At 45.0% G+C, this 62,735-nt stretch overlaps 1 protein-coding gene across 5 annotated transcripts; it reads left to right on the top strand.

The window, feature by feature from the left end:
- The first annotated feature begins 4,073 nt into the window (after nucleotides 1–4,073).
- On the top strand, nucleotides 4,074–53,994 carry FEZ1 (fasciculation and elongation protein zeta 1). Of its 5 annotated transcripts, none has more exons than XM_083588908.1 (11): nucleotides 4,074–4,624; nucleotides 13,295–13,636; nucleotides 18,266–18,365; nucleotides 32,762–32,848; nucleotides 38,234–38,402; nucleotides 40,644–40,667; nucleotides 42,749–43,020; nucleotides 46,857–46,937; nucleotides 49,166–49,241; nucleotides 52,930–52,995; nucleotides 53,621–53,994. In XM_083588908.1, exons 2-11 carry the CDS (start codon nucleotides 13,326–13,328, stop codon nucleotides 53,635–53,637), a joined length of 1,203 nt encoding a protein of 400 aa, XP_083445034.1. In that variant the 5' UTR covers nucleotides 4,074–4,624; nucleotides 13,295–13,325; the 3' UTR covers nucleotides 53,638–53,994. The 5 variants fall into 5 exon arrangements, with proteins under 5 accessions (XP_083445034.1, XP_083445037.1, XP_083445036.1 ...); XM_083588909.1 differs by lacking the exon at nucleotides 4,074–4,624 and adding an exon at nucleotides 4,734–4,981; XM_083588911.1 differs by lacking the exon at nucleotides 32,762–32,848 and having other exon boundaries at nucleotides 4,079–4,624.
- The last annotated feature ends 8,741 nt before the right edge of the window (nucleotides 53,995–62,735 follow it).

The following is a 62,735-nucleotide window of genomic DNA, read 5'->3' as shown; positions in this document are numbered from 1 at the left end:
TTTACCTTTCTGCCGCAGTGGTACCTATTTATCTACTTGCACTGGCGTTCTTTTGAACTGCTAGGTTGGCAGGAGCTGGGACAGAGCAACAGGAGTTCACCCCATCGTGGGGATTCAGACCACCGACCTGACTGGCAAGCCCAAGAGGCTCAGTGGTTTAGACCACAGTGTCACTCATGTCACCTTTGAGTTTAAATAAACGTACTTATAGAGGCACTGTGGGCTGACACATTGCTCACCAACTTCATCTACCCCACCTGCAACCCCCTGCCACCTTTCACTGTCCCTCACCCAACCCTCCCCCCTGCGACCCCTCACAACTCCTTTGTGTCCCTCCGTCAGGATGGTGTCCAAAATATAAAAAGCCTAAATGTATTACCTAGAAAGTTATTTTTGTTTCAGTCAATTCTGGAGATTGGCTAGAAATATTGATAGATGCAAAAGAGAGAGGTTTCTCTCTGCCGGATATGAGATTATACTATGAAACATCTTGTCTTTGTTGGTTGAAGGAATGGATGACATTGGAGAATTCACATATTTTAGACTTAGAAGGTCATGATAATATTTTCAGTTGGCACGCTTATTTATGATATGAAAAGGTGAAAGTACATCAGGGATTTACAAATCATATAATTAGGTAAAAGTTGTATAGAGTATGGGATAAATCTAAAAATATATTAGAGGCAAAAACACCATTTTGGCTCTCACCGTTGGAAGCTATAGCGGTAAAGAAAAATAATATGATTGAAGGTGGACAACTTATAGAAAGGAAAGTATCAAAAGAATTTTAGGAATTATCAGGAAAATTAATAACATGGATACAATAACATTTGAACGAAATATCTAAGAAAGATAGAATACAAGGGATATCACAGCTGGAGAGAGATCTGTTGGAATGAGATGTAAAAGTGCTGTCTAAAATGTGTAAGATATTATTGGAATGGGAGACAAAGGATAAGCAAATAAAATCAATGATACATTGAGCAATAAATATTGGTCATAATATAGATAAGGGAAGCATGGGAACGATTGTGAATATGGATATAAAATTTACAGCAATATTGTCTAAGAGAAAATTATATGAAAATGTTATATTGATGGTACCTAATACTGGGTAAATTGGCAAAAATGTATAAATCAAAATCAAATAAATGTTGGAAATGTAAAGAGTAAGAAGGTTCTTTTCATCAAATGTGGTGGTCTTGTGGTAAGGTTAAAGCTTACTGGGAAATGATATTCATTATACAGTGGTACCTCGATTTTCAAACGTTTCCGTTGACGAACATTTCAGTTTTTGAACGCTGTAAACCTGGAAGTAAATGCTTCAGTTTTCGAACACGTCTTGAAAGTCGAACATGCCACACAGCTTCCATATTGAGTTTGTGGTTTTCGAACCTTTCAGAACTCTAACAGTCTTCCGGAACGGATTCCGTTCAAAAACCAAGGTACCACTGTATAATGAATTGAAAAATATGTTTAAAATAATGTTTGTAAAAGAACCCAGAAGCCTTCCTTTTGGGAATTATAGGGACAGAACTACCCAAACTATAGAAATTTATTTATGTATTCAAGATTGTTACTTGCTGAAATATGGAAAGAAGTCCCAGCGAAAGAAGAACGGATACAAAAACTTAACGGAATATGCAGAAATGGGAAAAATTACCGGAAAAATAAGAAATCAAGGTAACAAACTTTTTATAAAAGAATGGAAATAGTTTATTGAATATTTACAAAAAACAACAGATAAGAACATTGGCAGGATTATTGTAATAACCTGCAGATTTATAGGAGTATATATTTAAAGTAGACGAATAAATGAGTAAATTAAGTTAATTTGGAATATGCAGAAAATATATAAAAAAGAAATTTATAAAAAATAAAACCTAAATGCATGGTGTTGCACACTGGAGGGCTTGTTTTGGGGGAGATTTGCTTGGGATCAGATGGTATTGCAAACTTCAGTATTGCATGCAAGCTTTTGAATGACACTTTGGTACAAGGCTGATCAGACCCAGAGCCTTATCGTGCTAACAGGCCTTGCGGTTAGTATATAATAGACCCATATTCTTATCTCTGATGTTGCATAAAGAAAGTTTTCTCCATACTAATCTTCTTCCAGGAGGAAACAGAATTAATAAACGAACAGTTGCAATACTTGTGTGAGGGACGTCTCCTCAAATCTATTCCTGTGGCATGGCCACACTTCCTCCATTTCTCAAAGGGAGCCCTGAAACAGTGTGATCTCTGATCCAATTGCCTGCCCTGCCCTTATATTACTTGAATAATTTCTGTAGCCTCTGTAGCACAGAATAGTCGGCCCGCAGCTTACGCAGAGGTTACGTTCTGGGGATTGTGCCTAAACCAAAATAGTGTACAGTGGTACCTCGGTTTACGAACTTAAGCCGTTCTTAAACTGAAACTGTTCTTAAACCAAGGTGTGCTTTCCCTAATAAGGCCTTCCGCCGCCGGTGCCCTTCCACTGTTCAGTTTCCGTTCATAGACCGAGGTAAAGTTCGCTGACCAAAACACTACACCAGAACTACTGCGGAGTTTGTATACCGAATAGTTTGTAAACAGGGCTGTTCTTAAACCGAGGTACCACTGTACAGTCAAAACACACTGGGTGCAATGGCAGGTGGGATTGCCAAAGTTTCTCTTCCTGGATGTCCACCTACGTTTAAACTTCTTTTTTTTTTGCCAAGCATGTAAAGCTGAATGTTGTGGGCTTGCTGCATTGTAGCTTCTTCTGTGCTTTAACCTTCACCCCTGCTTATTCTTCAAGCGTTTCTGGCTGTTCCTTGTTGCTGGTTATTTTTTCCTGAAGCCTGCACATGCACAGCTCTACTCAGGCTCAGCCTATTGTATGCGCACATATGCTTTCATCCTGCAAAAGGGTGCTTTTGTGCCTCTTAGGTTTTATTGCAGCTTTTTCTTAAGCACACAGTTGTGGAAGGAACAAGTGAGATCTGCAACAAAATTTTGTTGTGCGTAGTGCCAGCCATGTCCTTTTCCAGGAGACTCCCAACAGGAGGCAGAGCATAGCCATCAAAGCTAGTAGCCATTGACAGCTTCCTATAAGCTTGTCCGATTTTTGATACACCATCCAAGGTTGCGACCATCGCTGCCTCTTGTGGGAGTGAGTTCCACAGTTTATCTTCGTGCTGCTGTAAGCACCCTTTCAGGAGTCTTTATTTTGCCCTCTGAACTCACTCCAGGCCACACCCTGTATCAGCCCTGCATGGCACCTTCGTTGAGTATTTTGGTCTGTCTCTGAAGTCCCATGATAGTGTTCCTTGTTTGCCTGGATGGGGTGGGTGGATATAATAGAAACCTACGACTTGTGTGGCAGGAATGCAATTGCCATACAAAGGTAAGAGTCACCCCCATTGCTCTGCCCATTTTTGCTTCTGGACTCGCCTGTCCATAGCATGTGGCCCCCAAGAAGGTTCAATGCGGCCCTTGGTCTCCAAAAGGGTTTCCATTGCTGCTTTAGCAAAAAGAGCAGGGAAGGTATATTTAAAACATTTTTTTGGTAAATGCTCTTAATATTTAAACAGCTTATGTGATCTCAAGATTCCCTGTTTCTTACCGGAACTAGATAATTGCAGTGTTATTGCAGAAAAACAGCCGTGGAATGCTCTGTGAAGGAAAAGGGATGAACAGAAAGACTTCTTGCATAGCCCGTGATTGCACATTACTGTATTTGATTGATCTGGGTTTCTATTCTGTGGTCTCAGAACACATTGTTCACAATCTATTATGAAACACAAAAGAGAAGAGATGAAGTACATTATTATTTCTTCTACGATAAACAACAACACCCAAAGAAAACCATGAAATCTCAGCCAAGTGACTCTCCTGCCCCCACCTAGTACAGATGTTTTGTCTCAGAAGAAGCTAAGGAAATGGGGCTTTGAAATATCGCCAGATATTTCCACCTGAACCGTTCCCCCTCCTGATCTTCCCTGTTCACACACACATAAGAAGATTGTACGGCAGTGCTTCCTCCCCCTAGTGCGAAGGGCGCATTCCCCCAGACTTGGAGAAGCCTCATTAGGAGCGGATGTGCTTGGCCTCTGGTGCTGCTGAGAATATTCCTTTGTACTGAGATGACTCCATCATCTCAATACGGAAAGGCAAGACTGCTGGGAACGGGGCACTGTCAGCGTTGTGTTGACTGCCTGATCAGGACTCAGCGTTTGGATAAAGATTGCAGGGGGGCTGGCTGCGAATGCCTTCCCTCAATTGGCTGCCCTTTGTGATCTCAGTGAGCATCTATGGAGCAGTCAGCCCCCCTTCTCCTAGCGCCTTGGCTCCCATGTAGCCTTTAGAGGGGCCTGGAATCTGGATCGGAGGCTACTGTGTTGTTGGTGTCACTGCCTTGGAGCTACTGCATATTGATGAGGGAGGCAGAGCCCACAGCTTTTTCGAGCTCTGCAGAGAAGGGAGGCAGTGGAGTGGCTGGGAATAGCACTGTTCCTGGACAGGCAGGCAGGCAGGCAGCTGCCAGCAGGCTCTCCTAATAATTTTTGCTTTTCTCCCTGTCTCCTCCTCCTCTCCTTTCTGTCATCTGGACCCATCAGATGGGATGTTGAGCTAAGAGCAGAGTTGCTGCCACACTCAGGTGTGTATTTGTGGACATTGGGGTGGGGTGGGATGGGGGGAGGTTGGGATAATGCTGGAGATAATGCTCATGCGCCAGGGCTTCTAAGTAGCCCTTTTCTATTGTCTGATGCAAAAGGCCAGGCCAACGTCATACTGTATTTCCAAAGCTGGAGGTGACAGCTTTGCCGCTTGGATGGAACAACATTGCTGCTTGGGAAGGGAGGGAGCCAAACAATTGCATATGTGCACATGCACAGCTGTGCTTCTCGGACTAAGGAGAAAGCAGTGTGTGCGCCTGAAGATTGCTTGCTTGTTTGGAAAGAGAGAAGAGGTTTCTGCATTTGTGTATATGGTGTGAGAGGAGTTGTGTGTACAGGTGGGTAATCTGTGTGCATGTGTACGCACAGGAGGCTGACTGGGACCCTGAGCAAAGGGACTGGGAGATGTGACCGGGTGTACTTTGCACAAGACAAAGAGGATTGCGTTGGAGGGGAATTGCAAAGAAACAAAAACAAAAAAACCCGCCCATGCTTCTGCTACCAAGGCAATGGAGGTTCTGTTTACAAGACTGCATGTAAGAGGGGAATTCTTTTTGTGGATGCTCCTTGACATTTAGGCAGTCAGAGGAGACGGCGGATATACACAGGGCGTCTGGCTCGTAGCATCGCTGAGCATGTGTGGGGAATGGGGAACTGCTGTAGTTTTCCTCCAGCGTTGGGAAGCGAGCTGCAATGCCCTGCTAGCGAAGTGTGTTTTGTGGTGCAGCTAAGGAAGAAAAGCAAGTTTGTGTGGTGTGCAGAGACGGGCGTTGCTGGCGTGTTTTGTGGCAGGAGGGTGTTCACGTGGGCAGGCAAGGGGAGGCAGGTTGTGTCTCTTTACTGAAGGATGCTGTGTAGGCAAAAAGGAAGGGGCACTGGGCATGGTGCTCATGCATTTTCCAAGATCAGCATCGGGAAAGGGCTTTGTTATGTATCTGCGTTGCTTGGCTGGCTCACGAAACAAGGTGACCTCTTGTACTCTGTGGCCCTGGACATATTCCCGGGGGAGGCCTCTATGTTCTGCAAGGAGAGCACATTTGGAGAGGTGGTCTGGGGATGACGGGACAATAGAGCACAAAGCACCTACCTCACATCTCGACCTCTGGGCCTGACACCCAACATTTACAGAGCATGCGCCTTACAGAGCGGTCCAATCGACTGGGTGGTGTTGGGTGGCATGGCCGGGTTAATGTAGTAGCCATTGGGTCACAAACTGGGAGACTTGAGGCCTGTTTCCCAGTTCCTGCTCTGTGTGATGGGAATAATGGTGATGGACCTTGCAGGTTTGTTGTGGCAATCAAAAAGTTATGGGGGGGGGCAGACAGCCCCAGATACATTAAGTGCCTCTCTTTTATCAGGGATACTCCCTGTTTTCCAGTAGTACCCTCCCCTGGAAATTTACCTTTCCTACTTTTTGTCCTAGTTGTTTTTTTGTTTACTTTTTTAGGGTTGCTAAAAATTTTCATGTAAATTTCTAGAGTTGTAATTCTTCAGAGTTCAGCTCCCTCCCCAGAGACTTCAAAAGTTAAACTTCCTGTCCGGGGGGGAATGGAAACATAAATGGGACACAAACATTAAAGAATCATGCAGTATGCCAGCTACCATTCACTATCCTGCAGTTGTCAAGGTATATTTTGAACTGTCACTGAGCTGCTGTAGTTTCATGGATATATTTCTCTCTCCGACCCCCCCAGAATATCTAGGGGAAATTGATGCAGCATTTAACTGATGGAGTAGAATCTCCTGCAAGGCGAAACTGGCAGAGAGGGAACTCAACTTGGTGTGAGAGTAGGATGATAAAAACATGCCCCTGGCTGGGTCTATGAAATGTTGGAGGGGGAAGGGTGACGCCCAGTCTTAACTACATGCCCACTGACATTTTCTGATTTGAGTTGCAAAAATATGGCGACTGTTGCATTTCAGCAAGCTTAGGGGATGAACTTTGCTCACAGTGGGTTGGCTGATGATTGTATTTGAGGTCTGCATGGAATTTTCCTCCAGGCCCAGGAGGTTGGGCAGGTCCATTGCCTTCCCTTGTAGTAGCACGTGGCTGGGCTTGCTTGCATGAGTCATCTGGAACCGTTTTTCTTAAGAGTAGCATTATGCAGAGTGTTGGCTCTCTGTGATATACGGTAAGTAACACTGGGAGCGAAGTCAGCTCTGTGTTGTCTGAACTGAGTGTCTGTGGATGTGTAGGGCTACAGGCACATACGTGGAGTTGACAGGGACTGAACCTGGGGCCTTCATGCATGCAAAGCAGATGTGCTCTCTCTCTCTCTCTCTCTCTCTCTCTCTCTCTTTCTCTCTCTCGGCTATGGCCCTTCCTCCAACGCAGCATGACCAAGTTGTAAGTTTGACAGCAAGAGCTCTAAATGGGTGGATATCAAGGAGGCCTGCCTTTGTGGCAAGTAACTGGACCAGGGCTGGCTTCAGACTTCTAGGAAGGGGAACTTGGGCAAAATATCCCCAGTGGGTTCCCATCTCTGACTGTTGCTTCCCTTCCTGCTGTGAGTTTACTGCTGTCTCCTCGACAGTCACAACAATGGTACCTTGGCTTGGCTCCCGAATAAATCGGCTCTAGAACGCTGCAAACCTGGAAGTAAGTGTTCTGGTTTGTGAACGTTTTTTGGAAGCCAAACATCCAGTGTGGCTTCTGCGGCTTCCGATTGAGTGCAGGAAGCTCCTGCAGTCAATTGGAAGCTGTGCCTTGGTTTTCGAACAGTTCCGGGAGTCAAACGCAGAGACGTAGCTAGCTGCTTTGACACCCGGAGCGGCAGGGGCAGGGTGATCTGCCCACGGGTGCAGGGCGATCCCTCCGCAGTGTGCCATTTTGTCATCTCCTCAGGGATGACACCCAGGGTGGGCTGCACCCCCGCACCCCCCTTCCTACGCCCCCGGTCGAACAGACACCTGGAATGGTTCAACAACCAAGGTACCACTGCACATCTTTCTATTTCTGCCAGCTGTTCACTTGCCAGGAGACAGCCAGCAGGCATCTAGGCATTAGCAATGGTGAGAAAGAGGTGCAGAAAGTCCGGGGTGTGTGTGTGAGTGTGAGCCCCTGACAAAGGCATGAGCCTCAGCCTGGACGTTCCAACTTCTGGCACCAAACCTGGGTTGGACTAGATCAGTGTTCCCCAACCTTGGGCCTCCAGCTGTTTTTGGACTACAATTCCCATCATCCTTGACCACTGGTCTTGCTAGTGAGGGATGATGGGAGTTGTAGTCCAAAAACAGCTGGAGGCCCAAGGTTGGGGAACACTGGACTAGATCACTAGTGTGGAACCTCTGGCCTGGGTCTAAAGGTGGCCCTCCAGGCCTGTTTGTTTGGCCCTTGGAAATCTCTCCAGGCTGCACAACTTCACCCACCCCATGTGTCTCTCTGGTTCTGCTTTACAACCCTAGCACTTTTGTCAGGCTGGATTGTGTCCCAGAACTCTGAAAATGCTTCTTCCATTCTGGGATGGAGCGTAGAGAGGGGTATGATGCTTGCTTTTGCTTGGCAACATCTGGAGGGCCCAAGACTCCCACACCTGAACCTGCATAGGGTTCGGAAACTTCAGCTGGTGCAGAATTCAGTGGCCAACTTGCTCACCGGAGCATGCCGGTTTGAGCATATTACACCCATCCTGGTCCAACTGCACTGGCTACTGATTAGTTTCCGGGCCCAATTCAAAGTGCTGGTTTTGACCTATAAAGTCTTAAATGCCTCAGGGACCGCCTCTTCCCATATGAACCTACCCGGCCCCTGAGATCATCTTCTGAGCCCCTCCCCTTCGTGTGCCTTCTCCACGAGAGGTCAGGAAGGTGGAAACACGGGAATGGGCCTTCTCTGTGGTGGCTCCCCATCTGTGGAATGCTCTTCCCAGGGAAGTTCGCCTGGTGCCTTCACTAAACACCTTTAGGCACCAGGCAAAAACTTTCTTTTTCAACCAGGCCTTTACCTGACTTGATCTACATCCTATACCCTTTTAAAAAATGCTGGCTCTTTTGGGGTTTTTTTATTGGGTTGTTGGTTTTGTTTTGATTTTATGCATTTGATATTTTATGTGAACCTCCCCAAGACCTTTGGGTATAGGGCAGTATAGAAATTATAAATACATACATACATACCATACATACATACATACATACACACATAATAAAAAATTGTCTGGCAGTGCCTCTCTGGGATTTCAGACTGGATTTCGGCCCTACCTGGAGATGCAGGGATTCGAACCCGTGACCTGCTTGCTAAGCAGATGCTCTCCCGCTCTCTCCCTCTCTCAGTACTTGGGAGCTTGTCAAAGTGGAAAGCAGGGAGGAACCGGTGGCGATTTCATGGAAATATTTTCCGCTTTCCGCTTATCCTTTGACTTCCACCTTCAGTTTGCTTCTGTCGCATCGCGTTGGGCCAAAGGGAATTTGAGCAGTGAAATGAAGCAGCGCATCGGAAGCCCTGCTTCTGCTCTGTTGCCTGCCCAGAAGCCATGTGTCCCCTTGGAATTGGAGGTCATTCCTGCTACTGGTGAGGGGTCCTTTTATGGGAATTCAAGACGAAAGCAGATAAAATTAAAGATCAAGGGGCCAGGAAGGTCAGTGGCCAGGGGTGGGGAGGGAGCTGGGGATGTCTTGGCCTCTATGCATAACAGAGGTGAAAGGACAAAAATTCTCTCTCTCTCTCTGCCCCCACCCCTGCCCTCCTAGTTGTTGGCAGGAGCTATGTGAAAGAGTTCAGGACTGGAATAATAAAGGTTTCTGATGCAAGGCAGAGAATAGCTATTGTTGCGGGTGGGCTGGAAGGGGAACAAGACATGGAGCGGTATTACGGATTAGGATGCAGGTGTCTTGGCACAGAGCCTTTTGTAATAATAAACACTTGGCTGAAGCGAACTCCTGAATGCCTTCCAAGCACATTTCCCCCCTCAAAGAATTCTGGGCGCTGTCGTTTGCTAAGGATTGCTGGGAACAGTAACCCTGCGAGGGGTAAACTTCAGTCTCCAGAACTCTTTCTTGGAAATACAGTGGTACCTCGGGTTACATACGCTTCAGGTTACATACGCTTCAGGTTACAGACTCCACTAACCCAGAAATAGTACCTCGGGTTAAGTACTTTGCTTCAGGATGAGAACAGAAATTGTGCTCCGGCGGCGCGGCAGCAGTGGGAGGCCCCATTAGCTAAAGTGGCGCTTCAGGTTAAGAACAGGTTAAGTGCGGACCTCTGGAACGAATTAAGTACTTAACCCGAGGTACCACTGTAAGGTCCATCAAATGTGCAGCGTGAATGGACTGTGGTCCTTTACACGCTTCCCTGCAAGGAAGTCCCATTGAGTTTAGAGGGACCTGCCTCTGCCTGAGTCCCTCTAAAGAGTCTTAACTGAATTCTAAAAAGGAAAAACTTGGACTCAGGAGGAGGAAGTTGGCAGCCAGGCCTACCTACTGAGGTGGTTGTAAGAAAGGAGTAACAAAGGTCGGAGGTGGCTGGGAGCGGACTGCTGTTGGTGGGGCAGTGCCCCGATTGCCTCTGGTAGACAGGTGTGGGATTTATAAGAAGAGGAGGAGGAGTTTGGGTTTGATATCCCGCTTTATCACTACCCAAAGGAGTCTCAAAGCTGCTCACAATCTCCTTTCCTTTCCTCCCCCACAACAAACACTCTGTGAGGTGAGTGGGGCTGAGAGACTTCAGAGAAGTGCGACTGGCCCAAGGTCACCCATCAGCTGCATGTGGAGGAGCGAGGAAGCGAACCCGGTTCACCAGATTACGAGTCTACCGCTCTGAACCACTACACCACTCCTGCGATATAATGTATATCGCTTAGAGAGTTTTGTGACGAAGCAGTCTACAAATCTTCCTCTCTCTCTCTCTCTCTCTCTCTCTCTCTCTCTCTCTCTCTCTCTCAAAATTGTCAGTCTGACTAATGCTACTTGATCTGTCCTAGCAAGCTTACAATGTTCCCATCCCTGGTCCAAAGTAGGAATAGCTGAATATGTCACTTTTGGTTTCTCTAAGTTTCTCATCTCTCCCCCTTTCCTGCCGCCCCACAATTTTAGCTTCAGTTCTCCACATTTCCATATCAATTTATGTGTGTTTTTAGTAGTGTGCGTGAAAATTCATCGGCATTTTTGTGTGATTGAGACTCTTCATCTCCGGGTCGTGGGTTTGATCCCAACGTTGGGCAAAAGATTCCTTCACTGCAGAGGGTTGGTCTAGAGGACCCTCATGGTCCCCTTCCAACTCTGCAGTTCTATTATTCTCTTGCCATTTCCCCATATATGTACATTTTTGCAAGGCAATTCCCCCCCAATTTTTGTATTTTGTTTCTACTCATATATGCATTCATGTGCACACCAAACCCTTTAGTACATGGGTAGGCAAACTAAGGCCTGGGGCCGGATCATGCCCAATTGCCTTCTAAATCCGGCCCATGGACGGTCCGGTAATCAGGGTGTTTTTACATGAGGAGAATGTGTCCTTTTATTTAAAATGCATCTCTGGGTTACTTGTTGGGCATAGGATAGGAATTCGTCCATTTTTTCCCTTCAAAACATAGTTCGGCCTCCCACAAGGTCTGAGGGACAGTGCACCGGCCCCCTGCTAAAAAGTTTGCTGACCCCTGCTTTAGCATATGCATTTTTGTACACATTATTCGCATTGCAAAATTCAGAGAAGTGCAAATTTGAAGGATGGATTGTGTTTCAGTCCACGTCTTGTTTTGGGAAGTGTGAATTAGGTAAAGGAAAAGGGACCCCTGACCATTAGGTCCAGTCGTGACAGACTCTGGGGTTGCGGCGCTCATCTCGCTTTGTTGGCTGAGGGAGCCGGCGTACAGCTTCCGGGTCATGTGGCCATCATGACTAATCCGCTTCTGGTGAAAAGCCGTTTACCTTCCCGCCAGAGCGGTACCTAATTATCTATTTGCACTTTGACATGCTTTTGAACTGCTAGGTTGGCAGGAGCTGGGACCGAGCAACGGGAGCTCACCCCTTCGCGGGGATTCGAACCGCCGACCTTCTGATCGGCAAGTCCTAGGCTCTGTGGTTTAACCCACAGTGCCACCCGCGTCCCTTTGTGAATTAGGTAGGCTTGCCTTTAAATGGGATCTGAATCTATTTTCTCTCCCACTCCTAGTCGAAGGCCTCTTCTAGAAGTAGAAAGCCCATATGCGGACCACTCTGAGCTATAGGCATAAAATAATAAAGCATTTACCATCCCCATGTGCTCAGCTTTCAGGATAGCTGTGGAATGCTTTAAAATGACATGCAGATCCCCTCCCCAAATGGCAGCAACAATTGCTTCTTTGTGCTGCGCGGGGTTGTCACAGAAACGGAGCGACGGTCAAATGATTCTTCGCATTTGTAATGGCTTCTGTGACAATGGAGAAGATTTAACCCAGAAGAGCTTGGTCTCCCTGTCCGCCCACCAGCAACCACGGCTAGATGGAAACAGCAGGCAAATGGGCAGCTTTCTTTTAGATCGGATAAGGAGGCCTGATCTTTGGCTGCATCCCATGTTGCTGCGATGAACTCATTCTAAAGGTTGTAATATCCAAAGCGCTGAACAGCACACTTTGGAAACCGAGTTGGTTCAGATTGGGTGACGAGGCAAAAATGTAGCAAATTAAAGCAGGATATTTGGAAGGAAGCTGAGCAATTGCTGGAGTAATATCCTTTATGGACCATGTTGTTGTTGTTGTTTTAACCCTGGAGAGCCAGTGTGGTGTAGTGGTTAAGAGCGGTAGACTTGTAATTTGGTGAACCGGATTCGCGTCTCCGATCCTCCACATGCAGCTGCTGGGTCACCCTGGGCTAGTCACACTTCGTTGAAGTCTCTCAGCTCCACTCACCCCACAGAGTGTTTGTTGTGGGGGAGGAAGGGAAAGGAGAATGTTAGCCGCTTTGAGACTCCTTCGGGTAGTGATAAAGCGGGATATCAAATCCAAACTCTTCTTCTTCTTCCTGGCAGGTCAGGGACTGAGGTGAAAGCTGTCCTGCTGGATCTCTCAGAGGCCTTTGACACCACTGGTCATGACAATCCTTCTGGACCGTCTGGAGGAGCTGGGAGCTGGGGGGCACTGTTATACAGTGGTTCAGCTCCTTCCTCCTGGGCCTTGTCCAGAAAGTGGTGCTGGCAGTTGCGTGTTCAAACCCCTGGGCTCTCACTTGTGGGGTACCTCAGGGCTTCATCCTCTCCCCCATGATTTTTAACATCTACATGAAACCACTGGGAGAGATCATCAGGGGGTTTGGGCTGGGTGTTGATCAGTATGCAGATGATACCCAGCTCTACCTCTCTTTCAAACTGGAACCAGTGAAGGTGGTGAAGGTCCTGTGTGAGTGTCTGGAGGTGGTTGGAGGATGGATGGTGGCTAGCAGATTGAGGTTGAATCCTAACAAGACAGAAGTACTGTTTTGGGGAGATGGGGTGGGAAATGCCTTCTGGGTTGTCTGGGTCTTAACCCATTGTAATCCTAGTGTTTATACCACCACAGCACTAGGGAGTTGAGGTCCTCCTTCTTTGCTGCTGTTGCAGAAATGCTCCATCCTGAAAAGTTCCTACCCTAGAGAGTAACTCATTTCTGATGCTACAATGACACATACCTATGGCTGTAGGGCTGTTCTTGCATCATTGAATGTATACTACTATTGGCTCATTAATGTCCTTTGTGTTCCAGAAGTCTCCCCTCTTCCATTAGGCTACCTAAGATGGAAGCCCCTCTGGTAAGCCTGGATGAAGAGTTTGAAGATCTGAGGCCGTGCTACATTGAAGACAGGGAAGAGAAATCTCATTATTTTTATGGCTCCTCTCCTCGGCATTTGGAAGACCCCTCCCTTTCTGAGCTTGAGAACTTCTCCTCTGAGATCATCAGCTTCAAGTCCATGGAAGATTTGGTCAATGAATTTGACGAGAAGCTCAATGTCTGCTTTCGGAATTACAATGCCAAAACTGAAAACTTGGCCCCTGTGAAAAACCAGCTCCAGATACAAGAAGAGGAGGAAAATCTGCAGGATGAGGAGTAAGTAGATCAATGGTCAGCTGGAGAAAGTTAAGTATATGTACAGAAGTAAATAGTGTCAGCATTAAGCTCTTATATAGAAAAGGAAAAAAAAACAACCTCTACTATTTTCCCATCTCTGCAAAGTAAACTCTAGAGGGAACCTGTTTTATTTTGATTCTCTGCAGAATCTGGAGTTGCACAACACTGATTGGCTGGCCTCTGCATCAGTCATATAAAACCACTTCTTCCATTCTCAAGTGCTGGTTGGTTGGCCCTTGGCTATCACTCCCCGCCCTTCATAGAGCAGATTTGTAAATGTAAAAACCCAAACTTCTAAAAGAAGAGAGAAGAAAGTGCCATACCACAAGGCCAAGGAAACCTTTTTGCTCTTGAAGGCCGCAGACAGGCATTGTGCAGGGCTAAAACCCAAAGTTGGCAAGTTGATGCTCTCTCTCTCTCTCTCTGCCACTCCCTTTTCTTTCTTTCCCTCTGCTTCCCGTGCTTTTGCTCTCTAATTTAAATCAGGTTCTTGTTCTCTACTGTATTGCCTTATTTATTTACTGAAAGTCCCTTCTTGCCTGCATTCAGGCCATGCTGCCTTTGCAAGGTACTTTGCAAGAAGTTTGGAAAACACCTAAAGATGTCGCTAGAAATATTTCATTTCATTTTTAGCTTTCCCTCCCCTCCCCACCCACACACTGCTTCAAGTCCCTTTAAATAGAAATGCAGTACAAGAAACGCAGGAAAATGCAGGGCAGAACCGCCCTCCCAATACTGATGCAGCTGTGGATTGCAGGGCGACAGGGGTTTGTGGGTGTGCAGATGCCACAACAGGTGCCCCAGGTTGGCTTAGCTGATGCCTCTGTGCAGGCCTGAACTCTCTGCCTCTGCTATGTCCAAGTAAGCTTCACGATGCCAGTGTTGAGAGGGTGACCCTGTGCCACGACACCAGTCACCACTGAAAAAGACTAATAGTAACAACAAGAACATAAATATGGGCTTTAGTTACTGTTGGGCTGGGTGGGCCATTGGCCTGCTGCAGCCAGGGAAAGTTGCCTGGGAACTCTGGGAACTGTAGTTCTGGAGGTGGCTGGAGGAGCCAGACATTTATTATATGAAAAAGCAGCATATATTTGAAGGATGTCAAAGGACAGTCCTGCATTCGAAGGAGTTTGCTGTTAATGGGCTGTTTGGTCCAAGTCTGGGTGGTGAAGTTTTGAAGGTTAAAGGACCACAAGAAGGTGCTTTGAAGTTGCCTATCAAGAGTTAGCACCACAATCTTCTGCACTGTGGAGAGAGGTGTTGCATTTCCATTGAAATTATTAGCTGCTCCTAACTTTCCATTTGCGCACATATATATTAGCAAATGCAAATATATTGGTGGCCTGTTCTTATATGATGTGATTGAATCCTTTCCTATATTCCTCACATCCACAACATCAGAAGAGGTGAGCATTCCTGGAAACAGTCTGGTTCAAAAGCAGCAAACTTGAGCTAATAAGTAAGGTCATTGCATCTGAAATGGGACCATACCTGAGAGGTCCATGGGTGATTCCCATAGCTCTTACTCAGTGGGTTTTTTTCAGCCGGAACTCACTGGAACTTAGTTCTGGCACCTCTCAGGTGGGCGCCATTGCCATTGTACGAGAACGAGGGAGCTGAGTTTCAGCACCTCTTTTTCTTGGAATATAACACTGTTCTTACTTCAGAAAAGGGTTGTTGTTGTTTTTTTATTAGGTATTTTGTGGTTTCATATCTTGCTTTTATTCTGTGAACTGCCCAGAGACCCCTGGGTATAGGGTGGTATATAAATTAAATAATAAACCACAGAGCCTAGGACTTGCCGAACAGAAGGTTGGCGGTTCAAATCCCCGCGACGGGGTGAGCTCCCGTTGCTTGGTCCCTGCTCCTGCCAACCTAGCAGTTCAAAAGCACCTCAAAGTGCAAGTAGATAAATAGGTACTGCTCCAGCGGGAAGGTAAACGGCATTTCCGTGCGCTGCTCTGGTTCGCCAGAAGCGGCTTAGTCATTATGGCCACATGACCTGGAAGCTGTACGCCGGCTCCCTCGGCCAGTAAAGCAAGATGAGCACCGCAACCCCAGAGCCAGCCACGACTGGACCTAATGGTCAGGGGTCCCTTTACCTAACTTTATCTCGGTTCCTGAATGTGTCTGTTGATAAACATTTTGGAACCCGAATGCTAAAAACCCAGAAGTAAATGCTTCCATTTATGAATGCGCCCCAGAAGTCGAATGGCTTCTGCTGTGTGTTTTTCAATTTTCTCAATTGAATTTGCAGACAGCCTTTTGGCGCCTCAGTTTTCGAACGTTTCGGAACTTGAACTGTCTTCTGGAATGGATTACGTTCGAGAACCGAGGTACCACTGTAATAAGAAAAGAGAGGGGGCTTTCTCCATGAGGACTAGTTCCATTGGTATAAAGTTCCGTGGGGAAAGATGTGTGTTTCCTCACTGATTTCTCCGGGAGTGGGAGCACTCTTATTGGACAATAAGATGTTTTGTGTAACTGAGTTTTGGGAAAACATGAGGTTCTTCTGATATGTCTCTATACTAGTAAACAACGTGTCTATTCAGGAGAGGCAAAACATTGATGGGGTTAAGCCAAGGGTTGGGGAGACTTCTGCCAGCTGCAAGGAACCAAACAGGGAAGCAACAGATTCAACAGCTGAAAGAAAAAGCAAATGAAAATCTGGCCGTTGTAGTACAAAACAAAGAGAATTTATGCTTCCTTCCACGAAAAGGATCCTAGGTTTGCTTTGGCTGTCAAAACAGTGAAGATGCTTCCTCCGTATCAGCTGTCTGCACAAATATTATGCAGATACCATTGTGATTGTGTAATATTATGAGATGCATTTAAACCAAGGGTAGGCAACCTAAGGCCCAGGGGCCGGATGCGGCCCAATTGTCTTCTCAATCCGGCCCGCGGACGGTTTGGGAATCAGCGTGTTTTTACATGAGTAGAATGTGTACTGAGATCCAGCGCCGAGGGCCTTCTGGCGATTCCCTCATTGTGAGAAGTTAGGTTACAGGCAACCAGACAGAGGGCCTTCTCGGTAGTGGCACCCACCCTGTGGAACACCCTCCCTTCAGATGTGAAGGAAATAGGCAGCTATCCTATCTTTAAAAGACATCTGAAGGCAGGGAAGTTTTTAATATTTAATGCTGTACTGTTTTTAACACTTGATTGGGAGCCGCCCAGAGTGGCTGGGGAAACTTAGAGATGCTTTGCCTGCTTTCAACCTTTGATGGGCAAGTTGCTCACTTGTAGCTATCTGTGGTTCTGCAATTCCTGACCTGCCTTACTGCCTTCTTTGGGGAATCAGGCATCAAACCAGAAGATGCCAAGATTTCTCTGCTTCAATTCTCATGTCAGTTAAAACAAGAATCATAGTGACTGGTCTGATGGTGCTGTTATGAAAACTTATTGTTTACTCCTTTGGAATGGCAGGGTTAATCTGAATAGAGTGTTTGGAAGCAAACATTTTAATGATTGCAACCAATTGGCTGCATCTAAAGAACCTCATTATGCTCACAGTTCTCTTAGTTGCAAAATATGGAGGTTCTGTAGCAGATCTTTGGCTGCTTCTTGTCTTGTGCTAGTGGAAGAAAGTTGTTAGACTGAGTTTTGTTTTTCCTCACACAATGCTCTTGCATGAGGTGTGAAACAGGGATGTGCAGAGTTGAATCTTGTTTGATCTAGAACCCAAAATTCTGTCAGGCAGAGCCAAGTACAAAAGACATGCAGTTAGAATTAAGGAACTGGATGTCCCTGAGGAAATGATGAGCCTATAAATTTGCTTTCATTATCAGAACTGAGCTCAGGCTTTCACACAAAAGTCTGCTTCTGATTACCTAAACTTTTGTCATTTCAGTAGCCTAATTTAGCCATCCTGGGCACTTTGTAGGGCCTGTTTGTTGACCATTCATTGATTTTTTTACAGGAAGGTTAGACGAGGTTAGCTATTTAAAGAGCATTCATTCTAACTTCTTTGCAGGGAGATTAGATGATGTTGCGTCAAAGCAAGTGTTAGACTAGTTTTGAGTGCATTTTTCTGTCATTTTCCTTATCGCAAAAAGTCCAAAATTAGGGGGGAAGTGGGTTTGTTGCGTAAGAACTTCCAGTCTGTTCCAATTGTGCAACCAAAAATAGCAGACGTCTCAGATCTTTGCTGATCTACTGGAAACCTCCCAGAGTCTGCCAGTAGATCCCAGTCTACCTTCTGCCCATTGCTGGGGCAAAAGGACCCTTCTGCATATGAAGGACACCTTTTGCTATCAGAAGGGCACCTTTTTGATCCAAACCATTGTTTCATAGACTGAATATTTTTCATGTTAAAACTGAATTAGAACCCCTCCTGTCATTTAATATTTTTGAACTTGATCTCAGCAAAGAGAATTCAGTTCAGCTCAACTACAGCACTGTGTTCACCTTGGACATCGTAGTTGGTTTAGTGATTGTTTGCGACTGGGACCATTCAGCTGAACTGGATGTGGCGGCCTTGTGGCTCTTATTTTCCTCCTGCTCCCTTTTGAACGCTGCCCGCTGAGCCAATTGCTCCGAGGGGTGCACCCCTGTTGTCAAGGCAGCTTTCCTCCATTAACAACCTCTTGCCTTTTCTCTCTCCAGGGTTTGGGATGCTCTTACAGACAATTACATCCCATCCATCACCGAAGACTGGAGGGATCCTAACATCGAGGTGCTAAATGGCAACGTCTCCGACACAGAGGTACTTCCTTGGATTTGTGTCCTCCCCCCCTTTCCCGTCCATGAATCATAAGATGAAATAATCATTGGCAAGCTTGGGCAGCAGTATGCTGTTGAAGCACAGCGAAATGGGAGGACAGCGGTTAAGCAGCTGCAGGAATGCATGCAAAACAAAAATTACATCTGGCTGCCATTCCAGGAAGCAGGAATAATCGAATGTGAGAACGAAGCTCTTGTCAGGTAGCTGAACAGATCCCTCAGCAATCCTTGAATTGGGGTCACCGTCCTTTGGTAATGGAAAGGCATGTATAATGAGGGGAAACAGTGAATGAAACAGCTTGATATGTGTGTGTCAAGGGAGGCATTGTCCTCTAGGCTGTTGTTCGCTCTGAGATTGACATTGGCGATGTTTGTACCGCCTCTACCCCTGACACGTTCAGAACAATAGCTTGCCAGCCTTCAGGACAATGGTGACTGTGATGGCTAAAAGAATACACACATCACAGAGCAAAGGATCGTCTGGGTCCTTCTGCATCTGCAGTGTGCCCTTTTGGAGTGTTGTTGAAAGGCTAGAGGGAGGAGGCTCTTGTGTTAGACCACTTGGAAGAAGTGAGGTCCTCTATCGCCTTCTCCTCCCAACAAAACCTATTGAACGGGAGAACGAGAGGGGTGGGGGCTGGGGTTAGGATTTTGCCTGATGAAGATGTCAGAAATAGGATTCACTATAAGGCTCTGGTCTATGCTAGAGCATTCTGAGATAAGGAACACCAATTATTGTCTTCTTAGCTTGTGATTTTTTGAAATGAAGGACAAACCTTTAACTCTCCAGTGGATAGGAAACTCTGGAGACTGGCAGGACATCATACGTTGGTTTGGGATGAGACTAAAGATGAGAATTCATAGTGATGATGAAAACTGTGGAGTCTGGAAGATCCCAAGGGAGTTAGTGGATTTTGAAAGACCCTTGCATTCTTAAAGTAGAGAATGCTTGCATTCTTGAAGTATAATCTGGTGACAATTTTCTTGGTATTGGGAGCATCTGGTAAGTCTAATAAGGATTTGGTCTGGGGGAATCAAAGGGGAAGGGACTCATAGAAACCCGCATCTTAAAAATAACAATATCTGACAATATTTAAGTTAGACATTTTGAAATATTGAAGACAGTATTTATTTTTAACTATGCATCAGAAACTTATGCCATTTCGGTGTTGGGTGTTTTCACCTCACCATTTCTATAATTTTTGAAACCCGAGGGCTAATTGTAGCCTAGAAAAGAAGAAAACAGAAATGAAGGGAAGGAAAAACATACTTCAAACGCAGCTCTTGGAAATCCACACTCCGTATTCGGAGTCATATATAATTCACAGAATTTGGTGCAATTCCCCCCCACCCCCCAGTTGCAGTTAAATTAGGCCTGTAGCATTCAAAAGGCAGCTCACAGCTTTGGGAGCACTTTTCAGCTCTCTTTTTAGTGCATCTGTAGGAGTTTTCAAAGAACACTTCACCCCATGTGCTCAGTAAATACAGAGGATGAAAGGGGGGGGGGTGAGGACATCTTCACTATTGTTGTGTCTAACATGTTTGCATGCTGCTCCCCCAGCAGCCACAAATTTGGCATTAGCGTGAGGACGTTCTGCCTGCTCACTTTCATCCAGCTTTCCCACGTGACTGGGATCCCTGATTGGCAAGCATTGCTGCTCTCATGGAGAAGCTCCATGGGTGCACGTTATTTATTGAACAGCATTTATATGCTGTGTGATTGTTGTAAAATCTCTTTGTGGTTTACAGGAAACATTCATTTAATGATAATTAAAAATCAACGTGAAAAAGAAAAAAAGACTGAAACACACCAAGATCTACATGTCAGGGATACACTTGTCAAAACAAAATTAATTTAAGAAGGCACTGGAAAGAATACAGTGGTACCTCGGGTTAAGAACTTAACTCGTTCCGGAGGTCCGTTCTTAACCTGAAACTGTTCTTCACCTGAAGCACCACTTTAGCTAATGGGGCCTCCCGCTGCCACCACTGCGTGATTTCTGTTCTCATCCTGAAGCAAATTTCTTAACCTGAGGTACTATTTCTGGGTTAGCGGAGTCTGTAACCTGAAGCGTCTGTAACCCAAGGTACCACTGTACAGTGAAGGTGTTTGCCTGATGTCAATAGGCAGGTGTAAGTATTGCCACACTAAAAGATTGTTTTATTACAAACATGGCTTGAGTATAAGTGCTTAACTGGGCACAGGCAGGGCAAAGCGATTCTGCAAGTAAACAAGTCCCAAGCCATTTAGGGCTTTAAAAAGGTAAAGGGACCCCTGACCATTAGGTCCAGTCGTGACCGACTCTGGGGTTGCAGCGCTCATCTCGCTTTATTGGCCGAGGGAGCCGGCGTACAGCTTCCGGGTCATGTGGCCAGCATGACTAAGCCGCTTCTGGCGAACCAGAGCAGCGCATGGAAGGTAACGCCATTTACCTTCCCGCCAGAGCGGTACCTATTTATCTACGTGCACTGGCGTGCTTTCGAACTGCTAGGTTGGCAGGAGCAGGGACCGAGCAATGGGAGCTCACCCCGTCTCGGGGATTCGAACCGCCGACCTTCTGATCGGCAAGTCCTAGGCTCTGTGGTTTAACCCACAGCGCCACCCGCGTCCCTTTAGGGCCTTATATACCAATAATAACACATTGAACTTGGCCTGGTAAATAGATGGCCATCAGTGCGGATCTCTGAGCAGGGGTGTAATCTGCTGACAGAATCTCACTCCTATCAGCAACCATGCTGCAGCATTCCTCACTAACCACAGCTTCCGGATCAAGCACAAGGAAGTGCATTGCTGTAATCCAATACTGAAGCCATCCCCTTCACACAAATGTTGAATATGTGGGTGGGAGGGTCAGCAGACAGGTAAATGGGCAGCGGGGGCAGGACTAGTTGGTGCAAACGTGCTCCTGGTCCATGTGTTTTGCTGCAAGGCGCTTCCTTTCGTGAACAGGAGAAAAAGGCAGCAGCGGGAGTAAGGTTCAAGACGGTAAGTGAGGAAAGGAAATGCCTCTTTGTTGCTGTTAAGTTGTGGGTGAACATATCAGACGAGACAGCGATTCTTCAAACAGCTCTTGTTTATTCACAGGCCACGACAGAACTGAACAGCAGGGTTCAGTCAGCCTGCTTATATAGAGCTCCAGTACAGCGTAACTGTAACAACTTTCTGAAACTATCCAATCACTGAACGTCACTTTCGATCCCTTATTTGCATAACTATCTACAGTATCCCTCTGCTGGCCCAGGGTGAGAACTTCAGTACATAACAGTTGCCACCTCCGGCACCTACTGTTGCTGGGGAAAAAAGTGTCCCTCAAGAACAAATATAATTTAGTTGTGTATCCGGAGCCATTACAAACAAACAAACAAACAAAAAGTGCCTGAGATAGAAGCAGTGCAATCTCTTCTTGTCTCAGGAAATTGGCAGTAGGACTCCAAGGGGGGAAAGGGGGGAATGGCAAGGGCTGGCAATAATGGAGCCCCAAACAGTGACACCTACAAGCGATAGGTTCGCTGATAGGTGACATTTGGATGTTCACTAAAAACAAGAGTTCAAAGCATTATCACAATGCAGAGAGCTTCTTTTTAATGTCTGTCTATCTTCAGCCTCAGGGAAAAAAAAATTAGGAAGGCATTGCAATCAGTGTTTATCTCTCTGCCACCCCTGTTTTTTTTAAAAAAATATTTAACATAATTGTTACAAAATATAAGCAAAATATTGCAAACACATACATACATACATATTTCAAATAAGCACATATATATGAAAAAAGGAACAAAAGAGAAAAAAAGAAGAAAAGAAAAAAGAAGAAAAAAATAAAGAGAAAAAAGAAGAAAAGTTGGAAGAATTTCTTCCAAGTTTATTCTACAAATATCTCAATATGAAAATAATAATAAAATTTCGTTGATTGACTTCCATCACCTCCTATATACATTTTAAGCAAGATTGTATCTGTTATTCTGTATTTTTCCCATACAATCTCACACAAATATTCTAATCAATAAGTTTTCTAAATCTTTCATAAATCTATTCTAAACACAACCAGTACCTTACATTTAATCCTTGTCTACATAAACAATCATTTAAAGATTTCCATTGTTTCTGGATTATATATTTTGGTTTTTGTCTCATCAAATCGGTCAGCCCTGCATTTATTTTATTTTTTGAAGTGTTGCTGGATGCATTCTATTCCCCCCAAAGACACCTGGTCAGCTGTCTGACCCCAAACATCCACTTCAAAGGTAATGGGAAATTCACTTTGGGAAAGGAGTTGTCCCCACTGGCTCTTGCTAACACAAGCTATCCCCAGCCATAGCTTCTAACCCTAATTGATACAGTCAGCACCAGGGTTTGGCATGAATGGGCACCTGCCATGGCCTTTGCATCAACAGGAGGCCCTTTGTCAAGCCCCGACATCCTCTAGCCCTGCTGATCCTTCCCTTGCTGCCACAGCCTGTTCACCGGCCTCTCATGCAGAGACCAGGAGCAAGGAGAAGAAGCAACAGACTCCACTCTCCTCCCTCTTGCTGGGCCTGGTGGAAGAGAGAAAGGGAATGGGCAGGGCGAGGCCTCACTCAGGGCATCTTGCTCAGATGGGCCAGGTAGTAGCTCACAGAGCTCTGTTCTCCAACAGGGCAGGAGTACAGCCAAGGGAGCTCCAGAGCAATAGCTGGGAAGCAGCCACCATTGTCTCCCGCAGCTCCTGCCACCTAAGGCGATTGCCCCACTCTGTCAAATGGTAGGGCTGGCCACCATCTGAATCTGAAGGTGGTGGGACAACTGTCAGGATGCTGTCAGCGGCTCCCGGCTGGTTTCCTAGGAAAGTATAAAGACAAGGAAAAGTTACTTACCGTCCTTTTTTATTTCAATACAGTGGTACCTCAGGTTAAGAACTTAATTCATTTTGGAGGTCTGTTCTTAACCTGAAACTTTTCTTAACCTGAGGTACTATTTCTGGGTTAGCAGAGTCTGTAACCCGAGGTACCACTGTATTTACAGAGAGAGGCTCTGTAGAACCCAGCCTCTTGGATAATGGTGCTGTCCCGAGTGAATCTCCACCCCCTGTCTCTCCCACTTCTTCATTCATCATTCTCACCATCTCCTCTACGGGTGCTGCTACGTGCCCTCTGTCTTTGAGCTCTTTGCTCTCCTACTTTTAACGCTCACCGGGTTCTGGGAGATGGAGGGTCTGGAATGCTTTCTAATGACAACGTGTCAGCCTGGTGTTGCTCTGGCTCTCCCATGATTTCCCCACTTCCCCTCTCATCTGCCTCTGAGCTGTGACTTCCCTCGAACTCTTGTTGTAAATCTATACTGTCTTCTTCTTCCTCCTCCCTGGAAGGGTCAGGGTGGGGAGGCAGTCTCCACCATTCCTCCTCTGCCCAGTCCCTGACAATAACCAGCCACGGGTTGGGTGTGTCATGTGCGCCCCAGCTGAAATTAAAGAAAGGAATCATTTCACTTTTATACCTATCTGCTCCAAGAGTGTCATACTTGCCAAGTGTCCTGTTCTAGGCGGGATGGCCCTGCTTTCTATGAAGGCGCCCCAGGCTCTGCCTTCATCCCAGGGCACCCTGATCTCGTGCACTGGGCGGGCAAGGGTGAGAAGCAGTGGGTGGGTGGGGGCACGAGAAAAGTGGCAGGACGGGTGGGGGGGCCAAGTGGGTAAGGGCAAGAGAAGTGGTGGGGCAGCTATGGAGAGTGGAGACCGCACAAGTGGGAGGGTGGCGCCCCACTTTGTCCTCCCGAAATGTTGCAGGATAACTTATGGTCTGTGTGTGTGGTTTGGGAGCTGCACGGTCAGAGAAAAAAATAATGCTGTCCAGGGTTGTAAAGACTGCGGAGAGAATAATTGGGTGCACTCTTTCCCCCTTGGATCAAATCTATGCTTCCAGGTGCCATAAGAAAGCTGCAGAGATAGTGCAGGATAGTGCGCACCCCGGAAATGATCTCTCTCAGCTTCTGCCTTCTGGAAGAAGGTACGGGGTTATAAAGACTAGGACTAGCTGCCTGAGAAACAGTTTCTATCCAAATGTGATTTTGGTTTTAAATGCAGTGTAAGAAGTCTCTACGGGAGTATATTTTATTTAAAAATGGGGTATCAGAGTTTTTAGGGGGCTAACCAGGTTGGGATAGCTGGGATGGCAGGCTTGTTGGTTTTTGAATATCTTATGTAGATTTTTTCAATTTTGTTGTTTTGTATGGGACAATGACAATAAAGATTATCGTATCGTATCATATTGCAATGTGTGTGTTGGCTTTGTAGGCTGACGCATGGAGAATTGCAGCTTCCACCAGGAGCCTGCTATTCTGCTCAGTCAACAATAACTTATTAGGCCTTATATTATTAATGGGTTTGCTGGAGTGAAGGACTAATTTAATCGGGCCAGGAAGCATGAACAACAGATGGCCAGAGAGATGTTATTTTCAGCGGGCAGTGGAAGCCTGTAGGAGATCTAGCATTCCCCCCAGCAGCATACAGGCATATGATGCGGGTCTTTGAGGATGCTCTTGACAGCCGTCGTCACTGTCCTCTCCGATGATCAGAGCTCCAGGCAGCGTCTTGAAAAATGAGAAGAGAACAGTTTGTCATTGGTGTTCTGAACTTCACTGCTGTAAAGTCGACACCTCAATTGATTTTCTTTTTTTGGCTGAGGATTATTTGGATGAACTCGAGCCATAAACTGAACTAGTTTGTTTAGCAAAGTGACGAACGTGATCTGGAATTAGTTCCTTTCTTTCTTTTCTTTTTCTTCTGATACTTTTAATGAGGCATGGGGCACACTTGATGTTGCAATCTGGAATTTATAAGAGAATAGTTTCTTTTTAAAAAATGAACTTTCCAAGCTCTGATGGTGCATTTAGCATAACGTCTGTTCTTGTTTGGGTTAAACCACAGAGCCTAGGGCTTGCCGATCAGAAGGTCGGCGGTTCGAATCCCTGCGACGGGGTGAGCTCCCGTTGCTCGGTCCCTGCTCCTGCCCACCTAGCAGTTCGGAAGCATGTCAAAGTGCACGTAGATAAATAGGTACCGCTCTGACGGGAAGGTAAACGGCATTTCTGTGCTCTGCTCTGGTTCGCCAGAAGCGGCTTAGTCATGCTGGCCACATGACCCGGAAGCTGTACGCCGGCTCCCTCGGCCAATAAAGCGAGATGAGCGCCGCAACCCCAGAGTCGGTCATGACTGGACCTAATGGTCAGGGGTCCCTTTACCTTTACCTTTACTGTTCTTGTTTGGGCCCTTGGATTGCCTCCAGATGTTGAGGGGTTCTTGCTAATCTGCTAGTAGGGTTTCGAAAGCTGAGAGGGACACACTCCTAAGCAAACCTTGAATAACCCTTGCTGTGATGCAGTTTCTTCTTCCTGCATCGCTTTGTATTGTAGCCAGAACTCGCTGACCTTGAAAGCAGCTGAACAGGCGTAATCACTCCTTTGCTTAGGACCAAGGAATAAATTAAAATAGCTTTGTATTTCATCCAGGTTTTATTTGGAGAAGAGCTTTTTAAAAATGAAATAGCAGTCTTTTAAAATCAATGGAAACAATTCCAGAGTCTAGAAAAGACAAGGTTTGCGTATACAACATACATTTCAAGCACAAGAATCCTGGGGTCTATCGTCTACCCACCACAGAACTACAATTCCCAGCACCATTAACAAACTACAGTTCCCAGGATTGAACCCTCAACCCGGAGATTCAGTGCCCCGTGCTCACCTGGCATCTCTGGGTGAGGTTAGAAAAGGCTCCTGAAACTGAAGAGCCTTGGCTTTTCAGTGTACAGTGGTACCTCAGGTTACGAACTTAATTCGTTCTGGAGGTCCGTTCTTAACCTGGACCTTCTGGAGGTCCGTTCTTAACCTGAGGTACTGCTTTAGCTAATGGGGATGCCCGCTGCCACTGCGCCGCCAGAGCACGATTTCTGTTCTCATCCTGAGGTAAAGTTCTTAACCTGAGGTACTATTTCTGGGTTAGCGGAGTCTGTAACCTGAAGCGTCTGTAACCTGAAGTGTATGTAACCTGAGGTACCACTGTACAAGCAATGGTGAAAAATCTGTGGTCTCTCAGACTCTCTCTTCCCCTAGCTCTTTTATTTGTGGAGATTTAGCGTGTTTCCACTCAGCAGTTCATTGGGGACTCAGAGATCAGGGTTCAAATCCCCACTCAGCTATGAAGCTCATTGGGTGACTTTGGGCCAGTTACTGTCCCTCAGCCTGGTCTACCTCACAGGGTTCTTGTGAGGGGAGAATCGTGTATACCACCTTGACCTGCTAGGAGGAAAGCTGGGATAGAAATATAATAAAAGATATTAAATCAATCAATCTTTATTACGGTCCAGAGACCCAACAAATTGTTACAAAGCAATGCACAATTCAGACAGCCTACCTCCAGGTTAAACAAGCATTTTGTTCAGACTTAAAGATAGGGATCACTGGTTCTTGCAACCACCGATAAAAACTTCGCCACTGCTAATGTTCTAGCATTTGTCTGGTCTTCCAATAGGAACCTGACATAGTGAGCCTCTGATTTTCCCGGGAAAGGTACCAGCAAGGGTAATATCAGTTCAGCCCTGTCTTGCTCGTATTTCGCACAGTGCAGCAAAATATGTTTTATAGAATCGATGTCTTGAGCACACGACCTGCTAGGAGGAAAGCTGGGATAGAAATATAATAAAAGATATTAAATAGATAAAAGCTTCGTGCAGTATTCACACAGTGCCATTCTCGTCTAAATGCCGTCCAGCATTTAAATGCTGCCCAATATTATTTTCCCATTGTCTAGAGCTGTTGTTGTTTTCAGTCTGCAAATGATACACAATTGATAACTGTCCCTCTTCCTCACATTTACATTGCTTTTCCTTTGCACTGAAATGAAAGGGGTGGCATAAGAGAATGGCAATGTCATTCTGCGTACTGAATTACGCAATTTCACCGCAGCAGACAGCAAGACAAATAATGGAGTTTTTTTGATGGAAGGCGGCCTGCAGTGGAATGAAAACAGTGTAATGAATACAGGGCAGAATGGAAAACGGTTCCTTCTTGCATCCCTACCGATGAATAACATACACAGAGACACTGGCAGAAACAGTAAATCTGGATAAAATGGGGGGAAATAGGGGTGACATTTTGACGTTGTGTGCATGCTGCGAAAAACGGGCCTGCATAAAGAGCACTGAGTACACAACAAAGCGCCCGTAATGAAGTGTTCCTAAGGAAAAAAGGGTGGGCAGGCAGGATCCTACCCAGCTGCCTGCTAAGAAGTCAGTTTGTCCCCAGAATTGCCCTATGAATACAAATGTGCATTTGGCCCTTATTTTTTTTAATTACGTTCAAAACACTATGTCATTTGTGCTTGGTGCAATTTAATATGTTTTAAACCCATTAGGCTACCTGTATTTTATGTCCTGGTTGCTCTGCAATTCTTCCTTGACCTCTTAGGCTCCCGTCACTTAATGTTCTCTAGGGGAGATGGCTGGAATATTTTTGCTGGCTTTTAGAAGTGGGTGGGGCTCCCTTTTTTTGGCCTGAGGGCCAGATTCCTTAGTGGGCAGGAGCTGGCTCTAAGTTTATGGGACCTTTTGTCAAAACACTGGTTCCCCTCTTACGTGGGCCCAGGTAAGCTTGCTTGATGCATGCAAGAGTTTGGCAATTGATGGGAATCGGTAAGAGGAAATATTAATTATATTTAATCCTCTAGAGAACCGTGTGTGGGGGTTAACAGCAAAGGAAAAAAGTCTGAATTCGAAAGCATGGGGCCTGCACCCAGAGAGCCCCAGTAGCAGAGTTTAAATGCTATTGTCAAGCAGTTTAGTGAAACATAGGAATAGTTTATTAAACCTTATTTATTTCATTCTGCTGTGTGAAGCAGCTGACCCCCTTTTACCCTCCTGCAATGAAACAGACTACACAGTGAAGTCAGTTGAAAAATGCTTTACTTACTTATCTGAGGCAACAAACATGCATTGTCTTATGCAGCAGCAATTGGAAATGCAGCTAAAAATATTCTTAGTAGAAATACAGAAAGATAGCTTCAGACATGTGTCTGAAGCTAGAAGCCATGTTGAGTCACGTCCGCCTCCATTGCTTACAGCGTGGGGAAGGAGGGTAAGGGAAGGAAAGGAAGAAATATACCACTTCCTCCCTCACTGGGGGTGAGGAAGCATGACCTAACTCTGTGGTCCTTAACCCCTTCATATACTAACTAGCAAAATCATGCAGAGTTATGTTTGACTGCTAAACGTCCCACAGCAACCAGCACTGGGTGGCTGGGATTCGCCATGTTAACTTACTACCATGCCTTGGCGTGATGTTATATTACAGAAATTAATACCCTGCCAGCACATCACACACACACACACACACACACACACACACACACCGGCAACTGCCCATGGAGGCTTTGTGTTGGGTCTGCAAGCAAAGCAGGCGCATGTCAAGTATTGTGGCCTCTGCGCAGGGGGCACATTTGTAAGAATTAGTAGTGACTTCCGGAAAGTGGGTCGCAAGGCTTTCGCCTGCCTTTTTCCACAAGCTCTGCAGCAGCTACCTCTTCCAGCGCTGTAGTGGGTGTTATGCAATCTCAGCTTCAGGAAGCGGGTGATGCTAGTGGCGTCAGCCAGTGCAGCAATTCAGTCAAATAAACTGCTGGAGCCAGTGAAACAGTGAGGCCAGAAAGTATTGATCGCCTTCCTAAATAAGAATCAAACAGGAAGGGAGGACTTCCTGGCTTTTTGGAATGGCCCTTATAAGCTGAAGGCTGAGGGTGAATCGCTAGGGAGCCAGAACTGGTCCCTTCAGAGTAAATCTCTGGCTACAGCCTTCCTTGAGCATGAGTATTGTTTTTAAATTTCCTGTAAAGTAATTCAATTCTGAAGAGGCTGGCTTTAAGTAATCAAATCAGAATGGCCCTTCTAATGCAGCATCCTGTTTTTACAGTGGCCAGCCAGCAGGACCCAAGCCCAAGAGCCTCTCCCCTCTTGCATTTCCCAGCAACTGGTATTCAAAAGCATTACTGCCTTCTACCATGGAGGGACGTGGGTGGTGCTGTGGGTTAAACTACAGAGCCTAGGACTTGCCGATCAGAAGGTTGGTGGTTTGAATTCCCACGACGGGGTGAGCTCCCGTTGCTCGGTCCCTGCTCCTGCCCACCTAGCAGTTCGAAAGCACGTCAAAGTGCAAGTAGATAAATACGTACCGCTCTGGCGGGAAGGTAAACGATGTTTCTGTGCACTGCTCTGGTTTGCCAGAAGCGGCTTAGTCATGCTGGCCACATGACCCGGAAGCTGTACGCCGGCTCCCTTGGCCAATAAAGCGAGATGAGCTCCGCAACCCCAGAGTTGGTCACGACTGGACCTAATGTTCAGGGGTCCCTTTACCTTTACCATGGAGGTAGGGCAGAGCTACCTTGGCTTCTAGCCATTGATAACCTTATTATTCTCCATGAGCTTCTGGTTCCAGTTGCTGTTTTACGCTTCGCAATGCCCCTGATCTAGGGCCACATTATGGGAAATTAGAATGGCAGCTAGACAAATAGGAAGAGCCCTGGTGAATCTGACTAAAAACTCATTTGATAAGGCATTCTGTGGCTGGCCCAGATGCCTATCGGAAGACCACAAGACCATTGCAATAATGGTAGGGATCAGGGCCAGATTTAGGTTCGATGAGGCCCTAAGCTACTGAAGGTAATGGGGCCCTTTATATATCCAGCTCTCCTTTGTCAACAACAAATTGTCGCTGTTTTTTGTCTTGAATATATGCTATATGGTAATTTATGGACCTAATAGGTATCTAAAGCCATTTGCACATAACAAAATAGGTATTTTATCAAATTAATTGTTGAACTGAAATACAGTTAAGAAGTATATGAACAGTGAAATAATGATTAAGCTCTAACTTGAAATGATCAGGGGCCCATTACTTACATCATAGGAGCCCACACAAAACACTGTATGTAGGTTTTATTTTATTTGTTTTGTATCTTATATTTTGGAAATGTATATGCAGTTTTTTTCCCTTTACATTTTTTGGGGGCCCCCAAGAGAGTGGGGCCCTAAGCGATAGCTTGTTTAGCTTATACCCCCATCGTTCAGCCCGAACACTGAGATCCAGCACCGAGGGCCTTCTGGTGGTTCCCTCATTGCAAGAAGTGAGGTTACAGGGAACCAGGCAGAGGGCCTTCTCGGTAGTGGCGCCTGCCCTGTGGAACACCCTCCCTTCAGATGTCAAGGAAATAAGCAGCTATCCTATCATTAAAAGACATCTGAAGGCAGCCCTATTCAGGGAAGTTTTTAATATTTAATGCTGTATTGTTTTTAACACTTGATTGGGAGCCGCCCAGAGTGGCTGGGGAAACTCAGCCAGATGGGCAGTGGTAGGGGTCCAGCACCAGAAGTCGGCCAATGGCTCAGATATGAAAAGAAGTCTTCTCCCTCTTGGCACCGATTCATAGAATCATAGAATCACAGAGTTGGAAGGGACCCTGAGGGTCATCTAGTCCAACCTCCTGCAATGCAGGAATCTCACCTAAAGCATCCATGACAGGCGGCCACCTGTCATTTGGAGCCAATCAGAGTGAAAGGAGGCAAGTCGGTTGTTGAGGATTGGCTCCTGGAGAAGGCGAGAAGGAAGAACACAAATGAGTTGTTGCTTTGTATGCTCCAGAGTTAAGAATTTAGCCACACTGAAAACACAAGGCGCTTCCATTTCAGGATAACGGTGTGCACCTGAAAAAGTAGATCTAGCTGAAAGGCAACACGTGGAGATCTGCATTGACTGGTGCAACACATCCCTAATTATTGTTACTGTATAATTAGATTATTGCCTAGTCTTAGAAGGCCCTCAATAAACACACGAGACGTAACCGGCTGTGTTCTTAGATAAATAAGGTATACTATTAATTGTATCAGGGACGCGGTTGGCACTGTGGGTTAAACCACAGAGCCTAGGACTTGCTGATCAGAAGGTTGGCGGTTCAAATCCCCACAACGGGGTGAGCTCCCGTTGCTTGGTCCCTGCTCCTGCCAACCTAGCAGTTTGAAAGCACATCAAAGTGCAAGTAGATAAATAGGTACCGCTCTGGCAGGAAGGTAAATGGTGTTTCCGTGTGCTGCTCTGGTTCGCCAGAAGCGGCTTAGTCATGCTAGCCACATGACCCGGAAGCTGTACGCCGGCTCCCTCAGCCAATAAAGCGAGATGAGCGCTGCAACCCCAGAGTCGGTCACAACTGGACCTAATGGTCAGGGGTCCCTTTACCTTTACCTTTATTCATTGTATCAAATTGTAAATTTCAACAGAAGTAACTCATAAAGTTCAACAAACGAACAAAGCAGAAGACCCAGTGGATCAGATAATTCTCTAGTCAGTTCATGCATAAGGTCCATCTGTGTAATGGTGTCTCTTCCACCTGTCTGTTCATAAAGCCCAAACAATCCACATGAAAGGTTTTTACAGTTCCACAAAATCCTATCACAGAGTCTAGACAAGGATTTCCGGAATATTGGCCTTGTTTCGCCGTCCCGGGCTTTACCAGTAGTTAAAGCACATATGTGATATTACAAGACAGTGGATCTTATGGCATAGTAGTAGCTGTGGACCACTTTATGAGTTACTTCTGTTGAAATTTACAATTTGACACAATGAATAGTATACCTTATTTATCTAAGAACCCAGCCGGTTACGTCTCGTGTGTTTATTGAGGATGCTTTACGTGACCGTAGGTTTGTTTGTTGTTGTAATCTTAGAAGGTTGCATAATCTTAGGAGCAGGCCTGGCTGTGGCTATTGTGAAGGGACCCTTCACTTGTGAATTTGCCAGTACACTCCTGGCTGTGTGAAGAAGACACAGCCAAATAAAATTTAATGGTGGAGGGAGAACAGAATTGGTGGTGTCCCGGCTGGGTCTTCCTGGGCTCTGGAAGCTGCCCAAAAATGCCAAGTGGTACTGCTGACCCCCAAAAGAAACATGGCTGAGCCACACTTCATATTGATGCTTCTTGCCAGATATTTCAGTGCGATTGCCTGCCGGGTGTCATTATCTCCTCTCTAGGCTTCTCCTCTGAGCTCTTGTTTTAGTGAACGATCCCTCTTTTCCTCCAACACTTTCCTCTGCCAGATATCTGGGGAAGACGAGGAAACAAAACAATTACGCATGTTGCATAGAGGGGAATCTTGGGGGATTTTAATGAAACACGGCATACCCTTTTGAACTGCTTCTTAGAACTTTGGTTTTCTATTTTTTAAAAAAACCAAAAAAAGCAGAAAGAATACCTGCCCGGTCCATTTAGGAAATATTAGCCTAAGGACCAAAATAGAAATAGAATAAACCTAAATGGGGACCACCCATACCTGCTACTGAATCAGCGTGCGGCTTGGGTTTTCTTCCCCCTTCAGATCCACGAGAAGGAAGAGGAAGAGCTTAACGAGAAGAGTGAAAATGACTCTGGTATTAACGAGGAGCCTCTACTCACAGCAGATCAGGTACACAATCTTCCCTTGGCCTTTCCTGTGTAAAGGATGGGAAATTCTAAGGCACCTTCTGCCACCCGCTCGGCAAACGTGCTCAGCCTTTTCCAAAGAGCGGTGTTTGCCCTTTAGGCAACCCCTCTTTCTTTCCAGGCTCAGCAAATCTGCCTTGAGAAATTGCTCACAACGGTGGCTGGAGAGCAGGTGGAGATTTATGGGCATCTCGAATGCTTTCAGATGTCGGCTTTGCCATGCATCCCCCTATATTGGCTGCAGAGCAAACAGAAAACATGTACAGGGTTGTCACCACACGGCTAACCTGTAGTCCCCAGACCATCTAACAGCGGTCCAAGATTTCAGAATGAAACAAACCCCCGTGTTGCAAAGAGAACGTCAGCAATGTCTAGGCAACACGATGACCATATACATACGCAATAGGCAATCTTTATAGAATTCCTTCAAACCATAACAAGTACAAAGACAAGCTGTGAAGCTTTGTGTATTCAGCAAATATGATGTCCAACGCTGAACAGTGATTCCGGATATTGACTACTGTTTCGTAGAATTCTTTGTCAGCATGGTGGGAGGATGTAGAATTGCTTCATAAACTGAAAATAAAATTTTACAGACGATGACCTGCATTCACATACCACTTTACAAAAAATATAAACCATAATACATACATACTATAATAAGATGGGTGTCACAGCTTGTCTTTCATCGTACACAGTCTGGTACCTCGCTTCATTTAAAGATTTTGAGAGACTTTGAGACTAAAGATTTCATTTTGTGCTTGTTTTGGTTTGAAGGAATTCTATAAAGATTGTCTATTGTGTATGTAAAAGGGACCCGGGTGGCACAGAGCCTAGAACTTGCTGATCAGAAGGTCAGCGGTTCGAATCCCCGCAATGGGGTGAGCTCCCGTTGCTCGGTCCCAGCTCCTGCCAACCTAGCAGTTTGAAAGCACAAAGTGCAAGTAGATAAATAGGTACCACTCCGGCGGGAAGGTAAACGGTGTTTTCGTGCGCTGCTCTGGTTCGCCAGAAGTGGCTTAGTCATGCTGGCCACATGACCCGGAAGCTGTACACCGGCTCCCTTGGCCAATAAAGTGAGATGAGCGCCGCAACCCCAGAGTCGGCCATGACTGGACCTAATGGTCAGGGGTCCCTTTACCTTTATTGTGTATGTACATGGTCATCGTGTTGCCTAGACATTGCTGACAAGATTTCAGAATGGCATCTCTTCATGGAGGTGATGGGAATTATACCTGAGACCACCTGCACGCAAAACAACCCTTCTGTATGTGGCGTGAGAGGGCATTGTCTTTGCCTCAGGCGGCAAAATGTCTCGGGTCATCCCTAGGAGTCCCCAAAGCAGGCAATGGAACATTTTTAAAAACCAAAACCAAAAGGGAAATTCCATCCTGGGACTCTTCCCAGGAAGCACTGGCTCCTAAAGCTGAGAATCCTCCCTGCTCAAACTGGCCAGTGGTTTTCAATACCAGCCCTTTCTCTCATCCCTCACCCATCACACTTTTTGGAGGAAAAATTCCTCCCCAAAATCTTTAGATCTCATATCTTCCGCCTGTGGCCTTGGGGGGACTGGAATATGGAGAATGAGAGAGAGCATGCGTGAATTACCGTATTTTTTTGCTCTATAAGACTCACTTTTCCCCTCCTAAAAAGTAAGGGGAAATGTGTGTTCATCTTATGGAGCGAATGCAGGCTGCGCAGCTATCCCAGAAGCCAGAACAGCAAGAGGGATTGCTGCTTTCACTGTGCAGCGATTCCTCTTGCTGTTCTGGCTTCTGAGATTCAGAATATTTTTTTTCTTGTTTTCCTCCTCCAAAAGCTAGGTGCGTCTTGTGTTCTGGTGCGTCTTATAGAGCGAAAAATACGGTAGTATGTGGGTAGAAACAGCCTCAGCCGCCTGTTGACGCAACATTGCTATAGGATAAAAGGACCATCTGAACAGCTTCTAAAAATAAACACAGACCTGATTGTAGTGTAACGCTGTGTTGTTGGGTATATTTTGCCCGGGCATAAATGTGACAATTGAAGTAAATGCACAAAAAATGGCTTCCGTCTTTTTTGGGGGGAGTGCATGAATGACACAATCACTGCCATTTTCACCAGCTAACTGGGAAGCTTATGAGGGGGATGCCATTACCCCTCAGGAGTAGAGTGCATCCTTTGTGTGCAAAAGGTCCCGGGTTCAAACCACTGCATTTTCAGGTAGGGCTTGAAGAGACCCCTCTCTGACACCCTGGCTAGCCACTGCCAGCTACTGTAAACCAGGGATGGAGAGCCTGGGGTCATCCAGATGTGTTTGAATTACAACTCCCATCAGTTTTGACTATTGGCCATGAAGTTTGGGCCATGTAGCCACATCTGGAGGACCACAGGTCAGCACATTTTAAAAAAAGAAGTTTAATCAGTCACCGATCTTTGCTATTCTTCTAGCTTCCAAGTTCTGTCTTGGGAAGCCTCTAAATGCTTTCAGCATGCGGAGTTGAAGATCCTTGAAGCAGGAGGAGATGGGAAGGGGCTCTCTCTGCCTGAGACCCCGGAATATCACAGCCAGCTAGAGCTGCAATACTAGATTAGATAGACAAATAGTTTAATCTCATATAAGGCAGCATCCTTTATTGCTAACAAACATCTAAGAGGGGGCGGGTGAGACGCTTTAGAGTCATGGGGTACTGCACAATGCGATCTGATAGATTTTTTATTTACTAAATTTCTATATCACCCTTCATTCAAGGATTACAGGGTGGTTTACAATATAAAGACACAAAAATACACAACATAGTAAGATTTAGAGTTGGTGCTCATGCTAGCTGTTAAATTTCACACCGTCTTTCCCCCACAGAATCCATATACTGTGGTTCAGTGGGATTCTTGCTTCTGTCTCTCGGGTTTGAGGAGTGAGTGAGTCGGTCATTAATATCGGGAGCTTATTCCATACTGAGAGGCTTTCAGCTGCACCTGAGAATTTCTGTTCGTTACCATGGCAATGATACTCCATTTATTGAGCGGCTGCAATGACCCACCGTTCCAAGCGGTGTTTTCAGCAAGGAATGCAGGAGACTTATTTACTTTTGAAAGATGGCGGCCTTGATAAGAAAGAGCAAAAAACAAAAACAAGTGATTGATGGAGGAGAGCTTTGTTTCTTTTCCATGGAAGGCATTCCAACTCTTAAATTTGTTTTAGGAAGGGCAATGCTGCTAATAGTGTCAAAATATTTGAAGAAGAAGGGCCATAGAGCGTTTCCCCCTAAAGTCTGGTTGTAATCCCTGTTGGATTGCTATTGGGTCAACCTTGGGATCCAGACACGTAGGTGTCAAGAGACATCCCACAGGAACAATTAGGAAGTGCATTGGGAATTGGCAGGTGGCCAAGTAATGGCCGCTAACTGGAAATCTTCCAAGCCATTTGATAGATAGCAATGGCGTAGTAATATTTGGAAGAGACTATGCCTAACAACAATCATAAAAGAAGGAAGAAGGGCAAGCAGCCAATACAGTCTGCATTATACATTTCAAGCCCTATGATACCGCTTTAAAGAGGCATGGCTTCCCACAAGGAATCCTGGGAAGTGTAGATTGTTAAGGGCACTGATAGTTGTTAGGAGACCCCCATGTTCCCAGAGCTGCAATTCTCAGAGTGGTGTAACACTCAATCCCTCTTCCCAGAGAAGCAGAAAGATGAACACAATAACAACCCCATGTGTGGGTAATGAATTTTGTGCAAATTGTTATCTCATCATGTCAAAGCATGGTTCTTGTTTTAAAATATTGGCAGCACGGTGCTCATCAAGGATATTGCATATTTCCTAAAGTGTATGGGGATGCCTTGTATCTAGCTCGTCTCTGTAAGGATTTGTGGTCTGGAGGGAAGCCGGAGTGGAAAGGTCAACAAAGAGTAGCTCGGACAAAGGATCCAGGCTAGAAGAGGGCCTGGCGTAGAACCCTATTGGTCCCTTGTGTCACCTGATTTCTCTTGACTCGGTAGCTGCAATACCACCTTCTGGCCGTGTGAAATGGTGCAAGGATGGCTGCAGTGGCTGCAAGGATGGGAGCGGGGCTGATGGAGTTGGTGTCCACCTACATCTGGAGTTGGTGTCCACCTACATCTGGAGACAACCTGGTTGGCAAAGACTGATGTGGAGTGCTAGGTTCCTCCATGACTCAGTACCCAAATATTCCTTGTAGTTGTGGTGATCACATAGGGCCCCCGAACGTTTGACGGTCTATTGACCCTGGGCCACCATTGTGATTGCTTTCTTCGCTGCCACCAACCCGTTTCTCCTCACGGGTAATCACGGAGTCCAGACAGTTGTTAACATTAACAAATAATCAAGTTAATTTATAGGCATGAACAAGCTTATGGTTTCAGTTAATTTTTCTTAGCAGTTTCTTAATCCTAGTTCCGTAACTGTTCTATGCGTTCCTAACAACTTCAAACTGATTATTCCAACTGTCTATCTGACTCCACCTAACAATTCCTTTCACTCCCTCACCACACAACTCGACCAACCCACAGACTAAACCTTCCTCTTCCATCTTCAACTCCCAACTCTCAACTGACTTTTGCACAACACTGACTCTCACTCTAACTACTCCTATCAGTTTCTACTGGCCAATCAGATCACACTCATTTTTAACCCTTTCCTTATGACCCACCTAGGAGGCAAACACCACAGTAGTCTTCTCCTTAATAGTGACTTTGTGGCTTTTAGAATTGTGTACTATGCCTTAACACATCTGGGTTATTTTGAGACGACTGGATTGTCCCTAAGCATGTCCATGATTCCCAGATTTTCTTGGGCGCGCTCTCACTTTTCCTCCATGGTTCTCTCTCCATTTTATCATCACAACCTGTGAGGTAGGGCATGTTATGTTGAGAGATAGTGACTGAAGTTGAGCCAAAGACGATTTTGATCTTTTTTTTAAAGGTATTTTCAGTCTCTTAGATTGTAAATTTATAAAGTGTAAAAGACCTTGAGTGTTTTGAGCAGGAAGGTGGCATACAAGTGTAGCAAATAAATGTGTTTGGACTTGGTTGTCATTTATTGCATCTGTGTGTGTTCATGCTGTAACCTAGATGATTCAGGTTTCATCAACGGTATTTAAAGTGCCTTGATAAAAATAATAATGAATGGTCCCTATAAGGTACATTTGCCTAAACTACCCAACAGGTACACTGAAGAAAATGTATTCTTGCCGAGAAATTTAAACATCAGCTAACATTCCATTTTGTCTTGGAAGAAAATAAATAATGCACAGCATTTTCATAATAAAATTTAATGTCTTTCTTTCTTTCTTTCTTTCTTTCTTTCTTTCTTTCTTTCTGCACTGAAGCCAAACATAATTCTTAAGCAGTTTGTTCTTTTTGCAGGTGATTGAAGAAATCGAGGAGATGATGGAGAATTCACCAGACCCCGAAGAGGAAGAAGATATTTTGGAGGAAGACGATGGTGGAGAGACCAGCAGCCAGGCCGACTCTGTCCTTCTACAAGAGATGCAGGCGCTGACACAGACCCTGAACAACAACTGGTCCTATGAAGGTGAGGGCATTTGGGTCTGGGCTATAAGGTCCAGGGAGGATGATCTGCTGCTTTCTTTGGGACAAACTACACAGCACATTAGCTTCTAATCTGTACCTTTAAGTCTAGGGTTTCTTTACACAAATCCCAACCTTTAACACTTTACCCACAACAATGGTCCCAATCTGGATGCTGCCCCCACCTGGAATTTGCAGGGGGGTGGGCGGGAGAAACTCTCACCCATATGATACACCATAAAGCATTCTTTAACCACTTTAAATAGTTATGGCTTCCTTCAGTGAATACTGGGAACTGCAGTTACGGGTGCTGACCTTACAGATCTGCAACTCCCAGCACCCTTAACAAACTACAGTTTCTATGATTCTTAATGTGGTTAAAGAGTGCTTTCAAAGTTATGTTGCATCTGTGACTTCCATGAGACATCTACAGGAGATCTGATCATAGATCCCCAACATCTTGTCTCCTTTGACGTTACTGTAAGATTGCCTCCGAGTCTCCACTGGTGTTCCACTCACAGCACAGACCTTTGAAGAGGAATATAGGAAACTGCCCTGTTGGTATAGTCAAGACCTGTAGTTTGTCTGGTTCTGTATTTCTGTGCTGGCAGCAGCTCTCTGGGGTTTCAGGCAGGGAGACATTTCCATCCCTACCTAGCAATGCCAGGGATTAAACCTGGAAGCTCCTGAAGGTGAAGTAGATGCTGTCTACTGCTGAGCTGTAACTGTCTTCCCCTTGAGTGACAGTGGGGCCTGGTGCAGCCAGAGCCAATGATAGGTAAAGTAAAGGTAAAGGGACCCCTGACAATTAAGTCCAGTCGTGGCCGACTCTGGGGTTGCGGCGCTCATCTTGCTTTATTGGCCGAGGGAGCCAGCGTACAGCTTCCGGGTCATGTGGCCAGCATGACTAAGCCGCTTCTGGCGAACCAGAGCAGCGCACGGAAACGCCGTTTACCTTCCCGCCAGAGTGGTACCTATTTGTCTACTTGCACTTTGACGTCTCAGGGATTCGAACCGCCGACCTTCTGATCGGCAAGTCCTAGGCTCTGTGATTTAACCCACAGTGCCACCCGCATCCCTCCAATGATAGGTAGAGCCAATGATAGGTAGAGCCAAGGAGGAGGAAGCTGGAAACCAATACCACGTCCCAACTGTTTGTAAGTGCTTGGAGGGGCAGTGTCCCCATCTCCCCAATGGACTAGCCTTCACTGCAATGAGCAACACTCAATAATGCATTCCACTGATCTGGATGCTGATTCTTTCCCCCATTCTCTGCAAAGTGGTGGGGTGTCCTCATGACAGCTCCGTTCTTGTGGAATATAGCAGAACTGCATACAAGTGATGATGTCTTTCTTTTTATCATCAGTATGCAGATGACACCCAGCTCTACCTCTCTTTTAAATCAGAACCAGTGAAGGCAGTGAATGTCCTGTGTGAGTGCCTGGAGGCGGTTGGAGGATGGATGGCAGCTAACAGATTGAGGTTGAATCCTGACAAGACAGTAGTACTGTTTTGGGGGGACAGGGGGCAGGCGGGTATGGAGGACTCCCTGGTCCTGAATGGGGTAACTGTACCTCTGAAGGACCAGGTGCACAGCCTGGGAGTCATTTTGGACTCGCAGGTGTCCATGGAGGCGCAGGTCAATTTTGTGTCCAGGGCAACTCCATCTGGTACGCAGGCTGAGACCCTACCTGCCCACAGACTGTCTCGCCAGAGTGGTGCATGCTCTAGTTATCTCCCGCTTGGACTACTGCAATGCACTCTATGTGGGGCTACCTTTGAAGGTGACCCGGAAACTGCAGTTAATCCAAAATGCAGCAGCTAGACTGGTGACTGGAAGTGGCTGCCAGGACCATATGACACTGGTCCTGAAAGACCTACATTGGCTCCCAGTATGTTTCCGAGCACAATTCATTGCGAGAAGTGAGGTTACAGGGAACTAGAGAGAGGGCCTTCTCGGTAGTGGCACCCGCCCTGTGGAACGCCCTCCCATCAGATGTCAAGGAAATAAGCAGCTATCCTATTTTTAAAAGACATCTGAAGGCAGCCCTGTTTAGGGAACTTTTAAATATTTAATACTGTATTGTTTTTAACACTCGATTGGGAGCTGCCCCGAGTGGCTGGGGAAACTCAGCCAGATGGGCGGGGTACAAATAATAAGTTATTATTATTATCATTATTATTTAGCATGAGCTCAAAATGTCCAGTTTATGCTATGCTTTAACACTGGTTTATTTATTTGTAGGCTACCCCATCTTTAGATCCTGGGGTGAGTTACAGTTTTTCAAAGCAAGCAATAAAGCAAACAAAAATGGGCAGAAAATGCCCTGCCGAGTACATAAAACCACATGCCAAAGCACCCAAGCTTAACCCTGGATGCTAAAAGCCCAGCTAATTAAAAACGACGAAGAAGAAAATGCATTGCAATGATTCTGAAATAGGTCTGGCCTTGGATTGCTTTGCCCTTTGAGGGAGGCAAGCACATGTTTTTAAAGGATGTGCAGTAGGTTTGTGGAAGGGAGCCTAGCCACTCACTCATCTCCCGGGATACATATGCACATTTTTAAACATTGGGGGTCATGCTTTTCCAAAACATGCTCCTTTCCCTTTTGACATGTAGATGGTTTGAGTGGGTACATTGCATGTGCATGCTCCTCCAGACACACAACATAATTTCCAGATCTGGGCAGATTTGGTACCTGTTTTCTGTAGCATTGGGCAACAGTGGCGCCCTGGACCTGTTGTTCAGGGCTTTGTAAATTAATATAAGGTTTGCTGAAGGACAAGAAATCTTTAGGGGGGGGACCTTCATAGGGTGAGGAACCCCCGAAACAGTCCAACATGGCCTAAGCATGTTCAGTGGGCATAGAATGTTTATTGACTGATAGGGTGGGTGGAGACAGAAAACCAGGCAGGAGGAGAAATGGAATGGAGCCTCTGGAAGAGGGCATGGCTGGCTGGCTCCCTTCAGCACTGAACAAGAGCACTCTGCACACCTGGCAATGTTTTGTTGCAGGCACATGTTTTATTCTAATTACGGTAAAACCAGCTTCAGAATACCACCCTGCAATGTATAATGGATTGGTTCAAGTCATCTATTCCAAAAGCTTTTAAGCAACTAAAAAAGGAACCTCCAATTTATCTTGCCACATGTTTTGGGGTTGCTATTTTATTATTAAAAAAAGAGCATTTTTAAAATATAAGTTGTTACAAAAACTCCAGGTGGCAAACACCGTGTTGCTTTTCCGCTTGGTTGGGAGAGAATGGCTCTTAGAAGATGATGTTGCCCTACTACAACACATGTGGTCAACAGTATCAAAATCCACTGAGAGTTCAAGGCGAATGAGCAGGATCATGCTCCCTTACCTCTCAAATGTAATCAACATGGGCAGCCAAGGCAATTTCAGTGCCATGACCAGGCCAGAACGAATTGAAATAATCAGTTTCCTCCAGGCATGCTTAAAGCTGGACTGCTACCACCTTCTCATGCACCTTGCCTGAAAAGGGGATATTCACCATTGGTCAATAGTTGCTTTGCACCTCTGGGTCCAGGGAGGTTTTCTTAAGGAGCGGGTGCATCACTGCCTCATTCAAGGCAGATAGCACACATCTCTTCTCCAGTGAAGCATTGGTCATTCTCTGAAGCAATTGATTAAAATTTTCTTTAATCAGGTTGCAACCCTAAAATGCAAACTAATGAGGGCTGCATTAATTAGTTACAGTTCAACACTGCACATGTTGACTTAGGAGTAAGTCCCAGTGTGTTAAATGGATAAAGGATTGCAGCCTTAGATGGACTAGTTAATTTTTTGATTGACTAAGTGGAGCAGCCGATTAAAATTATTTTTTAAAAAATTATGTCTTAAAACTGTAGGTGATGCCTCTTCTCAAATGGTGCTTGCTGTGTATGCTTTTTCCCCATCAGTATTCTTTTTTCCATATTCACATATTTATTAATATCCATTAATTTACTAAAATTCCTAGAACGAGACTGCAATCCTATACACACTTATCTGGGGATAAGTTCCACTAAGCTCAGTAAGGCTTCCTTCTGAGTTGACATGTATTTATTTGAGTGACAGCCCTAGAAATAACGCTTTGCATTAGTAATGCTTAGCATTTATAACGGTATGCATTTATATAGTGCTTTGTGAGTGTTCAGATTAACACTTAGCTTTTTATATAGCGCTTTGTGGGTGTTCAAAACAATGCTTAGCACTGACGTGGCGCTTTCTGAATGTCCAAACGGCAACTGTCTCAGAACATCCTTATTACTTCCTTTGGCAATGCAGCCCACTGATATGCTAAGTTGCTTAAACATGTATGTCTGCCTCTTTCCATCCTTCGAAGGCTTGAAGCACATGTCCGTCTCAGAGCTTTCAGAGCTCCTGGATCGCGTAGAAGGTGCTATCCGGGACTACTCCGAAGAACTGGTGCAGCAGCTGGCTCGCCGGGATGAGCTGGAGTTTGAGAAGGAGGTGAAGAACTCCTTCATCACGGTGCTGATTGAGGTCCAGAACAAGCAGAAAGAGCACAGAGAGGTGATGAAGCGAAGGCGGAAAGAGAAAGGGCTGAGCCTACAGAGCAGCCGAATAGAAAGGGCGACCCAGATGCCTCTCAAGGTGAGCAAGGAATTAAAAACAATGATTTAAGATGGAGGCAGGCAACATCTGGTCTGTTGAGGAGGGTAACATCTCAAGGGTTGATGGTGGGCAGGTTAGGGTAAGGTGTGAGGTGAGGATATTTATAGTAAGAGTAATAAAAAGAAATTGTTATTTAGGGGAATTTAATTTAATTCTAAATTATATTCTGGAAACGTGGGAGATTTCAAGGGGTCAAAAAAAATGGATGTGCCGTGCTATATTAGAAGCAAAAAAAACTTGTTTTGATGAATTGGAAGAGCCGCAAAAAGATTCCATTGAGCACATGGATTGATAATATGGATAGATTAGCTACATATGAACAAATTGCATGTTGATGCAAATTAAGAATGGATAAATATGAAGAAATCTGGAATGAATATTTAAGCAATAAGGCGGATAGTGGTGGGAAGTGGGGGGAGGAGAGAGAGGTGGGAAAATATTGTTAAAAGGGTGCAGTCATAGGTATATCAGTGTATTTAAACCTGAATTGTCGAATTGTGTTATTATAATTATGGTTTTTGTTGTAGTGTCTTTTGCGGTTGTTGTTTGTATTGAAAAAATGATTAAATATATATTTTTTAAAAAGGGTTGATGGTGGGCGGGACTGAAGCTAGCAGTGGATAAGACCAGGATAAAAAAAAGAACGAGCTCATCCCCTTTCCCTCTTTCTGCCACCTCTTTGTCTCCTGCCCTCCTTCTCCCCTTCTGTCTTTCTGCCACTCCTTTCCCCCCTTTTCTTCTCCCTCCTTGACCAGCAGGCTGCAGAGATGCAGGCAGAGCACTCTTGCCAGAGGTGTTAACTGAGAGCTTTCGGAGGGCAGGAGGCTTTTGAAACCAGGACAATGGCTCTCCAGAGGTTTCCCACCCCTGGTTTAAAAAAGGAGGAAGCTGAGCTTGATTCAGAAGTGGAGACCAAATTTTTACTACTCGTCATTTATTTATAACATTCCCCCCGCCCCCAGAATCGACATAGCAGGAAACTGATGCTGCCTCCTGGCCAGCTTTGTCCTTGCAAAATTACCCTAAGAGAAATTCTCATCCACCTAAGCACACAGGTCTCTTAGCAGTTTATGGCAGAGATGGGTTGACTTTAGGCTTCTGTGGTCTGTTGTTTCGGGGTTTTGTTTTTTTTAAACACTAGAATTGCTATCCTGCACTGATGAGCTTCACATTTATAAAGCAAGCATAACCGGGTTCTCTTAATAGTTGCAATCCTATGCCCACTTACCTTAAAATAAGCCTTGCTGAAATCATTGAGACTTACTTCTAAGTAGATATGTTTAGGATTGTGCTGGGAAGTTGTTTTGGTTCACTTTTAAAGGCAAATCTCTTATAACTCACTCTACGTGGGGCTGCCCTTGAGACTGACCCCGAAACTCCAGCAGGTACAGAATGCCGCAGTGAGACTCCTTACAGGGTCCTCACTGTGGGATCACATTCACCCAGTGCTATACCAGCTGCACTGGCTTCCGGTGGAGTACAGGATCAGGTTTAAGGTGCTGGTTTTAACCTTTAAAGCCCTATACGGCCTAGGACCCTTGTACCTATGGGACCGCCTCTCCTGGTATGTCCCACGGAGGACCTTTGTTTTCAAACAAAAAATATCTTGGAGGTCCCAGGCCACAGGGAGGTTAGGCTGGCCTCAGCCAGTGCCAGGGCTTTTTCGGCCGTGGCCCTGATCTGGTGGAACGCTCTGTCACAAGAGACTAGGGCCCTGCGGGACTTGACATCTTTCCGCAGGGCCTGCAAGACAGAGCTGTTCCACCAGGCCTTTGGCCAGGGCACAGCCTGACCCCCTCCTTTGGCAATCCTCACAGAACTCTAGCCCAATGGTTGCCATTAATTTGATTTGAACTGATTTTATAATGAAATGATTTTATAATGTTGTATTATTTTACTGTTGTTAGCCGCTCTGAGCCCGGCTGCAGCTGGGGAGGGCGGGATATAAATATATTTATTATTATTTATTATTTATTATTATTATTATTATTATTATTATTATTATTATTATTATCTCATCTGAACTCCCCCCAATCACATGTGAGCAGAAACAGAGCCATCTTTTGAAATTCAGCATTGCTCTGAATTTTGCAATGCAATTCTCCAGCCAAACAATGTGTAGAGAAATACATGTACTAAGGTAAAGCATGCCTGCGTAGGTGAAAATAACATACAACAATGCATTAGATTAAGTAAAATATAAACAATGGATTATTATTATTATTATTAATTGAATTTTTATACCGCCCTATACCTGGTGGTATAAATGCATTTGGATGAAAATACGCTTCATGAAAATGTGTATGTTAGTAAAGTTCGCCTATAGGAACATAGGAGAAATTTACACCAAGATGCTGATGAATTTTAATGAGCACTTTAAAAAAGTAATAAGAATCACAAACTGATTTGGAAATGTAGAGAACGGAACTATGGAAAAATAAGAAACTGAGAGAAACCAAATGGACAGATTCGCTCACCCCGAGCTGTAAGACACACAACTGATATGTACCAAGTGACCCATTGTATTGACTCTTGCTTGAGAGAATATTAGACACACCTTGCAGGATCAAAGACCTCCTGAGCTGAGCATTGCTTGCAAGAATCCCAACAACCACTAGGTTCCCAGGCACAGCTGTACCCAGATGTGTAGAATGCTGATGTGAACTTTAATCTGTTTTTAGTTAGGTTTGCTGTATTTCATAAAGTGAAAACTTTTTGGGCAAAGTTGTCGAGCTTTTTTTTTTTTTTTTTAAAAAGAGATATGTTTAGGGAAAATGGCAAAAATGACTCTGCCAACATTTTGCTGATTTCCTCCCGGACACTGCTTCGACTGCAGTATTCCGGGTATGTCAACCCTAGTTTATCACTGGTTTTAAATTTTTGGATGCTTTGACTAGTTGTTTGTGTTGCTGGAATTTATGTATAGGTTGGGGGGGGGGGTTGCCCCTCCAGCAGATATCATGCACATGCAGCCCACTACCAAAATCAGCACAGTCACCTTTGTGACTTTTGTGATTTGTCCCCACAAAACACTTCATCACAGTTTCTTCCTATCTATTCAAAGGGCCTTTGTTGCATGATACCAAATGTAAGAATTCACTGATAAATGTATCTATGTACTGGCTCACTGGGAAAACTTCAGAAATTCATATAAACATGTGAGCTCAGCTACTCAGCAGCCCCTCTGCCTGAGTGATAATTCCTGGCATCCTGATACCTGAGTGCCAGACAGGTAGCCATTCCAGAAATAAGAAACCCAGATGAAGACAAAAGGGTGAGATTAACTTGGCTGGGAAAACAGGGAAATGTAAATATCTCTTTTGTTACACTTGATGGGTGTTTGGTGGAGGGCAAGGAGAACCATGGGGCAGGGTCCAGGATGCTCAGATGACTGCCACCAGACCTCCCCTTTCATGATGTAACCATGATGTATTAGTGATGTAGTTTGGGGGTGTGTGTAACATGGGGATTAGCAGCTAATAAAAGTTTGGGTGCTCTTTTGTTCGGGGCTTCCATCTTGTTTCACCTTGTGGCAGGTGGGAGTCCTGTCGCGACAGTCTTCAATAAAGACCAAGCCTACTGGCTGCTGTTTTGCCCTGGTATTCCTGGCTGGTGTCCTTGTTTTTTGTCCAAGGGAGCCCTCAGATTTCTCCGTTAACATGTGTAACTGTTTTCCCCTCATTGCTTTATTCCTTTTATAAACTTGCTTTGAGGATTTTTACAATCAAATTTTATGAATAGAATGGAGGGAAATAAATCCTGTCATAGAAACTTACGGGCAAATCCTAATGTGCTCTGTTTTCTCCTCTGTGTAGCGATTCAGCATGGAAGGCATCTCAAACATTCTGCAGACTAGTATCCGGCAGACATTTGGGAACTCGGCAAATGATAAACAGGTGAGTTCCTCTTCTGAGGAAACGAGACTATTTATTTATATCCGAAAGCATTTCTCAATTGCTTTATATTTTAAAAAATACATCTAAAAAGAGAATGGAATGGCTTGAATCCCAAGCAGCAGCCCTCACATTGCAACACTTAGTGCATTATCAAGCATGTTATCCCAAAAAAGCATCTTAAAAAGCAGAGACATCACCTTGCCAACAAAGGTCCATATAGTTAAAGCTATGGTTTTCCCAGTAGTGATGTATGGAAGTGAGAGCTGGACCATAAAGAAGGCTGATCGCCAAAGAATTGATGCTTTTGAATTATGGTGCTGGAGGAGACTCTTGAAAGTCCCATGGACTGCATGAAGATCAAACCTCTCCATTCTTAAGGAAATCAGCCCCGAGTTCTCACTGGAAGGACAGATCCTGAAGCTGAGGCTCCAATACTTTGGCCACCTCATGAGAAGAGAAGACTCCCTGGAAAAGACCCTGATGTTGGGAAAGATGGAGGGCACAAGGAGAAGGGGACAACAGAGGGTGAGATGGTTGGACAGTGTTCTCGAAGCTACCAGCATGAGTCTGACCAAACTACGGGAGGCAGTGGAAGACAGGAGTGCCTGGCGTGCTCTGGTCCAGGGGGTCACAAAGAGTCGGACACGACTAAACAACTAAACAACAACAACAATCCCGAAAAATGTGTGATGGTTCATGGGGGTGCAAGAATATCTGCTGTGGAGGATTGGCAGACAGGAAAGTGATGCTTTATCTTCCCCATGCCAGATAATTGAAGTGTAATGCCATGTATTGTTTTAAAGAAGCCTTAACATTTTTAAAGTGAAAGTTTGCTTACTAAAGATGCCCTGCTGTACCATTTGTGTTTTTCATCAGTTTGCAACGTGTTTATTTTGAGAACCGGCAGCATTTCTCTCTGACCTATGAATTTGTTGATGCTTGAAGCGTCAATCAATTAAAATGGGTATCATGACTCAGCCAAAGCTTTAGAAGACTAAAATGTGTGCCATGGCTACCTTTTGGCTGTTGAAAGCCCTGCTGCTGATGGGCTGACCTGATCCTTCCTGGACTCAGTGGCGCCACTGGGGCAGGATTTGGGGGCAGATGTCGAGGGCACCTGAGCAGAATGAGGAGGGAGGGTCCTCAGACACACAAAGTCTGGATTACAACATTGTGAAGGAAATCGCAGAGCGGGACCCCTTGTACGTTTCGAGCACAATTCAAAGTGTTGGTGCTGACCTTTAAAGCCCTAAACAGCCTCGGCCCAGTAAACCTGAAGGAGCGTCTCCGTCCCCATCGTTCAGCCCAAACACTGAGGTCCAGCTCTGAGGGCCTTCTGGCGGTTCCCCCACTGTGAGAAGTGAAGCTACAGGGAACCAGGCAGAGGGCCTTCTCAATGGTGGCACCTGCCCTGTGGAACACCCTCCCATCAGATGTCAAGGGAATAAACAACTATCTGACTTTTAGAAGACATCTGAAGGCAGCCCTGTTTAGGGAAGTTTTCAATGTCTGATGTTTTATTGCTTTTTTATTATTATCATTAATTCTGTGGGGAGCTGCCCAGAGTAGCTGGGGAAACCCAGTCAGATGGGTGGGGTATAAATAAATTATTATTATTATTATTATTATTATTATTATTATTATTATTATTAGCACCATTATGTCCCAAGTGCACCACTGCCTGGACTCCACAAATGCTAGCAACCTTGTGTTTGAAATCTTAGTTGAGGCATTCCAGCTTGGGACCAGGACAACCTGAAAGGCCATCTCACCTCTTATATAGCCAATCCATCGCTGTGCTCTTCAAGTGAGCATCTGCTGCCGATACCATCTTATCAGGAGGGTCCTTGCACATCATATAGGAATTGGGCCTTTAGTGTTGCAGCACCCAGCCTTTGGGATCCCCTCCCATTAAATATTAGACAGGTGCCACCTCCAAAGACTTTTCTCTTCCAACAAGCCTTTGGAGCAGAGCCCTTTCCCAACTCACACCTGTATGAGAGATGCTTTAGGATGTGTCTTGAAGAATACATGCTGTTTGCCATCCTGTGTTCCTTTGGATGGAAGGAGGGGGTATAAATGTAATAAATTAAATATATGAAGAGCCCTGCTGATCCAGCAATCTGTGGTCAACTAAGGCCAGAAAGATGTTTGTTTCTGGTAGATGCCTCTGATTTCTGTCCCTCTTGGAAAGAGGATTACTAACTGCCAGTGTCATTCCTTTCTAGTATTTGAACACCGTTATTCCCTACGAGAAGAAAGGGTATCCTCCTTCAGTTGAAGACTTACAAATGCTCACAAACAGTAAGTTCCTCGTCTGTCATGTTGGATGCATCTAAACACAACTTTAAGGTCACACGGGTCCTCTTTGGGCCAAAAGTAACCACTGAGCCTCTTGGGCTTGCTGATTGGAAGGTCTACGGTTCGAATCCCTGCAACGGGGTGAGCTCCCGTTGCTCTGTCCCAGTTCCTGCCAACCTAGCAGTTCGAAAGCATACCAGTGTGAGTAGATAAATAGGTACCGCTGCGGTGGGAAGGTAAATGGCATTTCCGTGCCCTCTGGCTTTCGTCACGGTGTCCCGTTGTGCCAGAAGTGGTTTAGTCCTGCTGGCCACATGACCCGGAAAGCTGTCTGTGGACAAATGCCAGCTCCCTCAGCCCGTCCTCATGAGCTGGAGGGGCAGCAGGGCTTTACTGAGCTGCTTAGTCTCACTGCCTAACAGCTGACATGCGGGGTAGCGCAGCAGCAGGTGCTGCTTCCCAGCGCGTCAGCTGAGCAAGCTCTGCTGTCCCTCCAGCTCGCGTGGAGACCCTGCCCAGAGCCCCAAGAGCCCATAGTTCATCAATTTTGTCTGCCACTCGTCTTTGGTCAGAGTTGTACCATCTTCCCATTTCTGGGCTAACAGAGTCTGCGCAGCTGTAGGTCGTGTACATAAATAGTTTCGTCTGGTCCTTTGGGATCTCTGGTCCTATAATACGTAAAAGAAAAGCTTCTGGTTTCTATCAGTGCTTCCGATCACATGGGCTGCCCACCTAAGACCTTTCTCTTCTAGTGTAAAGAGGGCAGCTGGGCTGAGTGACAGGGCTACTACGGAGAAGGCCTGGCTTAAGTGAGTGTGGTCCCGCTTTTCCCCTTATGCAATTCTAATCATGCTGTGTTTGTGTGTGAAAATACCTGCGTAGGGGCTTAAGAGACAGGCATATAAATTGTGCCTGGAGCCATCCGGTTTGAATCTAGGTGCTCAATTTTCTCAGGTTAGTTTTCTGTCAAGACAGTTGCTCATTTGCTTTTTGAAAATTCTACACCTTTTGCAAATTCATTTTTCTCTGTGTTTGTATTGTCAAATGGTTTGCACATCCCTCTCTTTCTGGGCTGCTACTTACCATCCAAGCTTCTGTCCACCCCACCCCCGAGAAAAATAGCATGTTCCAGAATACTTTGCAAGCTTCAAAAGCTATTTCATAAACATCTGAATTCTTCGGCTAGTGGATTTAGCCTCTAACTCTGACTGAACAATTTGTGGAACAAAAATGGAAAGGTTGAGATGTTGTGACAGGCCCTTGTGCATTCTGGGAGAATCATTCGTCTCCTTTTGAGTCTCCATGGCAACTGTGTTTTGAACTGACTGGAACAAACACAGCCTTAGTTCTCTTGAAAAGAGCAAAGTCCTATGAATGGCAGTTTTGTGCACAGAGAGAGTTTTGTGCAAGTGACAATTTGTATCTTGAGGCGAAGCCTTGGCAGAGAGGTTACCAGGGATAAATCTGTGGTCTCTCCCCCCCCCCTAATTAACTGGTGTGCAAAGCAGCATTGGACTGTGATGCAAACATAGGATTTATTTAGATGAGATCAGTTACTGGTCTGGAAGAAATGTCCCTGAATAACATTGAAAGACCAACCAACCTCTCCAAACACAAGCTCTTAAATTGTTGGTATCTAAGTTGCTACCAACAGACCATGAGATGCTATGACTGACATCTGACATGTATGTTTTACTTTTCCTTCATTCTGGATGGTGATTGGCGATTCTGCCTATTTCCAGTGCGTGTTGCTTTTCACATGTTTTTCCCCATCGTTTTATTACTTTTCCTTTCCACATTAATCTGCTGTCAGAGCTGCCCGAGGTCCCAGCTCACAAAGGACCAACGCCGCTTCGTTGTTAAGTACGAAAGTCTTTATTGAAGTTCAGTTTCACTTCCAGAGCCGCAGCGTGCAGCTCTACGTCTCAAACTCTAGACCGCTGAAGCTCCGTCTGAATCTCCTCCCCCCAGACACCAGTTTAAGACTCTAGCCTTGCTCCGCCTCTTCCTCTGCTCTTTCCGCCTCTGGTTCCGCCTGTCCGTCGGGGTCTCGCCCTTTCTAGACTCTTCTGACGCTGAATCCCCTGAGCCTTCCCCCTCCCTCCGGCGGGCTTTAGGAGCTGGTTCCCAATCCGGGTCTCCTGCTGTCCCTCGCGCCTGTACATTTGAACTTGGCGCGCGCGCCCAGCCGGCAACTTTCCTCCTGACCGTTTCACTGCTGCTGTCACTGCTTCCCCCCTCGGGAAGGCTAGCTGCAACTGACCTCCCCTCCATTCCCCCACTCTTCGATGGAGGCGTGGTCAGCCCTGACTCATCTTCTCTCCCCGCTGGAGGAGACGCTGGTCCTGACACATGTGACTCTTCCCCCCCCACTACGCTCTGGTGGGGAAACTGGTCCTGATCCCCCGCTGCTGCTTTGGGGGTCCCCGCTGGCTCCTTGTTTCTGGTGCGTCCCCCCTGGGACCCCCCTTGCCCTGACCATCGGCACCCCCTTCTGGGAATCTTCTGATTCGCTGGAGAAGCTCATGGAATCTCTCGGGTCACTGTCATACTCCCCTACGCTGCCCTCGGATTCTTCCCCTTCGCTCTCCATTTCCTCTCTCCCCTGTGCTCCTGCTCCCGAGCCCCTGACATCTGCAAATTTTAAACAAGAACAACAAATATTAAAACACATATTCACTTGCGAATTTCAATGCATATTTTCTCTCAAAATACATATTGAAATAGACGTTTCCTCTCAAAATAGCCGTTCAATCGTGTTTTAATAGGTTTGAACTTTCAAGAACTGTGTTACAGCTAGGGATGAGCAAATCAGTCAGCTGCAGTTTCTCTCAGGTTTTTTAAAAATTATTTCTCCAATCTTATTCGGTTCTCATTTCCACATCTGTTTGTGAATTCCTTTTAAAATCTGCATGGAAATTCACCAGCATTTTAGTGCAAAGTTCTCCAAACATATCCATTTATGTATGCAGTTATGCCTAATGTGCACAATTTTGCAACGGAGTTTCTGTTAATATAATGCATTTTTGTATATTATTTTCACTATTTTATAAATGTATATTTTAAAATGCACATTTTGTCTGCATATATGCATTTTTTGTACACATTGCTTGGCTGAAAACTGCATTGAAATATTCAGAGAAGTGCACATTTACAATAATGACTGTGTTTTCAATTCACATATTGTTTTGGAAACTTCAAATTAAGTAGATTCACCTTTGAATGCAAACAGCATTGAATTTCTTCCCCCCCATCCCTCATCACAACATTTGGAGAAGTGCAAAATCTATAACACAGCTAACTTCTGACCTGCACATTAGTCCAAGAGGTGAGAATAAGAAGTCTTGCTGGAGCAAGACAAGTTATATGAGAATTTGTAGAAACTGTATTTCTCAAAATTCTCTAATTTTGGGCTGATTTCCTACCCACCGGTGTTGCTCTTAAAAGCTCATTCACATAGGAGTGAAATCTCAAGAAGGACTGAATTTAACTGCTATGCTAAGTAAGCCATTAATAGGATTGTCAGTTTTCTGCGTTGTACAGGACATCTGTCCCTTCATTAGCTATGATCAATATATGTGTACACAGCATAAAACACATTTAAAGCACATGACTCTCCAGGTTGATACGGAAGTGAGCCGCCCTTCAGCATGACCTACTAATTATGATTTTCAACAATTTCTTCCCGCAGTTCTTTTTGCAATGAAGGAGGACAACGAAAAGGTCCCGACGTTGCTAACCGACTACATTTTAAAAGGTAAGCGTCAGCAGCAGCATCTTATACTGAGACAGAGGTCATTGGTCCATTTGAACCAATATTGCCTGTTCTGATTGGTAGCAGCTCTCAAAAGTGTCTCAGGCCCAGAGAGATCTTTCTCTTCATCTGTTCCTTGCTGTTTTAAACTGCAGAGGCCAGGAACTGAACCAGGGACCTTTTGTGAGCTATGGCTCCCTCCTTAACGATCAAGGACAGAATAGCCTGCTTATACCAGCTCAGACCATTAATCTATATGGTCTAGTATGCCTACTCCAGGCACCCCCAAACTTGGCCCTCCAGATGTTTTGGGACTACAACTCCCACCATCCCTAGCTAACAGGACCAGTGCTCAGGGATGATGGGAATTGTGGTCCCAAAACATCTGGAGGGCCGAGTCTGGGGGTGCCTGGTCTACTCTGACTGCAACAACTGTCTGCATTCTGAGGTCAAGATCTCTCCCAGGCTTGCAACCTGAATTCTTTTAACTGGGGATACTGGAGTTGCAAGACCCATCATTCCAACCTAATAAGTTTCTGAGAGATGCTATTTGCATTCACAAAAATTGCACCCATCATCTCGAATTTCCCTGTTCTGCATTGACTTGGCTCTTTCCTTCTTCTTCCAGTTCTCTGTCCTACCTAAGCGCCATGCTCTGAGCATTGTGATGCCAACACAAGACAACAAGGCCAGTGTGTCATTCCACCACAGGGACTGCATGACGTAATGTAAACTTTTGAATTGTGTATTTAAAGATGTATAGCATTAACCTGGATTAAACAGGAGCAAGAGTCTTTCCTTTGCTGTCAATTTCTAGTCATAGTAAACATTTGAATGCATGAGTGAAGGCAAAGGCTGCTCATTTCTCTCTCTCGACCCCCTCCATCTCAGAGGAGGCCAAGCGTTCTCATTCGCCCTGTATCCTCGGCCCATCTTCCCTCCCCAAGCAGCTATGAGACTAATTTGAATACTGAAATAAACTTTCATTTAATTAAAAAAAAAGTTGTCACACTTCTTGGAAAGATGGTTTGTCACTTAAAAACCAGAAAATGTACAGCGTTTATAAATATTTCCACAATAATATCAAACATTATTAATGTGTTATCATTTAGCATATTTAATTTTAGCCAGTGATTTAAAAAGCACATTATAAATGTCTCGGTTGTCAGCTTGGCCACAGTGACAGCCACTCCTTCCTGTATACTTGTGCTTATATGGAACTTGTTAGGATATTATTAGGGCATGTTGCTTGTAAGAGGCGGGGGTAGGAGATGCCGTGAATAAAGAATTCATTGAAATCTCATTATTGGGGGGTGGTTGGAGCTGTGAAGGAAGCGAGTGGTGAGTCTTCAATCAGTTTTTGCATCTGAAGCAAAAGCAAGACATATGGCAGATGCCAAGTACCACTGGAGTCTTTTATCCCATCCTTAGAGTGATCAGAAGAAAAAGAGCATTGCCCCTCACCCCATCATTCCTGCATGACCAACTCGATCTTCCTAAATCGGGTCCTCCCTTAAAGAGGGCATGTATTGTGGGGAGACCTGGAAAACCAACACCCTGTGTTGTGGGTGGGTATGACTGGTCAGCCACAACACCCGATTGGTAGGTCCCTCGTAGCTGGGTGCAATCTGGCCAATGGGACGCAGTCCAAATGGTTTGAGGGACCTATCTATGCCCATGCACGTGACCCAGAGCTTCCTCTTTCGGTGCCTGCATTCGGAACACCTGCCCACCTCTCCCTACTTTTAGGGCTTTGCGCTTGACCTTGCTATGCCGTCGTGTGTCGTCTGTCATTGGGACAGGGGCATGGCAGGAATTTTCCCCAATTGGCTGATTGGCTGTTGCCATTTGGGTTTCACCTGCCGCGTAGCAAATCGTCACAACTTGTAAGGTTGCGGATAGGCTCTGGTTCAGGTGATAGGGATGGGAGAACGCTCTCGCCATCCCTATGTGAAGGGTATTCCATTAAAGAATCCAGGGACTCAATGGTTTGGTCAACCCCTGAGAGGGGCTTGTGCCTGTGCCTGAGTCCAGGGGGACATTTGGGTGGTGGAGATAGCCTGTCCCCGGCTTTCCGCTTATCCAGGTGTTCACCCTTGGCTGACCTAAGCTGGAACCCTGGGTCAGCGCTACCTGCATGGCAGGGAGCTAGTCGAACCAGAGCCTATGCAACCAGTCACTTTCTGTAATCAGTAAAGTTGTGGCCTAAATTCTGCCAAAAACCAAAACCAAAATTTGAGTCAAGTGTGAATTTATTTAGGGGGGAGGTTTCTGGGTCTGAGCACGCAGATCCTCTCTCCTACAATAGATCCCATCCTCCTTTGTGGTCATGCTGGTGACATTAACAAGGCTTAAATCCCTTTCTGAATATTAGCCTTCTGCCGCCTCAATAAATAAAACAGACTTCAGTCTGTGGTCAATGTGCAATGAGCCAAGTGTATCAGTCTTCTCAGTTTTTTCTCCCTATGCATGATTCTGCTCCAGCAAGTTATTCTTCTGAGAATCAATGTTAAAACCAAGCTGGCTTCCCTTTAGGCTTATTTTTGCTCACTGGGCTGAGGAACTAATAGGATGACACTGCAGTGCCCGCAGGTGATGTCTGCTGCAACAAACCACGGAGGAGCAAGGAGCTAGGACCAGGCTGGACCCTGTAACCCAATGGATATTTTTATACTAACAACACCCATAATTGCTGGCTGGGGTTAATGGGAGTTGACGTCTAAAGATACCTGAGGGGCCACATATTCCCCATTCCTGATATAGGATCCCCCCCCATTTTTTAATTCATTTTATAACAAAACTAAACAACACAAACAGAAAAACAAACAATACAAACAAATTCTTGTCTTATCCTTATCTTTTCTAAACATTGTTAGGTGAGCTTCCTCAAGTCCCCCCATCTGATTTTCATTTTACCTCATCTTTAGCAGATTACATATATCATAATTTCACATTTTTATCACACTTACTTTTACCATAAGAATCTTCACATTTTATCACTTACAAATAATACTATTTTAAGATACACTATCTTCTGCTTCTAACCCTACAGCCTATAACCACGTCCAAAGCAATTATAAGATTTAAATATTAACATGTTTTTTCAATATGTTAAACTTCCAATCTTCTTCCACCGTTTCTTCTCTCTGGTATCGGAGTCTCCCAGTCAGTTCGGCAAGTTCCATATAGTCCATCATCTTCATCTGCCATTCTTTGATAGTTGGTAAATTTTGTTTCTTCCAATTCTTCACCAGTAATATTCTCGCAGCTGTTGTGGCATACAGAAAAAAGTAACACCATTTTTGGGGATTTCACCCCCCACTATACCAAGTAAAAAGGCTTCTGATTTCTTAATAAATGTGTTTTTCAACACTTTTTTAGTTCATTATAAATCCTTTCCCAGAAGTCTTTTACCTTGGGGCATGTGGTAAAAGGTTCCTCCTTTTTCCTTACATTTCCAGCACATTCCTGATATAGGAGAGATTCTTTTGTGGTTATCTTATGTTTGAGGTGGTCAAGGTATGTTAGCAAGTGTCAGTGCAGCAATATACCGTATTTTTCCATGTATAAGAATAGGTTTTTTTTTAATACCAAAAAATTAGGTTTAAAATTGGGGCTCGTCTTATACATGGGTATTGTTGAGGGGGTGTTTTCTTAATTGGGAGTCCCGCAAAATAGGGGGCGCCTTATACATGGGGGCGTCTTACACACAGAAAAATACGGTAATTATTTTTCTTCTTTTTTTAAAAAAGTTAAAAGCAAAACCACCAGTGTACTGATCTCAGGTGCTTGGTAGGCCCACAGACACCAGCTGCTCACACGTCAAATACATTTCAGGGGAAGATTTCATAAGGTAACACCTCCCCTGGGCTTTTTGAGATCAGGAAGCCTACAGGATATTGGAGAAATGTTCGATGAGCATCCTCTATCACACTTCAGGCAGCAGGCTAGTTTAGGGGGCCCAGGACAGGACATGTGACATGCCTAGCTGTGACCTCAGATAGAGAGGACCGACTATCGGACTCAAGGAGAGAAGCCCAAGGGCTGCTGCTATTGTCACCCTGCAGCATTTGCCACCTGAAGTCTTGTCTCATGCTGACTAACAGTAGGGCTTTTTTAAGGTTTGTAGATAATGGTTAACTTTAAAATAGTCTTTTAAAAATGGACAATAAGAATTTCAACAGGGATGGGTGAATCTGTCCACTTTAGTTTCTCGTTTTCCCCACTCTTAAGGTCAGTTTTCCACATTTCCACATCAGTTTGATTTTTTTTTTAAAAAAGAAAAATGTCCCCATGAAAACTCATCGGCTGTTTTGCCCAAATTTCTCCTACTATACATATTTGGCATGCATTGTTTGCTCAATATACACACTTTTGTAAAGCATTTTTCCATAATACAATTCATTTTTCTATGTTCTTTTCACTAATATATGGATCTTAGATTCAGGTAGACAAATCTGACGAAGTGTGCATGCACACGAAAGCTTATACCAGAACAAACTTAGTTGGTCTATAAGGTGCTACTGGACAATTTTTTTTTATTTTTTTATTTCATGTGCATCTGACGCACACTTTACCCTAGTATATGCATTGTTGTACACATTTATTGGTTGGAAGACTGTACTGCAAAATTCAGAGAAGTGCAAATTTCAGAGGATGCTTGTGTTCAAATTGAGTTTCAGTTCCTAGATTGGGGTCTAAATTTGCTTCATTTTCACGTCTCTTTCCTGATCATAATGTTAACCTATTTGATCTTCAGAAATAATCCATTTTCCTGTCTTGAGATTATTGTCAGGTTACCGGCATTTTTTCTGACTTCCTTTTTAATCTGACCCCTTGCTCTACTTTCTTAATTCTTTCGCAAAACATAGAGGGCAGAGATGCAGATGGGCAAGTCGTAATCTTGTTTTAAGCACTTAATTGGTTGATAAAGGTAGGTGAAGAGTTCAAAGGTGGAAAAAACAGTGGGTTTCTAGGTGAGAGGTAATGCCATAAGGCAAACAGGGTATACAGATCTGCTAGAATAAAAACGATTTCAACTCATATTCTCCTTTTCCCTGCCTCTTAACATCTACGGTACTATGTAGGACCAAATCAAGCAAATAAATACACTTTTTTTTATTAGAAGTATGCTTCAAACTGGTCAGAATTCCTTTGGAGGAAAAGCTATTTATGGACCTCTGATCAGAAATGCATTGAATTGGATTGGAGTCTCATGCTGGTTTCCTGCTTGAAAATCCCTACCTGCTGTTCCCCTCCATTTCCTCAAATAGCACTTCCAGAGTGTTTATTGAGCTGATAGCCTAGGGCTTGCCGATCAGAAGGTCGGCAGTTTGAATCCCCGTGACGGGGTGAGCTCCTGTTGCTCGGTCCCGGCTCCTGCCCACCTAGCAGTTCGAAAGCACGTCAAAGTGCAAGTAGATAAATAGGTATCCCTCTGGCGGGAAGGTAAACGGCGTTTCCGTGCGCTGCTCTGGTTCGCCAGAAGCGGCTTAGTCATGCTGGCCACATGACCCGGAAGCTGTCTGCGGTCAAATGCCGGCTCCCTTGTCCTATAGAGTGAGATAAGTGCGCAACCTCAGAGTAATCCACAACTGGACTTAACAGTCAGGGGTCCCTTTACCTTTACCTAAACCACATTGTTTGTTCAATAAACATTAATCTGGATTTGTTTGAGAGGAAGTTAGGTGACGTTGCTATCCTGTACTTTCCAGTACAATTTCCCATATATTTCCGTATTAGGAGAAGTCTGATCTTGGGGGGAGGGGGAGGGGTTGGTGTGCAAGACCTGCTAAAACAACTGAACTTGCCACTATGTGATTGAATCCCACCCCAATATTGTGACAGTCTGGAAGTGCCTAATAATAATAATAAAAATAATAAAAATAAAATAACCAAGCAGAGGGCCTTCTCAGTAGTGGCACCCGCCCTGTGGAACGCCCTCCAATCAGTTGTCAAGGAAATAAACAACTATTTGACTTTTAGAAGACATCTAAAGGCAGCCCTGTTTAGGGAAGTTTTTAATGTTTGATGTTTTATTGTGTTTTTAATATTTTGTTGGGAGCCTCCCAGAGTGACTGGAGAAACCTGGCCAGATGGGTGGGGTATAAACAAACATTATTATTATTATTATTATTATTATTATTATTATTATTATTAATTCAATAACCTCCCTTCCTCCAACTCAGTCCATAGGTCCTGGCTTATTCTTTGGGGATTATATTTTTCAAAGAGTTAAGACAAATCGTGTCGAATTCATTGGTGATTTCTTTCTTCTTTGCACTCAAGTCTGTTTTTGATCTTTTGTCTATTTGTCACTTCTCCGGAAGGAAACAGATCTTTGCTCACCGTGGCTCTCAGCCTTTCCATATTTAATTCTTGTTGAATAAATGCTTTCATGTCAGATTTTCTACAATAGTTTTGTAAAATGATATTGTCTTTTAGTGCAGTGGGACTGCAGCTGTGTCAGTCGGTTTGCTAATTTACTATTGCTTTGGGTATCTTGTCTCTTCCTCTCTCTTTATGTTTTTAAATAAAAAGAAAGAAAAGAAAATACCAGGGGACTGCAATGACAGGGTGTGATTGGTGCAACAATTAACAACTTGATGAAAGTACTAAGGTTGATGTACATTATTGCCAAAGGTGTTGCCGGAGGGCTGGGAAATCAGGCAAGTATCAGACCTCTGCCCTGGGAAATTCCTCCAGCTGTGGACCTAATGCATTTTGGCCAGTATTCCCCACAGGATGGGGAACTCTGCAATGACCCCCCACTCACTGATTCCTGCTGCCTTCCCCCACTGAACTTTAAGTTTTTTTAAAAAAAGGAAAACTGGCATCAGTCTGTGTGGGATTTGGGGCATCAGAGAATTGGTTCGGAATACAAGCTCCAGGTGTCCACACCTTTTGAAGGTTGGTGCCACCTAGGGAAAGACTTCCAGAATCTCTTTAAGGATATTGCACAGGGGGTTGGTCTGAGGAACTTGGTGCAAATCTTGCAAGGTACTTATTCCCGAACCCCGTGAATGTTTGGAGTACCTGGGATCATACTGTCCCATGGCATTATCGAATCAAGTTGCCAAACTCTTTACTGGCAATGAGATTGAATATCTTTTTTACTTGCTACACAGCAGAAGGCCAAACTGGCCACGAAGACAACTCCTTAATGGGATTCAAAGGGTCTTGAACATGACAAACCATAGCAATGTGCACAAACCTCTTCTACTTTGCTAAGTTGATCACTTCAAATGGTCTTTCCCGCTTACTTCGCTTGAGAAATTAGACTCTGGCCTACTGTTTCCCACCTCTCTTACAACGATCTGAGTTCATGCCTTTGATTCTCCTCTGATCAGGTTTCCCTGTGTAACAAAACAGTGGTGCTCCCTGTCCCTAATCTTTTTGGCTATTGCAATTAAAACACTAGTTGGGGAATCTGGCACTGAGATTTTAGGCACGAAGGTGAATAACAAGGTGAATAACCTCTTCACTGGTGACAGGTGCACCAGCCCCTAGGCGTGCAGGTGTCTTTGGCCCCCTCAATATCTGCTGGCAGGTGGTCGGCCCCCTCAATAATAAGGAGCCTGGAGGAGGCTGAGCACAGGGCCAAGAACAATGCGGTTCAGTGGCTGGCTCCTCTGTGCTCAGCCTCCCCCAGCCAATACAATTTTGTGGTGTGTCACGTGTCGCATGCATGATGTCACACATGTACAATGCATGCTGGAAGCATGACATCACATTTGTGCGCCAGGCAATGCAGGCAGGCCCTTCCCCCAATCCAGAGAGCAAGAGAGCGCCTATGATGGGCGGTGTTTTACTTACGCTTAGCAATCCACTTCAGGCTCTTCCAGGTCTTTAAAAATATCTCAGTGAATTTCAGGCTTGTGCAGGCTTAGAAATTAATTATTCTAAATCAGAGTGTTTGTGGAATAATATCCCCTTTTCAGTGCACGATTGACTGAAAGCTTTGCTGGGTCTTTCGTTCTCTTTTGGCAGTTTCCATTATTTAGGGGTCCACATTACCAAAGATTTGCATCAATTATGGAGGAGAGATTTTAATACCCTTGCAAAACCCATTAAGAAAGAAATCACTGGGTGGAATTCAGTTAACTTGTCTTGGTCACATTACAGACCTAAAAACAGTGATCCTCCTAAAATTCATGCCCCTGTTTTAAACTCTCTCTGTATAGATTCCCGTCTTGCTTCTGTAAAAATAGCAAACTATGTTTGGGGCAGGGTAAAAGATCTGGATGTGTAAAGTAGTTCTTTATCACCTACCCAAAAGGGAGGGTTTGGATTCCCTACTTTGCAGTTATGTTTTGAGTCTTGTCAGTCAACGTAAACAATTCCTGTAATTAGATTTGATGATGGGTGTTGGTGGAGCTTACTTCCACCTCTCCCAGGATAACTTGATGCCATTTTTAACCTCTCTAATTCACTCAGATCAGAAATATGGTGAATCCATTTCTTAATATGTCCTTTAGAATTCAGAAGAAATGGGCTAAAAAATTGGCTCCCCATTTAGATAATCCTAACATCAGATATTCAGATAAAGATATTCGGACATTCAGATGTCTACGAAAGGGCTACACATGTTGCAGAATCTGTTTGATAAAGGTAACCCTATAAGAGGAGTTTGACCGGGTTAGGTGTGGCAAGGTGTGATAATCTTTTGTTTCCAGAAGGTACAAATATTGTCTCTTTCTTGTTATGAATGTCAGCATACTGGACCTCTGCAAAAATCAGGGAGGCTGGATGAAAGCTAATACATAGGTGATACTGGACTCCGGTCAGATTGAACTACATAAACTAGAGCCTTTCGCCAATGTGCTGGAGGCGCTGTCAGGTTAAGGGCACCCTATCTCATTTAGGCTTGTACCGGGTGCAAAATGATATCCACTTGTATTAGTCAAGTTGTGCAGCAACCTATGGTATGTGATTCTGTCCCAGCCCTTCTTTCTATTTTTAAGGGAGGTGTTAATACATTGTGGGTGGCGCTGTGGGTTAAACCACAGAGCCTAGGGCTTGCTGATTAGAAGGTCGGCAGTTCAAATCCCCGTGACGGGGTGAGCTCCCGTTGCTCGGTCCCTGCTCCTGCCAACCTAGCAGTTTGAAAGCACCTCAAAGTGCAAGTAGATAAATAGGTACTGCTCCAGCGGCAAGGTAAACAGCGTTTCTGTGCGCTGCTCTGGTTCGCCAGAAGCGGCTTAGTCATGCTGGCCACATGACCCCGGAAGCTGTACGCCGGCTCCCTCAGCCAATAAAGTGAGATGAGCACCGCAACCCCAGAGTCGGTCACGACTGGACCGAATGGTCAGGGGTCCCTTTACCTTTTAATACATTGTAAGTACACAAGGACTTGAGGGTGAAATTGTGTGAGACTGTCAGGCTGGAAATTGTTCGAAACTGGAAAGATCTTTCTGCTAATGCTTAGAATCATAGCAGTTAACGTTTTCCTTTTTTTAAGGGAAATTCCCTTATTCTGAATAGGATTCCTCGCAAGAGAAGGGAAAAGTTGACAGCTATGCTTAGAAAGCCAGAGGCTGACAGCTGGTGTTAGACGAGGTCAAAGAACTAAGAAATACGCAAGGACAATTTCTCAAGAGGTGTGGTTTCAATTTATTACTATCTTAATACGAAGGATGAAAAACTTCAGACTCCAGCAACTCTTCCCTCCCTCTGGATTGACTCATTGGTCTCAGCCAGGACCTCACTTGTAAAATCATAGAAGGGGTTCCGAGGATCATCTA

Source organism: Podarcis filfolensis (assembly GCF_964270895.1).
Source record: "Podarcis filfolensis genome assembly, chromosome: 15".
Taxonomy (NCBI): Eukaryota; Metazoa; Chordata; class Lepidosauria; order Squamata; family Lacertidae; genus Podarcis; species Podarcis filfolensis.
The sequence above is the reverse complement of the archived record's forward strand: the minus strand, read 5'-3'. Positions and strand labels throughout refer to the sequence as shown.

Excerpts from the sequence above, each read along its gene's own strand:
- FEZ1 (XM_083588908.1), top strand. The coding sequence starts at position 13,326 with ATGGAAGCCCCTCTGGTAAGCCTGGATGAAGAGTTTGAAGATCTGAGG. Across the intron at positions 18,366-32,761 it reads GCAACGTCTCCGACACAGAG|ATCCACGAGAAGGAAGAGGA; the intron begins GTACTTCCTTGG and ends TTCCCCCTTCAG. Across the intron at positions 46,938-49,165 it reads ACTCGGCAAATGATAAACAG|TATTTGAACACCGTTATTCC; the intron begins GTGAGTTCCTCT and ends ATTCCTTTCTAG.